This window comes from Zea mays, chromosome 6 (assembly GCF_902167145.1).
Source record: "Zea mays cultivar B73 chromosome 6, Zm-B73-REFERENCE-NAM-5.0, whole genome shotgun sequence".
In the NCBI taxonomy this organism is placed as follows: Eukaryota; Viridiplantae; Streptophyta; class Magnoliopsida; order Poales; family Poaceae; genus Zea; species Zea mays.
Genome location: NC_050101.1, coordinates 149,201,422 through 149,273,510, shown reverse-complemented (window position 1 = coordinate 149,273,510; position 72,089 = coordinate 149,201,422). Strand labels below are relative to the sequence as shown.

General features: G+C 46.9%; 1 protein-coding gene and 1 long non-coding RNA gene across 4 annotated transcripts; one reads left to right on the top strand and one right to left on the bottom strand.

Annotated features, from left to right (window-relative positions):
- The first annotated feature begins 38,275 nt into the window (after positions 1-38,275).
- On the top strand, positions 38,276-47,304 carry LOC103630224 (uncharacterized). 2 transcript variants are annotated; one of them, XR_002262876.3, is made up of 4 exons: positions 38,276-39,139; positions 43,417-45,941; positions 46,008-46,136; positions 46,227-47,304. It is a non-coding gene; the product is annotated as an uncharacterized lncRNA (long non-coding RNA). The 2 variants fall into 2 exon arrangements; XR_002262875.3 differs by having other exon boundaries at positions 43,417-46,136; positions 46,227-47,088.
- On the bottom strand, positions 40,095-48,548 carry LOC103630225 (putative E3 ubiquitin-protein ligase LIN-1). Of its 2 annotated transcripts, none has more exons than XM_008651295.4 (17): positions 47,636-48,548; positions 46,555-46,615; positions 46,204-46,446; positions 45,788-45,870; positions 44,477-45,658; positions 44,264-44,405; positions 43,801-44,046; positions 43,408-43,705; positions 43,058-43,179; positions 42,477-42,596; positions 42,097-42,228; positions 41,897-42,019; positions 41,701-41,811; positions 41,426-41,575; positions 41,222-41,347; positions 40,616-40,732; positions 40,095-40,513 (listed from the first exon to the last, which is right to left on the bottom strand). In XM_008651295.4, exons 1-17 carry the CDS (start codon positions 48,307-48,309, stop codon positions 40,496-40,498), a joined length of 3,948 nt encoding a protein of 1,315 aa, XP_008649517.1. In that variant the 5' UTR covers positions 48,310-48,548; the 3' UTR covers positions 40,095-40,495. The 2 variants fall into 2 exon arrangements, with proteins under 2 accessions (XP_008649517.1, XP_008649518.1); XM_008651296.4 differs by having other exon boundaries at positions 40,125-40,513; positions 45,788-45,867.
- Between the last annotated feature and the right edge of the window lie 23,541 nt (positions 48,549-72,089).

Below are 72,089 nucleotides of genomic sequence, written 5' to 3'. Positions count from 1 at the left end.
GTCGACTCTTCTCCAATTTCACGGTTCGGAAGTGATATCCATTTACATCATAGCGAGTATAGTTCCTAACGGACACAGAGGTATGTGCCATTTGCTGCAAGTCCGGGTGCACAGAGTTTTTGGAAACCTATACAAGGAATTAGTATATGAATTATATCTCTCAAGTCCAAAATTCAAAGATTAAGTATGGACAATGAGAGAACGACAATTACTAACATAATTACGAAACCACTGCACGAAGTTTGGGCCACCTTTCAACCCATCACGTCAAAGATTTTCTAATTGGATGGCCGTAGGTTTACTAGTAGATTTCCAACATTCTTCATCAAACATGCTGGACATATTAGAAATATAAAGATTACACACTATAGAAATTATGAGATGAGAAAATGGACGTAACTATGAGGAAAACTTACTCGAACGTCTCTTGTGTGCTGTCAATATTGATATACATATATAGCATTAGCGTGTTCAAATCTGATGCTTCAATGTGACGTACACTCCCTTTTCCAACTGCTTTACCCGGATTCACAAAAAATTGAAGGGTGCTTTGGGGTGATTCATTTTCGACATGAAGTCGCACTGAAGGCGCAAACACATTGTTGGCTCGAGCGAAATACCTGGTTGAGAATTGAGATATATCCTTAAGGGCAAAAGCCTCCGCAATACACCCTTCGACTCTAGCCTTGTTGCGAACAGACGCCCTGAGCTTTTTCAACGCCCTTTCTATAGGATACATCCACCTGAATTGCACTGGTCCGCCTACCAAAGCTTCCCAAGCCAAATGCACAATTAGATGTTGCATCACATTGAAGAATCCTGGCGGGAAAACCTTTTCAAATTTACAAATAAGAATTGGAATTTCTTTCTCAAATTTCTGCATCAACCTCTTTGATACCGTCTTTGCGCATACTTCCCTATAGAAGTAACTCAGCTCTGCAAATATGCTCCAAAACTCATCCTTAAAATAGCCTCGAAACATCATGGGCATCAGCCTCTCCATAATAATATGGTAGTCATGGCTTTTCAAACCGATCAATTTACCGGTCTTCAGATTGACTGCCCGTTTTAGATTTGCCGCAAATCGATCTAGAAATTTCAGATTCTTCAACCACTTAAATATTTCTTTCCTTTCATTCGACTTGAGGCAGTAATCAGCTCTCGGCCTACTCTCATGCCCTTTATCGCTTACTTTCAACTCGAGCATCGGCCTATTACAAATTTCAGCCATGTCTTTTCTTGCCTTCATATTATCTTTCGTTTTATCAGTCACATCGAAACATGTGCTTATGATGCTTTCAGCAACGTTACGCTCTTGGTGCATCAAGTCTATGTTGTGCGGCATGATCAAGGCTTTTGCATACGGAAGCTCCCATATTGATGAAATATGGGTCCAGTTGTGGTCCTCCCCATAGCCTTGGAACCTATCATTTTCTCCTTGCTTCAGACAAGCATGCCATGCCATTATCTGCGGTGCAGTTTGCCTCTTTGGTGGCCCATTTCTGATTTTGGCTCCACTTCTGAATGCAGTAAGCGAACTCCTGAAATCATGCTTGAATGGAGTCCAATGTCGATGAGCATCAAAGAATGACACTTTCCCACCATGCTTCAATCTGAATGCATTCGTATCATTCATACATATGGGACAGCACAATCGACCATGAACACACCATCCAGACCAATCTCCATACGCCAGCAGATCATGCATTGACCACAAATAAGCAGCGCGCATGGTAAACTCCTTTTTAGTATGGCTGTCATAAGCCTTCACACCTCTCCACAATTGTTTCAGCTCTTCAATTAAAGGGCGAACAAACATATTCAGCTTTGGCCCTGGATGCTCGGGGCCTAGGATGACTAGTGCAAGGAACATGAACTCTTCTTTATTGACCAACTCAGGAGGAAGATTATATGGCACAATGAAGACAGACCAACACGAGTAAGGGCTTGCACTGCTATTGAAAGGTGTGAATCTGTCCGTCGATAGACCAAGCCGTACACTCCTAGGGTCGTTTGCAAATTCGGGATCAAACTCGTCAAATGCCTTCCACGCTTCACAGTCCGATGGATGGACCATTATGTCTGGATTAGTGACGAGACATAGACCATTCTTTGGCCACATCATATGCAGAGCTATTTCCTTGTTGAGGAACAACCTTGAAAGCCGAGGAATGATGGGCAACCGAGGAAGTTGCTTAGCTGCGACCTTCGTAACTACCAATTCACCCTCATCATTTGTCACTTCGACATATCTAGAAGCTTCGCAATGCTTACAACGGTCCAACTTGTCATCCTCCTCAAAGAATAGCATGCAACTGTTGGGACACATGTCGATCTTCTCATATGTCATCCCAAGACCAGCCAACATCTTCTTTGCGAAGTACATATTCTTTGGCAACTTATGATTCTCCGGGAGAACCTCACCCATCAGTTGGACGATGTCGTTGTAAGCACTGTTTAAAATGTTGTGCTTCGACTTTATCGCCATTAGTCTTGTGAGAGTCCCAAGAACTGACATCTGAGTGTGCTCGTGCAGTCTCTCTTCTCCCGCGGCGAGTAGCCGGAAGAATTTCTGAGCATCATGTGGAAGCTGCCCCGGCTCCTCAGCGTTCATTTCAACCTCCCTACCAAGATCATGCAACATGTCGTCCATCCTATCATGATCGTCATCAAGTTCCACCTCTGCGTCAACGTGTCCAATAGACTCTCCATGCCGGTACCATACAAGGTAGTTCGACATAAACCCACTTTTGCAAAGGTGTTTCTCCATTTCTTCCTTCTTCTGAGGCCACTTGTTCTCGCAACAATTGCAAGGACACTTCATTAGACGACCAGTTGCATCTTTGAAAGTGTGCTCAAGAAAAGCCTTTGTTACAACCATCCATTCATTCGAATGTGCCCCATCCTTTCTCCACCCGTCATACATCACCCTCCGATCACCGTCCATTTCAAAGGCTAAACAAAAGTCAAAGAACATCAACGATCGTCCATGGCTTAGGTGAACTCCCTATTAGGTAAAGGCCCTAAACCCACCCAAGAGTGTAGGTTGATGCTTGTGATTTGTGACGTGTAACCTACGATTGCCACGAAATTTCGGCAGCATAACCCCGCTGCTCTCCAAGCACACGCCTGAACATGGTGTGTTGGAGAACAACTGGGTTACACAACCGAAATTCCGCGTCAATCGTGAGGCACATGTCACAAATCACAAGCATCGGCCTACACTCTCAGGCTGTCCAAAATACGTGGACAATTCCGGAACAGCGAACCTCACAAGCCAATGTGACGTTCGCCGTTCCCGAACGGGTGACGCATACGGTTCGCTACGATTAACGATTAAAACTAAACTCTAAACATTAAAAAATAACTCAGAGACAAATATGAATTTGAATTAAAGCAATCAACAGTTAAACTAATCACAACACGACAAGATGACTAATATAAATTATTGACCTCGGGGCCTCGGCGATTATACTTGCCTGATGGCGAAAATGCGAGCGGGGCGCAGGGAGGCCTTCGCGACGGAGCGGGCGGGTGGGCCGAGATAGGTGGGGCGGCCGGCGACGGCGCGGCGTGCCTCGACGGCCGGCGTGTGGGTGGCGGCACGGCGCAGGGAGGCCGTCGCGACGTGGCGTAGGGCGCCTCGGGCGGGGCGGCGGCGCGGCAAGGGGCGGGTGGGCGGCGCGGCTCGGCGAGCGGCAAGGGGTGCGAGGGGCACGGCGTGGGGCGGGCGGCACAGCGTGGGGTGCGGCGAGGGGTGGGGCGTGGGGTGAGCGGCGCCGCGGGGCTCGGCGGGCGGCGAGGGGTGCGGCGTGGGGCGGGCGGCGCGGCTCGACGGGCGAAGAGGGCGCGAAGTGGGGCGAGCGGCGCGGCACGACGACCGACGAGGGAAGCGTGGGCGGCGACGTTGATTCAAACGACAGAGAAGGTGCGGGCGCGCGTCCGTTGTTTTAGGTCCATTATTTTCGTCGACTGGGATGAGACCGACGAAAATACTGGTCGGTCAGAAGTTATTTTCGTCGGCCTCAGCCCCGACCCACGAAAATAGGCCACATTTGACGAAAATAACTTCTGTATTGTCGTGGGCCGGTCGACAAAAAATATTCCCCGGCCCACGAAAATACTCCAGATTTTTGTCGGTCGCAAAGCCGATGAAAATTACTGCATTATTTTCGTGGGCCGGCCGACGAAAATATTCCGGCCCACAAAAATTTATGTGTTTCCTGTAGTGTTCTCCACTCTACTTCACGGGATCTCCGATCACATAGAGCAGGTTACCACTAGAGTAGATTTCACATGGGTCTCATACCCATTTCTCTCGATGCACTTTCTATCACATTGCGTGACAGACCCTTAGTGAATTGATCTGCCAGATTATTCGATGTGTGGACATAATCCACCGTTATAACTCTGGAGTTTTACAGCTTTCTGACAGATTTCAATCTCCTCTTAACATGCCTTGTAGACTTCATGTTATTCCTAGAATTGTTAACCTTTGTAATCACAGTTTGGTTGTCACAGTTCATGGAAATAGCCGGTATCGGTTTTTTAACTACCAGTAAATCCAATAGGAAATCACAAAGCCACTCGGCCTCAGCCCCAGCAGTGTCTAATGCTGCGAGTTCTGCTTCCATTGTAGACTTCGTTAAGATAGTCTGCTTGCAAGACTTCCAGGAAACAGCACCACCTCCAAACAGAAACACATATCCGCTTGTGGCATAAAGCTCATCAGCATCAGAGATCCAGTTGGCATCACAATAGCCTTCCAGCACTTTTGGGTTTCCAGTATAATGAATACCGTATGTCATAGTACTGAAAGTTGCCTAGAGGGGGGTGAATAGGCAAATCTGAAATTTATAAACTTAAGCACACACTACAAGCCGGGTTAGCGTTAGAATTAAATGTGAGTCTGAAAGAGAGGGCGAAAATAAATCACAAGCGAATAAGAGCGGATGACACGGTGATTTGTTTTACCGAGGTTCAGTTCTTGCAAACCTACTCTCCGTTGAGGTGGTCACAAAGACCGGGTCTCTTTCAACTCTTTCCCTCTCTCAAACGGTCACCTAGACTGAGTGAGCCTTTCTCCTCAATCAAATGGGACACTAAGTCCACTACAAGGACCACCACAACTTGGTGTCTCTTGTTTTGATTACAAGTGAGTTGAACACAAGAATAGAGGAAGAAGAAAAGCAATCCAAGCGCAAGAGCTCAAATGAACACAAATGTCTCTCTCTCTAGTCACTAATTTGGTTGGAGTGATTCTGGACTCGGGAGAGGATTTGATCTCTTTGTTTGTGTCTTGTATTGAATGCTATAGCTCTTGTATGAGGTTTGAAGGCTGAAAACTTGGATGCATTGAAGTGTGGTGGTTGGGGGTATTTATAGCCCCAACTACCAAAAGAACCGTTGGTGGAGGCTGCTGTCGTATGGCACACCGGACAGTCCGGTGCGCCAGCCACGTCACCCGGCCGTTGGGTTCTGACAGTTGGAGCTTCTGACAGCTAGGCCACCGGACAGTCCGGTGGTGCACCGGACAGTCACTGTTCACTGTCTGGTGTGCCTTCTGGCTCTGCTCTGACTTATGTGCGCACTGTAGCACATTAACTGCTCGTTGCAGACGACCGTTGGTGCTGTTTAGCCGTTACTCCGTTGGCACACCGGACACTCTGGTGCTACACCGGACAGTCCGGTGAATTATAGCGGAGTGGCTCCCAGAATTCCCGAAGGTGGCAAGTTCGGAGTTGGGTTCCCTGGTGCACCGGACACTGTCCGATGCGCCAGACTAGGGCACACTTCGGTAGTCTTTTGCTCTTTTTATTTGAACCCTTTCTTGGTCTTTTTATTGGTTTGTTGTGAACTTTTGGCACCTGTAGAACTCATAATCTAGAGGAAACTAGTTAGTCCAATTAATTTGTGTTGGGCAATTCAACCACCAAAATTCATATAGGAAAAGGTGTAAGCCTATTTCCCTTTCAATCTCCCCCTTTTTGGTGATTGATGCCAACACAAACCAAAGCAAATATATAAGTGCAGAATTGAACTAGTTTGCATAATGTAAGTGCAAAGGTTGCTTGGAATGAAACCAATAATTATTTCTACTAGATATGCATGGATGGCTTTCTTCTTATTTAAAATTTTGGACCACGCTTGCACCACTTGTTTTGTTTTGCAATTCTTTTTCAAAATCTTTTGCAAATAGTCAAAGGTATATGAATAAGATTTTGAGAAGCATTTTCAAGATTTGAAATTTTCTCCCCCTGTTTCAAATGCATTTCCTTTGACTAAACAAAACTCCCCCTTAATGAAATCCTCCTCTTAGTGTTCAAGAGGGTTTTAGATATTAATTTTGAAGAGGGTATTCCAATTTAAAATTATATCAAAAATAAGATACCAATTTGAAAAATCTTTTCTTAACACAAATTTGAAAGACTACATTTTGAAATTGGTGGTGGTGCAGTCCTTTTGCTTTGGGCTAATACTTTCTCCCCCTTTGGCATGAATCGCCAAAAACGGATACTTGTGAGTGAAATATAAGCCATTTTCAAACTTTCTCCCCCTTCGGTAAATAATATAGAAGTGAAGATTATACCAAATTGGAGAGCATTGCGGAGCATCGGCGAAGGATGAATAATTCGATGGAGTGGAGTGGAAGCGTTTTGTCTTCGCCGGGGACTCCATTTCCCTTTCAATATATGACTTAGCACAATATGCACTTGAAAACACATTAGTCATAGCACATGAAAGAGATATGATCAAAAGTATATAAATGAGCTATGTATGCAAGAAATATCCATCAAAATTCCTAGAATCAAGAATATTTAGCTCATGCCTAAGTTTGGTAAAGATTTTCTCATCTAATGGCTTGGTAAAGATATCGGCTAATTGATCCTTGGTGTTTATGTAGGCTATCTCGATATCCCCCTTTTGTTGGTGATCTCTCAAAAAGTGATACCGAATGGCTATGTGCTTAGTGCGGCTGTGCTCAACGGGATTATCCGCCATGCGGGTTGCATTCTCATTATCACATAGGAGAGGAACTTTGGTTAATTTGTAACCATAGTTCCTAAGGGTTTGCCTCATCCAAAGCAATTGCACGCAACAATGGTCTGCGGTAATGTACTCAGCTTCAGCGGTAGAAAGAGCTACAGAATTTTGCTTCTTTGAAGCCCAAGACACCAGAGATCTTCCCAAGAACTGGCAAGTCCCTGATGTGCTCTTTCTATCAATTTTACACCCTGCCCAATCAGCATCGGAATAACCAATTAAATCAAAAGTGGATCCCCTGGGGTACCAAAGGCCAAACTTAGGAGTATAAACTAAATATCTCAAGATTCGTTTCATGGCCCTAAGGTGAACTTCCTTAGGATCGGCTTGGAATCTTGCACACATGCATACCGAAAGCATAATATCCGGTCGTGAAGCACATAAATAGAGTAAAGAACCTATCATCGACCGGTATACCTTTTGATCTACGGATTTACCTCCCGTGTTGAAGTCGAGATGCCCATTAGTTCCCATGGGTGTCTTGATGGGCTTAGCATCCTTCATTCCAAACTTTGTAAGAATGTCTTGAATGTACTTCGTTTGGCTAATGAAGGTGCCCTCTTGGAGTTGCTTTACTTGAAATCCTAGAAAATACTTCAACCCCCCCATCATAGACATCTCGAATTTTTGAATCATGATCCTACTAAATTCTTCACAAGTAGAGTTGTTAGTAGACCCAAATATGATATCATCAACATAAATTTGGCATACAAATAAATCTTTTGCAATAGTTTTAGTGAAAAGAGTAGGATCGACTTTTCCGACTTTGAAGCCGTTAGCGATAAGAAAATCTCTTAGGCATTCATACCATGCTCTGGGGGCTTGCTTAAGCCCATAAAGCACCTTAGAGAGTTTATAAACATGGTTAGGGTACTCACTATCTTCAAAGCCAGGAGATTGCTCAACATAGACCTCCTCCTTGATTGGTCCATTGAGGAAGGCACTTTTCACGTCCATTTGATAAAGCTTAAAGCCATGGTAAGTAGCATAGGCAAGTAATATGCGAATTGACTCAAGCCTAGCTACGGGTGCATAGGTTTCACCAAAATCCAAACCTTCAACTTGTGAATATCCCTTGGCCACAAGTTGGGCTTTGCTCCTTGTCACCACACCATGCTCATCTTGTTTGTTGCGGAAGACCCATTTGGTTCCTACAACATTTTGGTTATGACATGGAACTAAATGCCATACCTCATTCCTCGTGAAGTTGTTGAGTTCCTCTTGCATCGCCAGCACCCAATCCGAATCTTGAAGTGCTTCCTCTACCCTGTGTGGCTCAATAGAGGAAACAAAAGAGTAATGTTCACAAAAATGAGCAACACGAGATCGAGTGGTTACCCCCTTATGAATATCGCCGAGGATGGTGTTCACGGGGTGATCTCGTTGGATTGCTTGGTGGACTCTTGGGTGTGGCGGCCTTGGACCCTCCTCATCTTCCTTGTCTTGATCATTGGCATCTCCCCTTGATCATTGTCCTCCTCTTGAGGTGGCTCCTCTTGATCTTCATCATCATCATCTTGAGCTTGATCCTCGTCTTGAGTTGGTGGAGATGCTTGCATTGAGGAAGATGGTTGATCTTGTGTTTGTGGAGGCTCTTCGGATTCCTTAGGACACACATCCCCAATGGACATGTTCCTTAGCGCGATGCACGGAGCCTCTTCATCATCTAGTTCATCAAGATCAACTTGCTCTACTTGAGAGCCGTTAGTCTCATCGAACACAATGTCACAAGAAACTTCAACTAGTCCAGTGGACTTGTTAAAGACTCTATATGCCCTTGTGTTTGAATCATATCCTAGTAAAAAGCCTTCTACAACCTTAGGATCAAATTTAGATTTTCTATCTCTTTTAACAAGAATAAAACATTTGCTACCAAAGACTCTAAAATATGAAACGTTGGGCTTTTTACCGGTGAGGAGTTCATATGAAGTCTTCTTGAGGATTCGGTGAAGATATAACCGGTTGATGGCGTAGCAAGCGGTGTTGACCGCCTCGGCCCAAAACCAATCCGAAGTCTTGTATTCATCAAGCATGGTCCTTGCCATGTCTAATAGAGTTCTATTCTTCCTCTCCACTACTCCATTTTGTTGTGGCGTGTAGGGAGAAGAGAACTCATGCTTGATACCCTCCTCCTCAAGGAAGCCTTCTATTTGTGAGTTCTTGAACTCCGTCCCGTTGTCGCTTCTTATCTTTTTGATCCTTAAGCTGAACTCATTTTGAGCCCGTCTCAAGAATCCCTTTAAGGTCTCTTGGGTTTGTGATTTATCCTGCAAAAAGAACACCCAAGTGAAGCGAGAATAATCATCTACAATTACAAGACAATACTTACTCCTGCCAATGCTTATGTAAGCTATCGGGCCGAATAGGTCCATGTGGAGTAGCTCAAGCGGCATGTCAGTCGTCATGATGTTCTTGTGTGGATGATGAACACCAACTTGCTTTCCCGCTTGACATGCGTTACAAACCCTGTCTTTCTCAAAATAAACATTGGTTAGTCCCAAATGTGCTCTCCCTTTAGAAGCTTATGAAGATTCTTCATCCCAACATGGGCTAGTCGGCGGTGCCAGAGCCAACCCATGTTAGTCTTAGCAATTAAGCAAGTGTCGAGTTTAGCTCTATTAAAATCAACTAAGTATAGCTGACCCTCTAACACTCCCTTAAATGCTACTGAATCATCACTACTTCAAAAGTAACACCTATATCCGTAAAAAGACAGTTGTAGCCCATTTTACATAATTGAGAAACTGAAAGCAAATTGTAATCTAAGGAATCTACAAGAAAAACATTGGAAATAGAATGGTCAGGTGATGTAGCAATTTTACCCAATCCTTTGACCAAACCTTGATTTCCATCCCCGAATGTGATAGCTCGTTGGGGATCCTGGTTTTTCTCATAGGAGGAGAACATCTTCTTCTCATCTGTCATGTGGTTTGTGCACCCGCTATCGATGATCCAACTTGAGCCCCTGGATGCATAAACCTACAAAACAAATTTAGGCTTTGTTCTTAGGTACCCAAACGGTCTTGGGTCCTTTCACATTAGAAACAAGCACCTTGGGTACCCAAACAGAAGTCTTTGACCCCTTGTGTTTGCCCCCAACATATTTGGCAACTACTTTGCCTGATTTGTTAGTTAAAACATAGGAAGCATCAAAAGTCTTAAATGAAATGTTAGGTTCATTTGATGCATTAGGCGTTTTCTTCTTAGGCAATTTAACATGGGTTGATTGCCTAGAACTAGATGCCTCACTCTTATACATAAAAGCATGATGAGAGCCATAGTGAGACTTCCTAGAGTGAATTCTCCTAATTTTGTGCTCGGGATAACCGGCAGGGTACAAAATGTAACCCTTGTTATCCTGTGCCATGGGAGCCTTGCCCTTAACAAAATTAGACAATCTTTTAGGAGGGGCATTAATCTTGACATTGTTTTCTTGTTGGAAGCCAATGCCATCCTTAATGCCTGGGCGTCTCCCACTATAGAGTATGCTTCTAGCAAATTTAAATTTTTCATTTTCTAAGTCATGCTCATTAATTTTGGCACTAAGTTGAGCTATGTGATCATTTTGTTTCTTAATTAAATCTAGGTGATCATGGATAGCATCAACATTAATGTCTCTACATCTAGTACAAATAGTAACATGCTCAACGGTAGATGTAGAGGGTTTGCAAGTATTTAATTCAACAATCTTAGCATGTAAAATAACATTCTCATCTCTAAGATTGAAAACATAAGCATTGCAAACATTTAAATCTTTAGCCTTAGCAATTAATTTTTCATTCTCAATTTTAAGGCTAGCAAGAGATGCATTCAATTTGTTAATCTTAGCAATTAAACTAGCATTATCATTTCTAAGATTAATAATTGAATCATCACAAACATTTGATTTCTCAACCTTAGCAATTAATTTGGCATTTTCAATTCTAAGGTTGGAAATAGTGTCATGGCAAGTGCTTAGCTCACTAGTTAATTTTTCACATTTTTCTATCTCTAGAGCATAAGCATTTTTAACTTTAACATGCTTTTTGTTTTCTTTAATTAGGAAGTCCTCTTGGCTATCCAAGAGTTCATCCTTTTCATGAATAGCACTAATCAATTCATTTAATTTTTCTTTTTGTTGCATGTTCAAGTTGGCAAAAAGGGTGAGCAAATCATCCTCATCATCACTTGAGCTAGCCTCATCACTAGAAGTTGCATATTTAGTGGAAGCTCTAAATTTTACCTTCTTCTTTTTGTCGTCCTTTGCCATGAGGCACTTGTGGCCGACATTGGGGAAGAGAAGGCCTTTGGTGACGGCGATGTTTGCGGCGTCCTCGTCGGAGGAGTCGATGGAGCTCTCGTCGGAGTCCCACTCCCAGCAAACATGGGCATCGCCGCCCTTCTTCTTGTAGTACCTCTTCTTTTCTCTTCTCTTTCCCTTCTTTTCGTCGCCCTGTCACTATCACTAGACAAAGGACATTTAGCGATAAAATGACCGGGCTTACCACATTTGTAGCAAACCTTCTTGGAGCGGGGTTTGTAATCCTTCCCCCTCCTTTGCTTGAGGATTTGGCGGAAGCTCTTGATGATGAGAGCCATTTCCTCGTTGTCGAGCTTGGAGGCGTCGATGGGAATTCTACTTGGTGTAGAATCCTTCTTTTCTTCTTCCATCGCCTTGAATGCGACGGGTTGCACCTCGGGTGTTGAGGTGGCACCTTGCTCGATGATTTTCTTGGAGCCTTTGATCATCAATTCAAAGCTCACAAATTTTCCTATTACTTCTTCGGGAGACATTAGTTTATATCTTGGTTCACCACGAATTAATTGAACTTGAGTAGGGTTAAGAAATACGAGTGATCTAAGAATAACCTTGACCATTTCATGGTCATCCCATTTGGTGCTCCCGAGGTTGCACACTTGGTTCACCAAGGTCTTGAGCCGGTTGTACATCGCTTGTGGCTCCTCCCCTTGGTGAAGCATGAATCGACCGAGCTCCCCCTCGATCGTATCCCTCTTGGTGATCTTGGTCACCTCGTCTCCTTGAAAGGCCATTTCCAGTATATTTTGGTGGTTAAGTGCCCAACATGTATTGAGTGAGTAATTATGTGCCAAACGATGAATGAAGTGCAAATCAACAAGAAGGTATGATTCTAGACTTAGTACATTGGTTTTTGTGTACTAATATATTTGTCTAAGTGCTAGAATCAGAGAAAAGAGAAAGAGAAAAGGACTTGGCTGGAAGTAGCCAAGACTCAGCTCGGTCTGGCACACCGGACTGTCCGGTGGTGCACCGGACAGTGTCCGGTGCGCCAGGCCAGCTCCGGCGATCTGGCCACTCTCGGAAATTCTTCAGCGGCGTACGACTATAATTCATCGGACTGTCTGGTGGTGCACCGGACTGTCCGATGAGCCAACGGCCGCTAGCGCAACGGTCAGCCGCGCAATCCACGCGCGACGCGTGGCCCCAGCCAACGGTCGGCTGTGGGCACCGGACAGTGTCCGGTGCGCCAACGGCTACAATTCTGCAATGGTCGGCTGTGCCATTTTAGGAAGGAGATCCGCACCAGATAATGAACAGTGGATGTCCGGTGGTGCACCGGACTGTCCGGTGCGCCACCCGATAGAAGGCAAGAATTGCCTTCCAGGAATGCCTCCAACGGCTCCTAGCTGCCTTGGGGCTATAAAAGGGATCCCTAGGCGCATGGAGGAGACACCTAAGTATATTTTGAGCATTCTAAATCTTCCACGCTCCGTCTCCGCACACTTGATTGACTTTCTTAGTGATTTGAGCTCCGTTCTAGTGGTGAACTTGTTGCGATTCATTCGAGCTCAAGTCTTGGCTGTGTGTGTGCGTATTGCTGCAGATTTGTGTGTGTTGCTTCTCTCCCTTACTCTAGTGCTTTCACTTTGATCTTTGTTGTAAGGGCGAGAGACTCCAAGTTGTGGAGATTCCTCGCAAACGGGAAAGAGTATAAGAAAGAAAACAACCATGGTATTCAAGTGGATCATTGGATCACTTGAAAGGGGTTGAGTGCAACCCTCGTCCATTGGGACGCCACAACGTGGAGTAGGCAAGTGTTATACTTGGCCGAACCACGGGATAAATCATCGTGTCTCTTGTGCTTGTTTTCTTTGTGACCATTGTGTTTCACAAGAGCTCGGTCCTTAGCCACTTAAATCCATTGTGCTAACACTTAACTGAGTTTTGTGGCTATAAGTTTGAAGTTTTTATAGGATCACCTATTCACCCCCCCTCTAGGTGCTCTCAATTGGTATCGGAGTCGTTCTCTTCACGAAAGGGACTAATCGCCCGAAGAGATGGATCCTAAGGGAAAGGGGATGGTGGTCAACGATAAGGAGAAGGAGTACATCTTCAACGAGCCTAGAGACGATAAGCCCACTGACTTTGGCTCGAGTCACAAGAAGAAGGACGGGAAGAAGAAGAGGCGCATCAAGAAGATAGTCTACTACGACAGTGACGAGTCTTCTTCTTCCCAAAGAGACGACGACGACGAGAAGAAAAAATCGGTTAACTCAAACTTTTCTTTTGATTATTTTCGTATTCCGGTTAACTCCAATGCTCATTTACTTTCAATTCCACTTGGGAAACCTCCACACTTTGATGGAGAATACTACTCATTTTGGAGTCACAAAATGCGTAGTCACCTATTCTCTCTCCATCCAAGTATTTGGGAGATTGTTGAAAACGGAATGCTTTTTGATAGTACTGACAATCCCATTTTCATTAATGAGCAAATCCATAAAAATGCACAAGCTACTACTGTTTTGCTAGCATCCTTGTGCAGGGACGAGTACCACAAGGTGAGCGGCTTGGATAACGCCAAGCAAATTTGGGACACCCTCAAGATCTCTCATGAGGGAAACAACGCCACCATGATCACCAAGATGGAGTTGGTGGAAGGCGAACTGGGAAGGTTCGCAATGATTAGAGGGGAGGAGCCAACCCAAACGTACAACAGGCTCAAGACCCTGGTCAACAAAATCAGGAGCTATGGAAGCACGAGATGGACGGACCACGACGTTGTCCGACTTATGCTCAGGTCCTTCACCGTCCTTGATCCTCATCTTGTGAACTCGATTCGTGAAATCCTAGGTACACGAAGATGACGCCCGAGGAAATACTTGGAAAGTTTGTAAGCGGGCGTATGATGATCAAGGAAGCAAGATACGTTGATGAGGCATTAAATGGTCCAATGCCCATCTACGAGCCTCAAACCGTTGCTCTCAAAGCAACAAGTAGCAAGGAGGCGCTACCTAGCAAAGTGGCGCAAGTTGAGGCGGCTAGGCTAAACGAGGATGAAATGGGCCTCATTATCAAGCGCTTCAAGACCGCATTGAAGGGACGCAAGGAGTACTCAAACAAGAACAAGGAAAGCGTTCCTGCTTCAAGTGCGGTAAGACAGGTCATTTTATTGCTCAATGTCCCGATAATGAAAATGACCAGGGAGACGAAAGACATGGGAAGAGGGAGAAAAAGAAGGCCTACAAGAAGACGAAGGGCGAGGCGCACCTTGGCAAAGAGTGGGACTCGGATTGTTCTTCGTCCGACTCCGACGACGAAGGACTCGCCACCTCGGCCTTCAACAAATCGTCGCTCTTCCCTAACAAGCGCCATACTTGCCTAATGGCAAAGGAGAAGAAGGTAAACACTCGAGAAACTCCTAAGTACTCTACTTCTAGTGATGAGGACTCTAGTGATGATGAAGTAGATTACACTAGCTTGTTCAAAGTATTAGATAGAGCTAAAGTAGAAAAGATTAATGAGTTGATTGATGCATTGAATGAAAAAGATAGACTGCTAGAGAGGCAAGAGGACATTTTGTATGAGGAACATGACAAATTTGTTAGTGTTCAAAAGTCTCTTGCCTTAGAGATTAAAAGGAATGAATTATTATCTTCTGAGTTATCTATTTGTAATGAATCTATTCCTAGCTTGAAGATTTTGAATGATGATTTAAATGCTAAGCTAAAAGTAGTTAATAAATCTAGTCCTGGTGTAGAGCACGTTGTGATTTGCAATAGGTGTAAAGATTTCAATATTGATGCATGTGTTGAGCACCTTACTTCTATTGCAAAATTAAATGATGAAGTGGCAAGTCTTAATGCCCAACTTAAGACTTGCAAAGATGACTTTGATAAATTAAAATTTGCTAGGGATGCCTACACTGTCGGTAGACACCCCTCAATTAAGGATGGGCTTGGCTTTCGAAGGGAAGCCAAGAACTTAACAAGTCAAAGGGCTCCCATTCTCAACAAGGAGAAAGGGAAGGCTCCTATGACTAGTAGTAGTCAAAAGAATCATGCATTTATTTATGATAGAAAATTTTCTAAAAATGCTCATTATAATAGGAGTTATAATGCTTATGATTCACATGCCATGATTGTTTCAAGTTCTTCCTTTGTGCATAGTAGAAATATGCCTAGAAACAATGTTGCTCATCATGTGCCTAGGAAAATGCAAAATGAATCTGCTACTGTTTTTCATGCCTGCAACACTGATTTTGTACTTTCATATAAAAATAAGAAAGTGGTTGCTAGGAAGTTGGGGGCCAAATGCAAGGGAGATAAGACTTGCATTTGGGTCCCAAAGGATATTGTAACTAACCTTGTAGGACCCAACAAGAGTTGGGTACCTAAGACCCAAGCCTAATTTGCCTTGCAGGTTTATGCATCCGGGGGCTCAAGCTGGATTATCGACAGCGGATGCACAAACCACATGACAGGGGAGAAGAAGATGTTCTCTTCCTACGTCAAGAGCAAAGATTCCCAAGATTCGATCATCTTTGGAGATGGGAACCAAGGCAAGGTTAAAGGTCTAGGAAAGATAGCTATTTCATCCGAGCATTCCATATCTAATGTGTTCTTAGTTGAATCGCTCGGGTATAACTTGCTGTCCGTTAGTCAACTTTGTAATATGGGTTACAATTGCTTATTTACCAATGTAGATGTGTCTATCTTTAGAAGGAGTGATGGTTCATTAGCTTTTAAGGGTGTACTAGACGACAAACTCTATTTAGTTGATTTTTTGAAGGAGGAGGCCGATCTAGATGCATGCTTAATCGCTAAGACTAGCATGGGCTGGCTGTGGCATCGCCGTCTAGCACATGTTGGGATGAAGAACCTTCATAAACTTCTAAAGGGAGAACATGTGTTAGGTCTAACCAATGTTTCTTTCGAAAAAGAGAGACCTTGTGCAGCTTGTCAAGCAGGTAAACAGGTGGGGGGTACTCATCACAGCAAGAACGTAATGACCACGACAAGACCTCTAGAGCTGCTTCATATGGACCTCTTCAGACCCGTCGCCTACCTTAGCATCGGGGGAAATAAGTATGGTCTTGTTATTGTTGATGATTTTTCCCGCTTTACTTGGGTATTCTTTTTGTAGGATAAAACAGAAACCCAAGGGACCCTTAAGCGCTTCCTAAGGAGAGCTCAAAATGAATTTGAGCTCAAGGTGAAAAAGATAAGAAGCGACAACGGGTTCGAGTTCAAGAACCTTCAAGTGGAGGAGTATCTTGAGGAGGAAGGAATCAAGCACGAGTTCTCCGCCCCTACACACCACAACAAAATGGTGTGGTAGAGAGGAAGAACATGACGCTCATAGACATGGCGAGGACGATGCTTGGAGAATTCAAGACGCCCGAGCGGTTTTGGTCGGAAGCTGTGAACATGGCTTGCCACGCCATAAACCGGGTCTACCTTCATCGCCTCCTCAAGAAGACGTCGTATGAACTTCTAACTGGTAACAAACCCAACGTGTCATACTTTCGTGTATTTGGGAGTAAATGTTATATTATAGTGAAGAAAGGTAGAAATTCTAAATTTGCTCCCAAAGCTGTAGAAGGATTTTTGCTAGGTTATGGCTCAAATACAAAGGCGTATAGAGTCTTCAACAAATCATCGAGTTTGGTTGAAGTCTCTAGCGACGTTGTATTTGATGAGACTAATGGCTCTCCAAGAGAGCAAGTTGATCTTGATGATGTAGATGAAGATGATGTTCCAACGGCCGCAATACACACCATGGCGATTGGAGATGTGCGACCACAGGAACAAAAAGAGCAAGATCAACCTTCTTCCTCAACAATGTTGCACCCCCAACTCAAGATGATGAACAGGTTCATCAAGAAGAGGTGTGTGATCAAGGGGGAGCACAAGATGATCAAGTTATGGAGGAAGAAGCACCACAGGCCCCTCCAACTCAAGTCCGAGCGACGATTCAAAGGAATCATCCTGTCGACCAGATTTTGGGTGATATAAGCAAGGGAGTAACTACTCGCTCTAGATTAGCTAATTTTTTGTGAGCATTACTCGTTTGTCTCTTCTATTGAGCCTTTCAGGGTAGAAGAGGCCTTGCTAGATCTGGACTGGGTGTTGGCCATGCAGGAAGAGCTCAATAACTTCAAGCGAAATGAAGTTTGGACCCTGGTGCCACGTCCCAAGCAAAACGTTGTGGGAACCAAGTGGGTGTTCTGCAACAAACAGGACAAGCACGGGGTGGTGACAAGGAACAAGGCTCGACTTGTGGCAAAAGGTTATGCCCAAGTCGCAGGTTTGGACTTTGAGGAGACTTTTGCTCCTGTGGCTAGGCTAGAGTCAATTCGCATTTTGTTAGCCTATGCCGCTCACCATTCTTTCAGGTTGTTTCAAATGGACGTGAAGAGCGCTTTCCTCAATGGGCCAATCAAGGAAGAGGTGTATGTGGAACAACCTCCTGGCTTTGAGGATGAACGGTACCCCGACCATGTGTGTAAGCTCTCTAAGGCGCTCTATGGACTTAAGCAAGCTCCAAGAGCATGGTATGAATGCCTTAGAGATTTTCTAATTGCTAATGCTTTCAAGGTTGGGAAAGCCGATCCAACTCTTTTCACTAAGACTTGTGATGGTGATCTATTTGTATGCCAAATTTATGTCGATGACATAATATTTGGTTCTACTAACCAAAAGTCTTGTGAAGAGTTTAGCTGGGTGATGACACAGAAATTCGAGATGTCGATGATGGGCGAGTTAAACTACTTCCTTGGGTTCCAAGTGAAGCAACTCAAGGACGACACCTTCATCTCCCAAATGAAGTACACACAAGACTTGATCAAGCGGTTTGGGATGAAGGACGCCAAGCCCACAAAGACACCAATGGGAACTGACGGACACGTCGACCTCAACAAAGGAGGTAAGTCCGTTGATCAAAAGGCTTACCGGTCTATGATAGGTTCTTTGCTTTATTTATGTGCTAGTAGACCGGATATTATGCTTAGCGTATGCATGTGTGCTAGATTTCAATCCGACCCAAGGGAGTGTCACCTTGTGGCCGTTAAGCGAATTCTTAGATATTTAGTTGCTACGCCTTGCTTCGAGATCTGGTATCCAAAGGGGTCTACCTTTGACTTAATTGGATATTCAGACTCCGACTATGCTGGATGCAAGGTTGATAGAAAGAGTACATCAGGGACGTGCCAATTCCTAGGAAGGTCCCTGGTGTCTTGGAGTTCTAAGAAACAAACTTTCGTTGCCCTATCCACCGCTGAGGCCGAGTATGTTGCTGCAGGACAGTGTTGCGCGCAGCTACTTTGGATGAGGCAAACACTCCGGGACTTTGGCTACAATCTGAGCAAAGTCCCACTCCTATGTGATAATGAGAGTGCAATCTGCATGGCGGACAATCCTGTTGAACACAGCCGCACAAAGCACATAGACATCCGGCATCACTTTTTGAGAGACCACCAGCAAAAGAGAGATATCGAAGTGTTTTATGTTAGCACCGAGAACCAGCTAGCCGATATCTTTACCAAGCCCTTAGATGAGAAGACCTTTTGCAGGCTGCGTAGTGAGCTAAATATCTTAGATTCGCATAACTTGGATTGATCTATAGCATACATGTGTGTTATGTCTTTGATCAGGTTCCTTTATGCATTTTGTTTATTTATGGTGCTCAAGTTGTGCGAGCAATCCCCGGACCTCAAAAGTCCATGTGTGAGTGATGCACATATTTAGGGGGAGATGTGCTACAACTTGACCCTTTGAGACTAACTGTGTGCTTGAGTTTACTCAATTTAGTCTCAAAGGTGGATTGAAAGGGAAAGATGAACTTGGACCATGCAAGACTTCCACTACACTCCGATGAAAGAGTAATTTACTCCAAGTTCATCTCCATACTCTTATTGCCTTTTTACTCGTAATTGACGCTTTTGGTGAGGCAATGGGGTTTAAGGGCCAAGATTGATCCCGTTTTGGTGCTTGATGCCAAAGGGGGAGAAAATAAGGCCAAAGCAAATGGATCAGCTACCACTTGTGAAATTTTTGAAAAAGAGTAGAGTAGAACTTTTGATTTGTCAAAATAACTCGAGTAGAACGTTTGATTTGTCAAAATAACTCTTACTATCAAAATTTGGTCTCTTATGGGGAGAATGTTTGATTATGGGAAAAAGGGGGAGTTTTTGGCTCTTAATCATTTTTACTCTTGGATTATCTCTCTTTGTGTCTAAACATGAGTGTTTAACTTAGAGATAAGAAAATAAATTTGATTTGCAAAAACAAACCAAGTGGTGGCAAAGAACGATCCAAATATGTCAAATCTTGTCAAAGACTATTTTTGTTCTCAATTGCATTGATGTTGCACTTCTATTTGTTGCTTTTTGATGTGTTGGCATAAATCACCAAAAAGGGGGAGATTGAAAGGGAAATGTGCCCTTGGGCCATTTCCAGTATATTTTGGTGATTAAGTGCCCAACACGTATTGAGTGAGTAATTATGTGCCAAATGATGAATGAAGTGCAAATCAACAAGAAGATATGATTCTAGATGTAGTACATTGGTTTTTGTGTACTAATATATTTGTCTAAGTGCTAGAATCAGAGAAAAGAGAAAGAGAAAAGGACTTGGCTGGAAGCAGCCAAGACCCAGCTCGGTCTGGCACACTGGACTGTCCGGTGCGCCAGGCCAGCTCCGGCGAACTGGCCACTCTCGCGAATTCTTCAGCGGCGTACGACTATAATTCACCGGACTGTCCGGTGGTGCACCGGACTGTCCGATGAGCCAACGGCCGCCAGCGCAATGGTCGGCCGCGCAATTCGCGTGCGACGCGTGGCCCCAGCCAACGGTCGGCTAGGGGCACCGGACAGTGTCCCGGTGCGCCAACGGCTACAATTCTGTAACGGTTGGTTGTGCCATTTTAGGAAGGAGATCCGCACCGGACAATGAACAGTGGATGTCCGGTGGTGCACCGGACTGTCCGGTGCGCCACCCGACAGAAGGCAAGAATTGCCTTCCAAGGGCTCCTAGCTGCCTTGGGGCTATAAAAGGGACCCCTAGGCACATGGAGGAGACACCTAAGTATACTTTGAGCATTCTAAATCTTCCACACTCCGTCTCCGCGCACTTGATTGACTTTCTTAGTGATTTGATCTCCGTTCTAGTGGTGAACTTGTTGCGATTCATTCGAGCTCAAGTCTTGGCTGTGTGTGTGTGCGTACTGCTGCGGATTTGTGTGTGTTGCTTCCCTCCCTTACTCTAGTGCTTTCACTTTGATCTTTGTTGTAAGGGCGAGAGACTCCAAGTTGTGGAGATTCCTCGCAAACGGGAAAGAGTATAAGAAAGAAAACAATCGTGGTATTCAAGTGGATCATTGGATCACTTGATAGGGGTTGAGTGCAACCCTCATCCATTGTGACGCCACAACGTGGAGTAGGCAAGTGTTATACTTGGCCGAACCATAGTATAAATCATTGTGTCTCTTGTGCTTGTTTTCTTTGTGACCATTGTGTTTCACAAGAGCTCGGTCCTTAGCCACTTAATTCCATTGTGCTAACACTTAACCGAGTTTTGTGGCTATAAGTTTGAAGTTTTTACAGGATCACCTATTCACCCCCACTCTAGGTGCTCTCACTCCTTCGTGCGCGGACTTGAGCACGTCCCAAATCTCCTTGGCGCTCTTCAACCCTTGCACCTTGTTATACTCCTCTCGACTTAGAGAGGCAAGGAGTATAGTGGTGGCTTGGGAGTTGAAGTGCCGGATTTGGGCAACTTCGTCCGAGTCATAGTCTTCATCCCCCGGCGATGGTACCTGTACTCCAATCTCAACAACATCCTAAATACTAGTGTGGAGTGAGGTTAGATGGTGCCTCATTTTGTCACTCCACATATTATAATCTTCACAATCAAACATGGGTGGTTTGCCTAATGGAACGGAAAGTAAAGGAGTACGTTTGGAAATGCGAGGATAGCGTAGGGGAATCTTACTAAACTTCTTGCTCTCATGGCGCTTAGAAGTTACGGACGGCGTGTCAGAGCCGGAGATGGGTGGCGATGAAGAGTCGGTCTCGTAGTAGACCACTTTCTTCATCTTCTTTTTCTTCTCGCCGCTCCAACGCGACTTGTCGTGTGAAGGGGATCCCTTCACCTTGTTGCCGGACTCCCCAGATGGAGCCTTCCCATGGCTTGTGGCGGGCTTCTCGCCGGTCACCATCTCCTTCTTGGCGTGTTCTCCCGACATCACTTCGAGCGGTTAGGCTCTAATGAAGTACCGGGCTCTGATACCAATTGAAAGTTGCCTAGAGGGGGGTGAATAGGCAAATCTAAAATTTATAAACTTAAGCACACACTACAAGCCGGGTTAGCATTAGAATTAAATGCGAGTCCGAAAGAGAGGGCGAAAACAAATCACAAGCGAATAAGAGCGGATGACACGGTGATTTGTTTTACCGAGGTTCGGTTCTTGCAAACCTACTCCCCGTTGAGGTGGTCACAAAGATCGGGTCTCTTTCAACCCTTTCCCTCTCTCAAACGGTCACCTAGACCGAGTGAGCCTTTCTCCTCAATCAAATGGGACACTAAGTCCACTACAAGGACCACCACAACTTGGTGTCTCTTGTTTTGGTTACAAGTGAGTTGAACACAAGAATAGAGGAAGAATAAAAGCAATCCAAGCGCAAGAGCTCAAATGAACACAAATGTCTCTCTCTCTAGTCACTAATTTGGTTGGAGTGATTCCGGACTCGGGAGAGGATTTGATATCTTTGTTTGTGTCTTGTATTGAATGCTATAGCTCTTGTATGAGGTTTGAAGGCTGAAAACTTGGATGCATTGAAGTGTGGTGATTGGGGGTATTTATAGCCCCAACCACCAAAAGAACTGTTGGTAGAGGCTGCTGTCGTATGGTGCACCGGACAATCCGGTGCGCCACCGGACACTGTCCGGTACGCCAGCCATGTCACCCGGCCGTTGGGTTCTGACCGTTGGAGCTTCTGACAGCTGGGCCATCGGACAGTCCAGTGGTGCACCAGACAGTCACTGTTCACTGTCCGGTGCGCCTTCTAGCTCTGCTCTGACTTCTGCGCGCACTGTAGCGCATTAACTGCTCGTTGCAGACTATCGTTGGCATTATGTAGTCGTTACTTCGTTGGCACACCAGACAGTCCGGTGCTACACCGGACAGTCCGGTGAATTATAGCGGAGTGGCTCCCAGAATTCCCGAAGGTGGCAAGTTCGAAGTTGGGTTCCCTGGTGCACCGGACACTGTCCGGTGGCACACCGGACAGTCCGGTGCGCCAGACCAGGGCACACTTCGGTAGTCTTTTGCTCTTTTTATTTGAACCCTTTCTTGGTCTTTTTATTGGTTTGTTGTGAACCTTTGGCACCTGTAGAACTCATAATCTAGAGCAAACTAGTTAGTCCAATTAATTTGTGTTGGGCAATTCAACCACCAAAATTCATATAGGAAAAGGTGTAAGCCTATTTCCCTTTCAAGTACCTTTCAAATACCGCAACACTCTCTCAAGAGCACGCTAGTGATCATCTCCTGGTTTTGACACAAACCGACTGAGCTTACTCACAGCATAAGAGATGTCTGGCCTTGTTGCACTTGCAAGGTACATGAGCGATCCAATGATCTGGGAGTATGTCAATTGATCCCTTGCTATTCTCCGATTCTTTCTCAATAGCATGCTAGGGTCATAAGGTGTTGGAGCAGGATCACAGTCACTAAAACCAAAGCGACTCAATACATTTTCCACATAGTGAGATTGTAACAAAGTTACCCCACCATCACCTTCTCTAACAAGCTTGATGTTTAGAATGACATCAGCTTCTCCCAAATCTTTCATTTTGAAATAGCTCGATAGAAGATTTTTAACTTCCTCAATCACATTGAGATTTGATCCAAAGATCAAGATGTCATCAACGTAAAGGCACAGCATAACAGACTCACCCCCACCATACCGATAATACACACACGTGTCAGATTCGTTTACAGCAAAACCAGCAGCTATAAGAGTATTATCAAACTTTTCGTGCCATTGCTTAAGTGCTTGTTTTAGGCCATACAATGATTTTATCAACCTGCACACCTTGTTCTCTTGACCATCCGCAGTGAACCCTTCTGGCTGATCCATGTAGATCTCCTCATCCAACTCTCCATTTAGGAAAGCTGTCTTAACATCCATCTGTGAATGATAAGACCATATGAGGCTGCCACAGCTATTAATGTACGAATTGTAGTCAATTGAGCCACTGGTGAGTAGGTATCAAAGAAATCTTCACCCTCCTTTTGGGTATATCCTTTGGCCACAAGCCTTGCCTTGTACCTTTCGATTGTACCATCAAGCCTAAGCTTTTTCTTGAAGATCCATTTGCATCCTATAGGTTGACAACCATAAGGACGTTCAACGACCTCCCAAGTTCCATTAGACATAATAGATTCCATCAAACTCCTTACTGCTTCCTTCCATAAGTCAGCATCAGGAGAGGAATATGCCTCACTAATGGTAGTTGGTGTGTCTTCCACAAGGTACACTATATAGTCATTACCAAAGGATTTTGCAACCCTCTGTCTCTTGCTCTTTCGAGTGACTATAGTGTCATCCTCCTCAGGGATGTGCACATGAAGATCCTCAGCATGACAATAGTCTCATGACTTGTATCACTAGGTGTATTCTTCATGGGAAACTCATTCTCAAAAAATGTTGCGTCTCTTGATTCCATGATAGTATCAACATACATATCAGGCACATCATAATTTATAATTAAGAACCTATACCCTATGCTGTGAAAAGAGTACCCAAGGAATATACAATCAACAGTTTTAGGCCCAAGTTTACGCTTTTTGTTGATTGGCACATTCACTTTAGCCAAGCAACCCCAAGTGCGCAAATATGAGAGATTTAATCTTCTCTTTTCCCATTCCTCAAATGGTGTGATCTCTTTGTTCTTTGTTGGAACTCTATTCAGGACATGACATGCTGTCAAAATCGCCTCACCCCACCATGCCTTGGATAATCCCGCTGTACTCAACATGGCATTCACCAAATCTGTTAGAGTGCGGTTTTTCCTTTCAGCAATCCCATTGGATTGTGGTGAGAATGGTGGTGTCCTCTCATGAATAATACCATGTTCCACACAGAACTTATCGAACACATTAGAGAAATATTCTCCACCTCGATCGGACCTTAAACGTTTTATTTTCCTCTCAAGTTGGTTCTCAACTTCAGCTTTATAGGTCTTAAAATAATTAAACGCTTCATCTTTTGTTTTTAAGAGATACACATAACAAAATCTAGTGGAGTCATCTATAAAAGTGAGAAAGTATCTTTTACCACCTTTGGTCAAAATTCCATTCATCTCGCACAGATCAGAATGAACAAGTTCTAGAGGTGCCAAACTCCTCGCCTCAGCAGCCTTGTGGGGCTTGCGGGGTTGTTTTGATTCAACACACACATGGCACTTAGACTTTTTGACCAAGTTAAATTTAGGAATTAGATTTAGATGTGCTAACCGCATAAGACAGCCAAAGCTTGCATGACAAAAAAGTGAATGCCATAAATCTAACTCATCAGAAAAATTAACAGTATTCACCATTTTGTTACACACATCATGCAGTGATAAGCGGAACAAGCCTCCGCAGTCATATCCTTTACCAACAAAAGTATCATGTTTCGACACAACACATTTATTAGACTCAAGAACAACTTTGTATCCATCTCGACATAGCATAGAAGCGCTAACGAGATTCTTCTTGATAGAGGGCACATGCTGCACGCTCTTCAATGGCACCGTCTTTCCCGAAGTAAACTTTAGAATGACCGTACCAACACCAAGAACATGAACACATGACCCATTTCCCATTAACAAGGCGCTAGACCTCCCGACCTGGTAGGAAGTGAACATAGAGGTATCAGCACACACATAAATGTTTGCACCACTGTCCATCCACCACTCAGGTAAATTACAAACTGAAAGAACAAATGGTAAAGAATTACCATACCCAGATGTTCCATCTTTAGTTTCAGTGATTACAACATTAGCTGATTTCTTGTCCTGTGTGAACTTGCGATCAGGGCACTGAAAGTCGCCTAGAGGGGGGGTGAATAGGGCGAATCTGAAATTTACAAACTTAAGCACAACTACAAGCCGGGTTAATGTTAGAAATATAAACGAGTCCGAGAGAGAGGGAGCAAAACAAATCGTGAGCAAATAAAGAGCGAGACACGATGATTTGTTTTACCGAGGTTCGGTTTTTGCAAACCTACTCCCCGTTGAGGTGGTCACAAAGACCGGGTCTCTTTCAACCCTTTCCCTCTCTCAAACGGTCACTTAGACCGAGTGAGCTTCTCTTCTCAATCAAACGGAACACAAAGTTCCCGCAAGGACCACCACACAATTGGTGTCCCTTGCCTTGGTTACAATTGAGTTTGATCACAAGAGAGAATGAGAAAGAAAAGAAGCAATCCAAGCGCAAGAGCTCAAATGAACACAACAAATCTCTCTCTAATCACTAAAGCTTTGTGTGGAGTTGGGAGAGGATTTGATCTCTTTGGTGTGTCTTGTAATGAATGCTATAGCTCTTGTAAGATGTAGAAGTGTAGAAAACTTGGATGCCATTGAATGTGGGGTGGTTGGGGTATTTATAGCCCCAACCACCAAAAATGGCCGTTGGAAGTGTGTTGTCGCATGGCGCACCGGACAGTCCGGTGCGCCACCGGACACTGTCCGGTGCGCCAGCTGACCGTTGGGGTTCGACCGTTGGAGCTCTGACTTGTGGGGCCTCTGGGCTGTCCGGTGGTGCACCAGACAGGTCCTATAGACTGTCCGGTGCGCCAACTACGCGTGCTCTGACTCTGGCACGCACTGTAGCGCATTGAATGCGGTTGCAGTCGACCGTTGCGCACGAAGTAGCCATTGCTCCGCTGGCACACCAGACAGTCTGGTGTGCACCGGACACTATCCGGTGACTCACCGGACAGTCCGGTGAATTATAGCGGAGCGCCCTTGGAATTTCCCGAAGGTAGCGAGTTCAGCGTCGAGTACCCTGGTGCACCGGACACTGTCCGGTGCGCCAGACCAGGGTGCCTTTGGGTTGTCTTTTACTCTCTTTGTTTGAACCCTTTCTTGGTATTTTTATTTGCTTATTGTGAACCTTTGGCACCTGTAGAACTTATAGACTAGAGCAAACTAGTTAGTCCAATTATTTGTGTTGGACAATTCAACCACCAAAATAAATTAGGAAATAAGTGTAAGCCTAATTCCCTTTCAATCTCCCCCTTTTTGGTGATTGATGCCAACACAAACCAAAGCAAGTATAGAAGTGCATAATTGAACTAGTTTGCATAATGTAACTGCAAAGGTTACTTAGAATTGAACCAATAAATATTTTCATAAGATATGCATGGATTGTTTCTTTATCTTTAACATTTTGGACCACGCTTGCACCATATGTTTTGTTTTTGCAAATTCTTTTGTAAATTCTTTTCAAAGTTCTTTTGCAAATAGTCAAAGGTAAATGAATAAGATTTTGAGAAGCATTTTCAAGATTTGAAATTTTCTCCCCAGGTTTCAAATGCTTTTCCTTTGACTAAACAAAACTCCCCCTCAATAAAATCCTCTTCTTAGTGTTCAAGAGGGTTTTAATATACCAATTTTGAAGATACTACTCTCTCCCCCTTTTGAGCACAATAAGATACCAATTTGAAAATCTTAAAATTAGGTGGTGGTGCGGTCCTTTTGCTTTGGGCTAATACTTTCTCCCCCTTTGGCATGAATCGCCAAAAACGGATACTTGAGTGAAATATAAGCCCTTTTAACTACTTTCCCCCCCTTTGGCAAACAAAATATGAGTGAAGATTATACCAAAGACGGAGAGTTGCTCGGAGCGACAGCGAAGGATGAGTAATTTGATGGAGTGGAGTGGAAGCCTTTGTCTTCGCCGAAGACTCCAAATCCCTTTCAATACACCTATGACTTGGTTTGAAATTTTCTTGAAAACACATTAGTCATAGCATATAAAAGAGACATGATCAAAGGTATACTTATGAGCTATGTGTGCAAGACATCAAAAGAAATTCCGAGAATCAAGAATATTTAGCTCATGCCTAAGTTTATTAAAAGTTTGTTCATCTAGTGGCTTGGTAAAGGTATCGGCTAATTGTTCTTTAGTGTTAATGTATGCAATATCGATATCTCCCTTTTGTTGGTGATCCCTAAGAAAATGATACCGAATGGCTTTGTGTTTAGTGCGGCTATGCTCAACGGGATTATCCGCCATGCGGATTGCACTCTCATTATCACATAGAAGAGGAACTTTGGTTAATTTGTAACCGTAGTCCCTAAGGGTTTGCCTCATCCAAAGCAATTGTGCGCAACAATGCCTGCGGCAATATACTCAGCTTCGGCGGTAGAAAGCGCTACGGAATTTTGCTTCTTTGAAGCCCAAGACACCAAGGATCTTCCCAAGAACTGACAAGTCCCCGATGTGCTCTTTCTATAAATTTTACACCCTGCCCAATCGGCATCCGAATAACCAATTAAATCAAATGTGGATCCCCGAGGGTACCAAAGCCCAAACTTAGGAGTATAAACTAAATATCTCAAGATTCGTTTTACGGCCGTAAGGTGAGCTTCCTTAGGGTCGGCTTGGAATCTTGCACACATGCATACGGAAAGCATAATATCCGGTCGAGATGCACATAAATAAAGAGCCTATCATCGACCGATATACCTTTTGATCTACGGATTTACCTCCCGTGTCGAGGTCGAGATGCCCATTGGTTCCCATGGGTGTCTTGATGGGCTTGGCATCCTTCATTCCAAACTTGTTGAGATTGTCTTGAATATACTTCGTTTGGCTAATGAAGGTGCCCTCTTGGAGTTGCTTCACTTGAAATCCCAAGAAGTACTTCAACTCCCCCGTCATCGACATCTCGAATTTCTGTGTCATGTCCTACTAAATTCCTCACATGTAGATTCGTTAGTAGACCCAAATATAATATCATCAACATAAATTTGGCATACAAATAAATCATTGTCAAGAGTTTTAGTAAATAAAGTAGGATCGGCCTTTTCGACTTTGAAGCCATTAGTGATAAGAAAATCTCTTAGGCATTCATACCATGCTCTCGGGGCTTGCTTGAGCCCATAAAGCGCTTTAGAGAGTTTATATACATAGTTAGGGAACTCACTATCTTCAAAGCCGGGAGGTTGCTCAACATAGACCTCTTCCTTGATTGGTCCATTGAGGAAGGCACTTTTCACATCCATTTGATAAAGCTTGAAGCCATGGTAAGTAGCATAAGCAAGTAAAATGCGAATTGATTCTAGCCTAGCTACGGGTGCATAGGTTTTACCGAAATCTAAACCTTCGACTTGTGAATATCCCTTGGCCACAAGTCGGGCTTTGTTCCTTGTCACCACACCATGCTCATCTTGTTTGTTGCGGAAGACCCACTTGGTTCCTACACCATTTTGATTAGGACGTGGAACTAAATGCCATACCTCGTTCCTAGTGAAATTGTTGAGCTCCTCTTGCATCGCCACCACCCAATCCGAATCTTGTTGTGCTTCCTCTACCCTGTGTGGCTCAATAGAGGAAACAAAAGAGTAATGCTCACAAAAATGTGCAACATGAGATCTAGTGGTTACCCCCTTATGAATGTCGCCGAGGATGGTGTCGACGGGGTGATCTCGTTGGATTGCTTGGTGGACTCTTGGGTGTGGCGGTCCTGGAACTTGTTCATCTTCCTCATCTTGATCATGGGCATCTCCCCCTTGATCATTGCTCTCCTCTTGAGGTGGCTCAATTTCTTGATCTTCTTCTTCATCATTTTGAGCCTTATCCTCATCTTGAGTTGGTGGAGATGCTCGTGTGGAGGAAGATGGTTGATCTTGTGCATTTGGAGGCTCTTCGGATTCCTTAGGACACATATCCCCAATGGACATGTTCCTTAGCGCGACGCATGGAGCCTCTTCATCACCTATCTCATCAAGATCAACTTGCTCTAATTGAGAGCCGTTAGTCTCATCAAACACAATGTCACAAGAAACTTCAACTAGCCCTGAGTACTTGTTAAAGACTCTATTTGCCCTTGTGTTTGAATCATATCCTAGTAAAAAGCCTTCTACAGTCTTCTACAGTCTTAGGAGCAAATTTAGATTCTCTACCTCTTTTAACAAGAATAAAGCATTTGCTACCAAAGACTCTAAAATATGAAATATTGGGCTTTTTACCGGTTAGGAGTTCGTATGATGTCTTCTTGAGGATTCGGTGTAGATACAACCGGTTGATGGCGTAGCAAGCGGTGTTGACCGCCTCCGCCCAAAACCGATCTGAAGTCTTGTACTCATCAAGCATGGTTCTTGCCATGTCCAATAGAGTTCGATTCTTCCTCTCCACTACACCATTTTGTTGTGGCGTGTAGGGAGAAGAGAACTCATGCTTGATGCCCTCTTCCTCAAGGAAGCCTTCAATTTGAGAGTTCTTGAACTCTGTTCCGTTGTCGCTTCTAATTTTCTTGATCCTTAAGCCGAACTCGTTTTGAGCCCGTCTCAAGAATCCCTTTAAGGTCTCTTGGGTATGAGATTTTTCTTGCAAAAAGAACACCCAAGTGAAGCGAGAATAATCATCCACAATAACTAGACAGTACTTACTCCCGCCGATGCTTATGTAAGCTATCGGGCCGAATAGGTCCACATGTAGGAGCTCGAGTGGCCTGTCAGTCGTCATGATGTTTTTGTGTGGATGATGAACACCAACTTGCTTCCCTGCCTGACATGCGCTACAAATCCTGTCTTTCTCAAAATGAACATTTGTTTGTCCCAAAATGTGTTCCCCCTTTAGAAGCTTGTGAAGATTCTTCATTCCAACATGTGCTAGTCGGCGATGCCAGAGCCAGCCCATGTTAGTCTTAGCAATTAAGCAAGTGTCGAGTTCAGCTCTATCAAAATCTACCAAGTATAGCTGACCCTCTAACACTCCCTTAAATGCTACTGAATCATCACTTCTTCTAAAGACAGTAACACCTATATTTGTAAAAAGACAGTTGTAGCCCATTTTACATAATTGAGAAACGGAAAGCAAATTGTAATCTAAAGAATCTACAAGAAAAACATTGGAAATGGAGTGGTCAGGAGATATAGCAATTTTACCCAATCCTTTGACCAAACCTTGATTTCCATCCCCGAATGTGATAGCTCGTTGGGGATCTTGGTTTTTCTCGTAGGAGGAGAACATCTTCTTCTCCCCTGTCATGTGGTTTGTGCAACCGCTATCGATGATCCAACTTGAGCCCCCGGATGCATAAACCTACAAAACAAGTTTAGTTCTTGACTTTAGGTACCCAAATGGTTTTGGGTCCTTTGACATTAGATACAAGAACTTTGGGTACCCAAACACAAGTCTTTGATCCCTTGTGTTTGCCCCCAACATACTTGGCAACTACCTTGCCGGATTTGTTAGTTAAAACATAAGATGCATCAAAAGTTTTAAATGAAATGTTAGAATCATTTGATGCAATAGGAGTTTTCTTCTTAGGCAATTTTGCATGGGTTGATTGCCTAGAACTAGATGTCTCACCCTTATACATAAAAGCATGATTAGGGCCAGAGTGAGACTTCCTAGAATGAATTCTCCTAATTTTGCTCTTGGGATAACCGACAGGGTACAAAATGTATCCCTCGTTATCCTGAGGCATGGGAGCCTTGCCCTTAACAAAGTTAGACAGTCTTTTAGGAGGGGCATTAAGTTTGACATTGTCCCCCTTTTGGAAGCCAATGCCATCCTTGATGCCAAGGTGTCTCCCACTATAGAGCATGCTTCTAGCAAATTTAAATTTTTCATTTTCTAAGTCATGCTCATTAATTTTAGTATTAAGTTGAGCTATGTGATCATTTTGTTTCTTAATTAAAGCTAGGTGGTCATGGATAGCATCAACATTAATGTCTCTACATCTAGTACAAATGGAAGTATGCTCAACGGTAGATGTAGAGGGTTTGCAAGATTTTAATTCAACAACCTTAGCATGTAATATATCATTTTCACTTCTAAGGTTAGAAATAGTAACATTGCTAACATCAAGGTCTTGAGCCTTAGCAATCAAATTTTCATTTTCATTTCTAAGGCTAGCAAGAGAATCATTCAATTTTTCAATCTTAGCAAGCAAATTAGCATTATCATTTCTAAGATTGGAAATCGAATCATCACAAACATTAGAATCAACCTTAGCAATAAGTTTAGCATTTTCATTTCTAAGATTGACAATAGTGTCATGGCAAGTGCTTAGCTCACTAGATAATTTTTCACATTTTTCTACTTCTAGAGTATAAGCATTCTTAACCCTAACATGCTTCTTGTTTTCTTTAATAAGGAAGTCCTCTTGGGAGTCCAAGAGATCATCCTTCTCATGAATAGCACTAATTAATTCATTCAATTTTTCTTTTTGTTGCATGTTTAGGTTGGCAAAAAGGGCACGCAAATTATCCTCCTCATCACTAGCATTATCTTCATCACTAGAGGATGCATATTTAGTGGAGGATTTTGATTTCACCTTCTTCTTTTTGTCGTCCTTTGCCATGAGGCACTTGTGGCCGACGTTGGGGAAGATGATCCCTTTGGTGACGGCGATGTTGGCGGCGTCCTCGTCGGATGAGGAGTCGGAGGAGCTCTCGTCGGAGTCCCACTCGCAGCACACATGGGCATCGCCGCCCTTCTTCTTGTAATACCTCCTCTTTTCTCTCCTTTTGCCCTTCTTGTCGTCGCCCCTGTCACTATCACTAGATAAAGGACATTTAGCAATGAAATGACTGGGCTTACCACACTTGTAGCACACCTTCTTGGAACGGGGCTTGTAATCTTTCCCCTTCCTTTGTTTGAGGATTTGGCGGAAGCTCTTGATGATGAGTGCCATTTCCTCGTTGTCGAGCTTGGAGGCATCGATGGATTGTCTACTTGATGTAGACTCCTCCTTCCTCTCCTTCGTCGCCTTGAATGCGACCGGTTGTGCTTCGGACGTGGAGGGGCCATCAAGCTCGACGATTTTCTTGGAGCCTTTGATCATCAACTCAAAGCTCACAAAATTCCCTATTACTTCCTCGGGAGTCATTAGTGTATATCTAGGATTACCACAAATTAATTGAACTTGAGTAGGGTTAAGGAAAACAAGTGATCTAAGAATAACCTTAACCATTTTGTGGTCATCCCATTTTTTGCTCCCGAGGTTGCGCACTTGGTTCACCAAGGTTTTGAGACGGTTGTACATGTCTTGTGGCTCCTCCCCTTGGCGAAGCCGGAAGCGACCGAGCTCCCCCTCGATCGTCTCCCGCTTGGTGATTTTGGTCACCTCATCTCCTTCGTGCGCGGTCTTTAGCACGTCCCAAATTTCTTTTGCACTCTTCAACCCTTGCACCTTATTATACTCCTCTCGACTTAGAGAGGCGAGGAGTATAGTTGTGGCTTGGGAGTTGAAGTGTTGGATTTGTTCGACCTCCTCCGAGTCGTAATCCTTATCTCCCTTCTTTGGTACCTGCACTCCATACTCAACAATATCCCATATGCTTTTGTGGAGTGAGGTTAGGTGATGCCTCATTTTATCACTCCACATAGAATAATCTTCACCTTCAAACATAGGTGGTTTGCCTAATGGAACGGAGAGTAATGGAGTGCGTCTAGAAATGCGAGGATAGCGAAGGGGCATCTTACTATACTTCTTGCGCTCATGGCGCTTTGAAGTAGTGGAGGCCGATTCCGAGCCGGAGGTGGAGGGTGACGAAGAGTCGGTCTCGTAGTAGACCACTTTCCTCATCTTCTTCTTCTTGTCACCCATCCTATGGGACTTGATGGAGGAAGAGGATTCTTCCTTGTGATTGTGGGCGGACTCCCTTGAGTGTGTTCTTCCCGAGCTTGCGGACTTATCCCCGGTCCCGAGATCCCTCTTGGCGGATGTTCCCGACATTACTTCGAGCGGTTAGGCTCTAATGAAGCACCGGGCTCCGATACCAATTGAAAGTCGCCTAGAGGGGGGTGAATAGAGCGAATCTGAAATTTACAAACTTAAGCACAACTACAAGTCGGGTTAATGTTAGAAATATAAACGAGTCCGAGAGAGAGGGAGCAAAACAAATCGTGAGCAAATAAAGAGCGAGACACGATGATTTGTTTTACCGAGGTTCGGTTTTTGCAAACCTACTCCCCGTTGAGGTGGTCACAAAGACCGGATCTCTTTCAACCCTTTCCCTCTCTCAAACGGTCACTTAGACCGAGTGAGCTTCTCTTCTCAATCAAACGGAACACAAAGTTTCCGCAAGGACCACCACACAATTGGTGTCTCTTGCCTTGGTTACAATTGAGTTTGATCACAAGAGAGAATGAGAAAGAAAAGAAGCAATCCAAGCGCAAGAGCTCAAATGAACACAACAAATCTCTCTCTCTAATCACTAAAGCTTTGTGTGGAGTTGGGAGAGGATTTGATCTCTTTGGTGTGTCTTGTAATGAATGCTATAGCTCTTGTAAGGTGTAGAAGTGTAGAAAACTTGGATGCCATTGAATGTGGGGTGGTTGGGGTATTTATAGCCCTAACCACCAAAAATGGCTGTTGGAAGTGTGCTGTCGCATGGCCGGACAGTCCGGTGCGCCACCGGACACTGTCCGGTGCGCCAGCCACGTCAGCTGACCGTTGGGGTTCGACCGTTGGAGCTCTGACTTGTGGGGCCTCTGGGCTGTCCGGTGGTGCACCGGACAGGTCCTGTAGACTGTCCGGTGCGCCAACTGCGCGTGCTCTGACTCTGGCGCGCACTGTAGCGCATTGAATGCGGTTGCAGTCGACTGTTGCGCACGAAGTAGTCGTTGCTCCGCTGGCACACCGGACAGTCCGGTGAATTATAGCGGAGCGCCCTTGGAATTTCCCGAAGGTAGCGAGTTCAGCGTCGAGTACCCTGGTGCACCGGACACTGTCCGGTGGTGCACCGGACAGTCCGGTGCGCCAGACCAGGGTGCCTTTGGGTTGTCTTTTGCTCTCTTTGTTTGAACCCTTTTTTGGTATTTTTATTTGCTTATTATGAACCTTTGGCACCTGTAAAACTTATAGACTAGAGCAAACTAGTTAGTCCAATTATTTGTGTTGGACAATTCAACCACCAAAATAAATTAGGAAATAGGTGTAAGCCTAATTCCCTTTCAGGCACTCTCTAGCCCAATGTTGATCACTGCCACAGACAAAGCATCCTCCCTTTTCCTTGTTGTTGTTCTTCTTCTTTTTAAACTGTGCTGTTTGAACAGGTTTATTTGTATTCTCTTGTTTGTTCTGGTTTTTCTTCTTGTTGAATTTGCGGAAGTTTCTCTTCTGCACCACATTAGCAGTAGAGGTCTCAACACCTTTTCCATTATCCTTTGTTCTAGCCCTTTCCTCAACATCAAGAGTACCAATGAGCTCTTCTACATTGAACTCTTATCTCTTATGTTTGAGAGAGGTAGCAAAGTCCTTCCAAGAAGGTGGCAACTTGGCGATTACACCGCCAACCACAAACTTGTCACGTAAAGGACAAGGAAAAAGTTTGAGTTCCTTAGCTAGTGCCTGAAACTCATGAGCATGTTCCACTACAGATCGGTTCTCAACCATCTTGTAGTCATACAGCTGCTCCATGAGATACAGCTTGCTACCAGCGTCAGTTACTCCAAACTTTCCAACAAGTGCATCCCACAGCTCTTTCCCTGTAGGAAGGATGATATAGCTTTTCTGGAATTTTGTATCAAGTGCGCTAATTACTGCTCCTTGAAAGAGGTTGACTTCAGCCTTAAACTTAGCCTCATCCTCAGGAGGTAAGTTGACAGGCTTGCCCTCAGCGGCATGAAAACAAGACATTGCAGTAAGCCACAATTCCATTTTAGCTTTCCATATCAAGAAGTTTTTACCATCAAAAGGATCAGGCTTTAGCACAACAATAAAACCTCTGACAGAAAAATGCCTAACATTAGTTTTTTGGATTGTTAGAAATATAGGCATTTTCCATATCATTTTAATTCCATAAATCAACATTATGATGATGACATATAACAGATAATTAATCATAGAAATCGTAATATCAAATTTATCCATATCAATATGGATCAAGAGAACATAAAGCATATGAATCATATAAATATAATAGGCATATAAACTGACTGAACAATTGAAAATAAACAGATAGCAACATAAACAACATGACTGTAAAATTTAAACAAACAGGTATGGTATTCTAATAGTATGAACAGACATTAGAAATACCATGATATGATATGACAGAACAGTTTAGATAAATCTATGGCTACATACGAAACAGTAGAGATGGACAACATATATAATCTGCAGAACGTAAAACAGTAAGGAGTTGTACTGATCATACCCTGCCATGCGCTCCGAGGATCCAGATCCTTGTCCAGCTTCTCTTGTCATGTTGTCAGTCGCCAGGAAGAAGATGTTTTGGGCAGTCGCGTAGACGCTCCCCAAAAACCTAATTATCGATCCCTCGTGCAAGGTCTCGAACGACAAGGGCTTCGGAGGCACCTGCCCTCTCGCCTCTAAAAGGTTTAACCCGGAGTTGAAACTCCCGCGGTTAATGAGTGCTAAAAATTAACACAACAACATCACGCCCGCTCGCCTGCCTGCCACGCCCGGCCCGGCCGGCGATGCGCGCGCGCGTGTGGCACGCCCTTGTCCGTTTCTTGACTTCTCAAATTAAGTGGAATAATTCTCACCATATAAGTCAAGCTAACGACCCTTAGACTTCCAATATGGTGCTATTGGTATTCTCCACCATTACATACCATATAATTTATTCAATAAATGGGCACAGCCCGTAAAAGATCCAACATGCGTCGGTGATTGAAGAACATGGTTTAATTTTGTCATGCCAAACAATATATTCATTCTACTCTACTACAAAAATGAGTTTCGCATTTAAATGACTTTGATTAGAACCAGCGTTCGCACAAGTATTAGTATTAGTTCTAACTACCAAGGCTATAGAGAAGCATTAGTGATTTAATATCGATTGGTAGCTTTGAATGATACTGTTGCTTTGTTAGAGTCACTGACTGCTACAGTACTAATCTATGCTGCTGCAGTGCTAATCTATTCTCGAAACGTTGGCAACGGTTAATAGCTCTAACCGGTATTAACACTTGGTCTATTATTTAAGGTTTTTTTATGAACATAGAGGAACTCTGCTCATGGTGGTTTTTAGGAAGATGTTACCAAGTTTTTCCCAAGTCATTTTATTGAATATTTCTACTTATCGAGTTATGGAAAAATGTTAGCAAGTTGATCCTCTCATCTTATACGGTGACAAAGGGCAAATTATCATTTTTAGGGCTAGTTTGAAAACCCTATTTTCCCAAGGGGTTTTCGTTTTCCCAAGGGAAATTAGTTCATTTTCCCTTGGAAAATTGAAAATCCCGTGGAAAAATAGTGTTGCCAAACTAGCCCTTAGTTTTTTGAATTACTTGTTTTGTATTTAGTTGTAAATAGATGTATGCATGATCCAATTTTTTTCTAATATATTTTTGAAGACTTCAAACATCTAATTATAGAAAAACATTTAGCAACTTAATACTCTTATCTTGTACAATCACAAAGTTTTCTTGTTCTTTTGAAAATTTAGAATTTGGTGGTTTTCCTTTAATTAATACTCTTATGTGTAGAGTGGTTACTCGGAGGTTGGGGGGAGCACAATCGGACACCCGATCACGGACACATGGCCTGCGTACGCCAGACAGTCCGGGTACTAAGACCGAATAGTTCGTGATAGGCGCGAATAGTCCGGCTACGAAGGTCGGACGGTCCACAGACAAACATAAGAAACAACAAACCACATACCGTCATACCACAATGTTCCAAAACAGACACTAGGAAACAAAACACTTTCATGACGTTTAGCCGACTCAGTAGAGTCGACCCTACTTTGGATCAGCTGCTTGCTAAATTTATGAAGAAGAAGATCGTTCCACACAACTGGCCAATAAAGCAAACGAAGTAAAAAGGCGATCTATGCGAAAGCAAAGGCCAACTCAACCTGGTCGTCCTCCTTAGGGATGGCATAATGCTTCTTGGTTTATACATCACCGATGTGTTGTCCTACTCAAGTGTGGGGTGGTACGACGATGAATCCGTATTACTGGCCCAATTCGTTTACTTATTCGAGCTAAGGGATATCATAAATTTTTTCATATTGACATGTTGGTCAGGCAGACATGACTGAAGAGGAAGCAATCTGAAACGACGTCTATGCATCAAAGTTCTATCAAATATTTATATTATTTGATCACAAGAGTCGATGATTTGCATCGAGTTGAGTCCTTACTTTGATCCGAAACAAACAGCCTGCGAGACGGGTGCGTTCCCTCTGACCAATTCCCTAGTAGGAAAAAAAATACTCCTCATATATTTCTCCAAATTAAACATCTCACGCAAGGTGCATGCCGAAGTTTGTTGAGTGACGATTAAACTGGGGCAAATTAGTGTGACTAGTAAGGCTTCACACTTGGACTTAGCATGCAGCCAGTAATTGCGGGGGAAAAAAGATAAATAATTTAGTAAGGAAGTCTCAGATCTGATCAAGCATCATGCACGCAACCACAGCCAATATAAAATTAGCAAGTTGGGTAGAATGGAACAGAGCGCTTTGATTTTCAGCTCCATCTAATAAAGCAACAAAAAGCCAGCTCAAGAAAGACGATAAGGGACTGGGTGGCTAGTATATTCTCTTATTTGTTGCTAGACGCTACATATTGACATGTGAAGCTTTATTTTAATTTGCGCGTGAATTGCGGGGGAACAGATGCCAAGTCCTTGTCCAGCCAGCCCCCTCTTCACAGCTCTCTTATTTTTGAGAGGAGGCACCTGCACGAGAAAACTGTAAAGACGAAGGCACGCACAACGTGAGCGTGAGGCATCCCATCTCACCACATGCCCGGTGAGTCCTTTTATTAATCAAGGTCCATCGGTAACATGATGGTAATTAGCAAAGTTCATCATGAATTTGCTCTTGTTCGTAATATATGTATTTCTCAATGTGCAGTGCTGGAACTGGAATAACACTGTGATCTGAATTTTTTTTGACGATCAGATTTTTATATAACAGAGTACCAATATTTGTAGGCACGAAATAAATACCACTAAATTAATTACAAAAATGCATCCTCGTGCTAAGCTTAAGCTTAGTTGGAGAAATAAATGTTACCCTCAGAATAGCGAATGTATTCTGCCAGCAGAGCAGGGCGTCGGTGGGTACTTTTGACGCAGCAGCTCGGCAGCAGCACCGACACTTAGTTCGATACACCTCCCATCGTTCCACTCCATGACCATGTAGGCAGGGATGGAGTGAGCATATGCCGGCACATGACAGGCATGGGGAATAGTTTTTTTTTTTTGATCCAACGCAGTTGCAGGCAACGATGCGCCTAAAATCTGCCAAACCAGGCGACGACACAGCAGCCAGTCTCGGTTTCAGCAGGGCGCACCGCGCACGGCATCATCATCATCGTCGCCGTCCGTTTCGTTGCGTCGTGCTCCTGCAGTCCTGCTGTTGGGTTGCCGGTGGTACATTCTTTGACTTCCACATGGGCTGGGTCGTCCTGGCACCCTGCGCACCACACGGACTCACCAAGCCGGGGGAAATTCAAGGAATCAGGACAAGAGCTGTCAGTATCAGCTGCTGTACAGCGGTACGGCTCGTGCTTCTCTTGGAATGTTAGGCGGCAAGGTTAGGCATCGTCTGCACAGACAGACAGGGAAGGTGCCCGCGAGGTGCTCGGCCAAATGCGCCAAGACCGTTGTCTACGGCGGCGCGCTGGGGGGGGGGCTCGGCTCAGGTTTGTGCCGTCCCTTGAACCTTCTCTTGTCTTCAGTCTGTTTACTACGCATGCCATGCCATAATGGCGCCCCGCCCTCCTCTTGGTCTTGAGATTCCGTTCTAACACTACGTTTCTACCTGCACTTCCACTTGCTTGGCCTGCCACATGAAATTCCCCGAAAATTTCCACCATCTTATAGTACGATAGACCCGGTTGGCTAACTATTAGCTGACTTGCTAAAAATAGTTAATAGCTCAACTATTAGGTAGGCTGTCTAGATGCCTGCATCTAATTTTAATTTTAATAGTTAACTATATTAGCTCTAATGCATTTAAACATGAGTGTAGTCAAACAAAAAGCAAGGTATGGCAGTGGAGACGCTAGGTAATGCAGGCGCCGTCATGAAGGGCTGCGGAGCTGCGCACGGCGCTGAGGCAGGAGCGCTCACGTCGTTAGGTGGGGCTGCAGAGCTGCGCGCGAGGCATGAGTGCTATGGGTGTAGGCTGCAGAGCAGCGTGAGTGCAGGACCATCGATGGAGACTTGCGGTGCGTCTGTGGCAGAGCTGAAGAGTGAGACAGCGGCGTGGACGGATGGGAGGTGGAGTGAGTTGGACAGGAAGCAGGTGCAAACCTTGAGCGCAAGGCAGTAAATCGACGGGACTAGAAGGGCATGAGGAGGAGCGCAGCGGATGACGCCATGGGAGAGTGAGGAGACACGCTTCATCATCGACAGCTTTGCCTCGCCCTCGCCGCCTCACTCTCGGCCCTGGTGTTCTCTGCCCACTACCGCCTGAGCCTGAAGCACCTGTTCCTCATGGCGGAGTAAGGTATGGCAAGCGCCATAGCTCGCCATACCGAGCGCTCCGCCACTGGGTGTAGTTGGCCTCATGATTCTACGGCCACTGCCGCTTAAATTTATCTGTTTCAACAATTATTTCATGATCACGTTTTCCAATTAAATAAATGGTGGGAAAAAAAAGAATAAAGCTTTGGAGGCTTCTCATTGTCCAAAATGACATGGCTTTTTTTTGTTATAGTGGTAGTGTCCTCTTAATTTTCCAGTTCTAGGCAAGTATATATGTAGATCTAAGAAATTTACTCTACCCTTTATTAACATCCACAACTCATCCCTTCGCAAAACTAAAACAAACACGCACACACTAGTTAGTATTTACATTATGAACCTACTACTCATCCATTTCGAAGAAACTTGCTGATCCATGGAGTTTATGAACGAACCGCGCTGGCTGCTGTGTTGTGTCCTGAGGGCTTGTACAATGGTATGCTCCTCTTTTTCATGTTTCCTGTACACTCTAGCTTTCCTTTACATTTACAAGATTAAGCCTTCCACCTGCTCCTTCTTGCTTCTACACTTCACAACGGTATCCATGCCTGTAGTGTAGGTACATTTGCAAGAAATTTTTTTGTTTCACATTACCCTCAGGGAAGCATAGTTGTCAGTCAGTTCTCAAGATTAGTTTGGTTGTTACTGACCTTAATTAACCCAGTTTCTGTACCACAGAAAACCATGTCGTTTGCAGTGAACAAGCTCGTTATCTTGCTTCCTGCGGATAGCCTTCCTACTTTCTGCTGCTTCTCCCTCAACCATATCTGCCATAAATTTAGAAGCAGAATCAGGACTCGTGAATCCTTTGTTTTTCATTTGTGATGCAAGGGTATTTTGGTGGCCTTGGTTGTGTTGTTGCTAGACCCTAGGTTTTGTTGTCTCGTTGTATTACTCACACTGGGTTTCTTATTTTTAATATAATCGGCAGCTCTCTTGCTTGATTGGTTTAAAAAAAACAAAAAATGGACAGCTTCTGTACTTTGACTAAAAAGAAACTACATATGGTTTTCTTAAAACGTAGTTTTTGGTTCCTGGTTCTTGATAGTGCGACCTAAACGTTAGTTCCATTAGGTACCAGGCATGCGTTCGCAATGGACTCGCCAACGAGTTTCTGTGAGTTCAGACTGGATTTTGCAATCAAATACAGATCTTCTGGTAGTATATTGTGCTCAAGCAGTGGAATTATCATGCCCTTTTCTTTTTCCATAAATTAGTGTAGCTGACATGGAAAAAAGAAAAGAAATTCATGTCACCTGAATGATACTAGGACTTCTACTGCAGTTCAAGTAGATGAAGTCTTCAACCACTGCCATGGCCTCTACACTTGTTCCCTTTGGTATTGGCATTGTCATATTAGGTTTGCATCGTTTCTTCCAATCCTGGAAACAGTTCAAAAAATTCACATTTCTTTTCATCTCATAGCTTTAAGAGGTCAAGTTTGATCATTTCATTATTACCTTTAAGGCTGACCCTTCGACCTGAGCACCGGCACAGTACATCCAATCTCTGTATACAACAATGGAGCTAATGGATTGTTTCCTAACCATCCAGCCTCCTCTAGGTATCCTTATCATCGCACTGTTGGATTCAACTGACACGTCTAGTTCCTGTGACAATCTTAATTATTAGAGACATATATGTGCTGTACACGTTCCCGACTTGTAATACAAGCCATTCTCTTTAGATATAGTGATCTAAGATGCTATTATGCTTTTTTAACCACAAAACTAACCTGTATACTTGCGTCTTTGCATCCAAGGTAAGCTTTTCCCTGGTATACAGCTAGAGATTTGACATGCTTGCTCCTGTAAAATGTTTGGGTGCTTCTTGATGCACAAGAGAACTGTGACAGAATCAAAGTAAAAACACCATTATTGTTATGTGTTCCATTTCTTGAGACAATCACCAAGTGCATATCATATGAATACCTTGAGAACGCTGTTCTGTGTAAGTACAAGAATTTTGTCACCACAAATATCAAGTTTTTGTACAGCCTCTCTTGTCTGAATCATCTCCACGCACTCTAGCTTGCGCTGTGCCATTTCCCATACCTGCAAATGATCTTGTCAATTAACATCCCGCAATTAATTTTCTTTTACGGTTTTAGCACTGAAGTTGAATTGGTTACCCGAATAGATTTGTCTGCTGATCCACTCAGGAGGTTCTCCCCAGTTTCTGATAGTGAAAAACATGTCACTGCCTTCTTGTGCTCTTTTACCTCCCTGATGATTACTGCCCTCTGGCCTTTTATGTCCCATGCCTGCAGACAACACCTGAGTGTTAGGATTTTTTTAGTTATGTAAATATTACTGCATGAACTGAAGCAATGAGCTTGCTGTATCAGTACAGAGTTTCTACCATTTTCCTAGTCCCTTAAGTCTTTCTAAAAAGGGTCCCTTCTAAAAGTTACTTCTGTTAGTCAAGAGATTGTGAGCTAATTTTGTAAATACTGGGAATTTTGAAACTGTGGTTATGATTTTAATTCAGACATATGGAATATATCATTACCCTGATGGTGCCATTAGAATAACCAGCAAAAAGCTGCCCTCTGAAGAATGCTATAGCAGTTGCTGCACCATTGCCTGGTTGACCAATTTCGAGAATTTGTGTATGTACACATGATACACGCTGCACTGACAACATCAGATAATTATTTCTTATGTTTAAGAAACATTTCTCACAAAGGGCTAGCTAGAAAATGTGGTTATAATAATCTCAGCATAGATTCTGAAATTAACAATAGCAAGCCTAAAGAACTTTTGATTTGATCAGATATAATCATAGGCTCTTAGCTCCCAATCTAAGATATACCTGATGGTCTGTTCTTGCTGTTACTTAGCATGGCATGCCTTGTTTGCTGGAACAGGGGTAGTATGAAACGAACAAGGGAAGTGAAGGAGCTCATAGGGGTGTGATAATGGATCACGATCCAAATGTTTCTTCATAATTCATTTGAGCCCTTAAATAATTTTAGTTTAAAAATAAATAGAAATAGAGCTCGATCCAAATCCGACCCGATCCTTAAATTTTATAGTATAAAATTTAGAGCCTATTACCACCCCTAGGAGCTCAATTCCAACAATACTCACTGGTTTGCTGGAAAGAAAATAATCTGTAACTTGAAGTAACTCCTCAGCCATCCATGTGAACGATGAAAGCCTCCTAAGAGATTCTCGGGAACCCTCTGGCAAGCTCATCAACATTTGCTTTCCTGTTGTTAAAAAATGGTAACTTTTTATAATTTTTTTTGGACCATGGCAACTTTGTATAAATTATACTGCTTGGAGCTTTCCTTCAGCTTTAGCTTGGATGTTAGTAAATAACAAAACCATTCAATTGTATAAGTCTTTAAGATGTGCAAAATACATATTGGATTTTAGTAAATAACAAAATCATTTAATTGTAACTGGATAGAAGATAATGATGATGTACTATTTACCTTTTCCAGAGGTGTAATTATAGAGACACATGCATGCTAGAACCCTTTCGTCAAGCTCATTTCCTGGATGAAGGTGACTTGCTATGTCATGCAACAAGATCTCACAAGCAGAATATCTTATGGCATTTTCACCAAGGGCAGCCAGCTCGCTTCCGAGCCATGCAGTGCATAAGAGGCAATTCTGTGAGGTTCCCTTCACTTTGCTTTGCATTCCTTTGGCTAAAGCGCTGATAAACGGTACTCCTATTTTAATAATCGCTCGTGCAGATTTATTGCTCCATGTGCTTATTTCTGTATCCTGTATCACCATTATTATTGTTATTATGTTCCTTGCCATTAAGTTATGTTTTTTTTTCTATATTTTCCAAATGAAAAAATGTTTTGATACTTAACCTGCAGGCAAGAATCAAGCCAGTCGATGTTCCTGATTGTATTTCTTTGTGATGTTGATGTGAGACCAGCTTTCTTTGTGAGCCATGCTGCAGTGTACGATTCTCCTGACCAGGAATAAGTCCCTCCGAGGTTTGAAAGAAAACATGCTGATAATGCCTGTACTCTACTGTTTTCTTGAGATGATAGAGAGTCCAACAGGACTTCCATCGCTTCATCTTGGAACACACTCCTGCCATCTGATCTCTCCTGCCAAAAGGAATAATATGGAACCTGCTGCTTCAGATATTGTGAGGTTACTTGTAATGGTAATAATAGTAACAACGAGGATGTTGTGTTTTTGAAGAATTGGTGAAACCATGAAAAACAATTTTTTTTTGCTTTTCTGTTTTCAATTTTGCTTGTGCTTTGTATGGTAAATACTTATTCAGACTAGGGGTATCTGTGTAGCAAACTGTCTATGTACCATCATATCCAATTGCAGGAGAAGGCTAGCTCCTAAAACCCGATGTTCAGGTCCAGTTTGATGGAGGCTGACCATCAGTGTGTGCATAATTGCAATGCCACCTTGCCGTCTTATTTCTTCAAGCAGAGAGTTTGCTGAGGACCTGGAAGTTTGCACAATTCAATAAGTTATCCAGGCAAGTACATAACGGAATAATTCTTTACATGCTGTTACCTGGGAATCTGTAGAATCTCATGGAAGTATTCAAGTGCAGCACACTTGGCCCGGTGCTCTTTTCGTCTCAGAAGGTGAAGGAATGGGTCCACTGGAGTAGCCTGTGACAAGAACTTCTTGCAGTTACCATTGAGACGTACACATCTGATGAGAATAGCTGCCAGGGCCACACCTTCCTCCAAGTTGTGGTTCTTTGCAACATCCACAAGCTTGGACAAAATAGGAGGGGAGCTGAGGGAAGCCAAGTGGACATTGTTTGTTACATAGTCGAATGCTGTCACTAAGATCTCGATGAGAGCTATTGATGCTGATGTCGGTGTCAGTGGAAGCATTGAAGGCCATTTTTGGGTGCCTGAGCTACAAGCAACATGTAGAAGCGAGGGCAACAGATCCAAGTTTTTGATCTCTAAAGGTGTAGGATCTAACAGATATATCAGAATGGCTGCTTCATGTACATCTCTCTTCAATGCAACGGCTAAGTTGGATAAATGGAAGTCCTTCCTCTTGATGCCTCTCATGACATTTCTATCTTCAGATATCATGAGCAGTAGTACATAGACTGATGCCCTGACCACTTTGTCCTTTTTTGATGTGGAAATGCTGTCAAGCAGCCGATCAAGGATATCTTGCCTTACTGACGACATGTGTCTCGCCTCACAAGTGTTGTTCAGTAATTGCCATATAGTTGTGACCTCAGAGCCAGCATCTAGGCAGCTTTCTAGTCCATCTGAAATCAGCAGTTTTGATACTGCCTTCTCGAACCTCTCAAGAAAATCTACCTGGCTGTCCTTCGCCCAGCGCGAGCTGACATCACTCCAATCATCACTGGCTGTGGAAGTCTTGAATTTCCTGCTCATGCTTCCTCTGGAGACTAGATCGGACAGGGAACTTTTCTTGATGAATTTGGCCGAGAAGGCATTGAAGCATCTGAGATCATGCCTCGGTGAGCACTGCGTAAACATGGCATCCTTGGCGGAATAGTTGGATGTGGAGTATGAGTCAGCATTCTTCAGCTCCAGGACCGAATTTGATAGATTATTCAGTGATCCATGAGATCTGTTTGATTGCAAGCAGTTTGGTTTCGTCTCACGGTCATCGACCTGGTACATTGAGGATTCTGGAGCATATATCATTGCATTTTCAGGAGATGTGCACCACGTCAGATTCTTGTTGTGGTTTGATCTAACCAAAGGTGGTACCAAAACAAAGAAATTTGAGGTTAGGCAGCTCAGGAAATAGTATCACAGACAATGTCGTGCTAGGCACGTTCACGGAAAAAAAAGGTGCCACAGACAATGTCAAATGGAGTACCTTTCATGGAGTTTAGCTGCTAAGAAATCTGCATCTATGGGCATGATCTTTGCTGACCTTCCTTTGTCATATGGAGCTGCCTGCTTCAGACGAATAAAATGTCATTTAAATCTAAAGGGTTAAAGCCCAGATCAAAGTTCAGGCAACTACTTCGGTAAAAATTATAAACAACTTATCTAGTTTTTAGTTCTACATTAACACAAATCTTTGGTCTCTGTAGGCATGTATCTCCAATCATTCAGATGTTCAACTTTGGTGACGATAATTCACAAGGATGAATGGTGTAAAACTGTACTGCTGATAAATGTGGTACTAGAAAAGGTGAAGTAAAGTTCGTCTACTGAAAATGGTAATTTATCCCTTCACCAGTATAATTTGCAATGAAGTTTCGAATGCTAGAGTTGAGTATGTCTTACCTCGCTATCACTTTGTTCACTAGAATCAAGATGCGAGTAAAAGGAAACAGGCGAATCAGACTGCGACTCCTCGAGCATCTCATGGAGGCACCTGCTGTCAGAGCTCCCCTTGGTATCTTCCTGGAAATCTTGATCTGCGATGCTGAGGAAATCCTTCAGCTCGGTGAAACCGTCATGGGCACCAAATTCTGATGCAGAGACCGTGGTAATTCCTTCAGGATCAACCGAATGGTTCGTTCTATCCTGCAACGATGCCAGATTCACCTTCAGTTCTCAAATGGAGGCCAGATCAACTCTTGTATGCACATACAACAACGTGTGAAGACAATGTATACATCATATGGCACTTACCTCCGAAGAACTCAACCATCTCGAAATGACAGAGCTTCCAGATCTTCCTGCCTGAAGATACCTGCTCATGGAAGTATATATCTTCAGAGTTCTTAGAGTCACACAACTGTGTGCCTTTCTTTTCTATATGCCTACAGATAGTAGCAGCAACTAGCAAGCACTACTATAGACAGGGTGTATTGAGTACTGACAATGTAGCAACTACACTGACAGCATGATTTCACCTATTGGCTATTTAAACTATATACATAGCAGTAGGCAATGCAGCAGGACTGAAGATGATCTCTCTAGATGGTGCTATCATTCTGCAGGCAGGCAGGCATCTGCAGTGGACCAGGATGGTTTAGTGTACATGCTTGTCTCAAGCCGGAAGTGGAGAATGTTTGCTCCCCCGGCTTTGCTTTGCTTTGCTTTGCTTCAGGGGTATGAGCCCAGGGAATGTGAAGATAACATTGGCCAAAAAGGTGTGTGGCATTTTGCCTTTAGCTTCCCTTTTGGAAAAGAGAGAGCGCCGATCTTTCCTATTTTGCCTAATTGGACTCTCTGGAATGTGCGGACTTTCGCTTCACATGGACTATGCAAAGATATTTCCTTTTTTCTGTTTCAGAAAACGAGAATTAAGCATTCAAGGAAAAAGGGCATCTCTTGTTTTGGTTTGGATTAAGGAATTAGTGTAGCTCTTGCTCATAAATTGAGATTTTGCAGCCTTTAAGGTTTTATTGCAATATTTTCTATATTATCAGCAAAACACATCGACGACCTTCATATGTATAAAAAAATATCATTTGTTTTTTTGCTTGAAAAACCATGGTGGGAAATCAGCATGGAGAAAAGGGCCTAAAAAAAAAGGTGACATGGAGATGGAGAAAAGGCATGCATAGCAAGAAAAAAAAAACTTTAACAGCCCTCTTCAGCACATCACAATAATAATCATTGCGGCCTGTCATGAAAAGTCATCCCTTTTCAATTTCCAGTGGCCTGATGAGCGTGCCATGCCCATGCAGCGACGGCGTCACTCACAAGTGGAGCATGCCGTTATAACTGCCGCGGTAAAGTAGTTCCCTGTTCTGTTCTTACTCACCCGCCATTTTGCTCCGGCGCGGCGGCCACCACCTTGTAGTACATGAGCCAGTCCTTGTAACGCCTGGCCGCGCGCCGCGCCGCGTCCTCTTCGCCGGCGCCGCCGGCCCTGGCGAGCACGCCGTCGTCGAACAGCCCCTCCCAGAGCGCGCGTGGCGCGAGCCCGGCGCGGCGGGCGCCGTCCTCGCGGCCAGCGGCCACCGCGGCTGGGCACACGGCGACGGCCTGCAGGAGGTCCATGGACATCTGCCACGCGTCCCCCTGGGCGCACCGCACGAGCGCGAGGTAGAAGTAGGCGCACGCGGCGACGCGGCGGTTGTCCAGCCCCGCCGTCTCGCCGTGCTCCGGCAGCAGCGCGGGGGCCTGCAGCGCCTCCTCGACGCCCGCCAGGCAGACGGCCGCCGCGCCGTCGACGGGGGACGGGAGGAGCGCGTCGATGGAGCCGTGGAGCGCGGCGAGGACGGCGTCGTCTTCGTTCTCCTCCTCCTCCTGCGCTCCGGAGAGGTTTTTACGACAATGGTGCCGCCGTGGGGGCGTGAGCAGAGCGAGACAGCGGCGGCGCGTGGCGTGGAGCGCGGCGGGGTCGGCGAGGAGCGCGCGCAGGTGGTGGTGGAGGAAGGCGATGAGGGAGTCCATGCAAGTGCGCGGCAGCACCGCCGCTGGCGCCGTCGGCATTGTGTCGCCGCAATGCCGGTGCTTAGAAGCAAGCTCTTTCGTCGTCACCAATCACCACCACCAGGAACAGGAGGATGTGGTGCCGTGGGTGAAGCCTGGTTGCAGTGGCTCATGCCAATCTTGGTCTGGTATGGGGAGCGACTGGTCCCTGTCCGTCCTCTCTTGACTTCATGGAGCAAGCTAGTAGTAGAGAGAGATAGAGAGAGATTTGGGAGGTTATACATCTTCCCGTCCGTGAGGCGTGAGTAGGGATGGCAACGGGGAATTCCCCGTCGGGTTTTAGCTCCCCAAACCCGTCCCCGCGACGAAAAAATTTCCCCATGGGGATCCCCACGAATGCTTGCGGGGGACATTTCTTCCCCATCCCCGTTCCCCGCGGGGATAAATCCCCGTCGGGTATCCCCATCCCCATTTAAATTATAATTAAATCATACTTCATTTATTATTAATGTAAAACATTGTCACTTATACACATTGTTAGATGTAAAAATCATTATGTATGCATTAAAATCAATGTATTTGTACAATGAGTGATCTCCTGACAAGGTAATTCTGTATTTTTATCATTAACTATTACATGAAAACATTGTCACATGTAAGTTTAACGGGTCCCCGCAGGGAACGGGGATGGGGAATGCTTCCCCATCCCCGTCCCCGTTTACCCGTCGGGGGAGAATTTTCCCCCATTTACATCCCCGTGGGGGAAGGAACTCCCCCGTCCCCATCCCCTAATAGAGGAATTCTCCGCGGGGAATCGGGGATCGGGTCCCCATTGCCATCTCTAGGCGTGAGTGTCTGAGCGTTGTGAAGGCATTAATAATAATACTACTAAATCTAAGGCATTCAATGAGAAGTGGGGGTTTATTACTTCCCTCAGCCCGAGACAAAAGTTGTGGGAGAAAAATGTAGGAACATAAAAGCCATATGTCTTCCGTTTATGGTCCTGTTGACACAACTCTTGCTCATTAGAAAAACAGCTTATCTGAAAAATCAATAAAAATCAGTTTCTCTTTATTGACTGCTTTTAGTTTATTCTGCAGCTGAAATGATAAGCCGCCGCCTGCTGCAAAAACTACTTGTTTGATATATCTTCTGCTTAAACCTTTGAAGAGAAAATAAATTATGCCAAACATAGCCATATGCACGGGACAAGCGATTGTTATTACAAATGTTTTCTTAGACTAAATGTGTGTTTGAATGCACTAGAGCTAATAATTAGCAGCTAAATCAAACAGCTAGTTTAACCATTAACTACTTTCAGCAAATTAGCTAACAGTTAGCTAGCTAATTTCACTAGCAATTTTTTAGTCAACCAACTATTAACTCTAGTGCATTCAAACACCCCTAAAACTACAGTTTTAGTTTGGTGTAATTTTTTTTAAGAATAAAAAAACATGTTAGACAAAATCATGAACCCCACAAAAAAATTATCTATATATGTTTGGTATAGAGGCAATTTTAAAATGGTTAGGCACTACACAATTTCTTATATGCTCAACAGAATGGCATAACTGAGCGTTGGAACAGACTATCATATCTAAGGCACATTGCATGTTGTCTACTTCAGGTTTCAATATGTGCGTTTTATGATGAATCTGCTTCTACTTTTTGCTACCTTATTAATTAGTCACCCTGTATTACCATTGGTAAGAAAACTTTAATTGAGATATGCTCAGGTTCTCTATCGGATTATTAACAATTGAGAGTTTTTGGTTGTATTACTTATGCTCATGTTGATAATGGTAAATTAGAGACTAGAGTGATGTCTTTAACCTGATGTTAATGGTTATAAATTATGAAATTACCAAACTTTCAAGTTTGTGCTTAGTAGGAGCGTTATCTTTAATGGATACGCTATGCTTCGTGACAATCTGTTGTGAGTGTGAGAGAGAAAAGTATGCAAGTGGAGCAATTAATTAATGTACTAGATATTGACAATATTGTTGTTCAAGATGCACCTATTGCTGAAAATTTTCCCATTATTGATGAGTCTTCTATTGTTGAACATTCTTTCCTAGTTGTGCAATCTCCATAATATTCTATTATTGTTGATAGAGTCGTAAGATAGCCCAACTAGTTAAAAGTTTAGTTGAAGAATGAAATGTTGTTGATGCTATGTGTTGTAGAAGAGATTGAATGTAATTTAGAACCTTCTAATTATTCTGAAGCTATTACTTTTGTTGATTGCAACAATTGGATAACCACTTTGTAAGATGAGATGGGTCACTTCAAAAAATGGTACTTGCAATTTAGTAAAATTACCTAAAGATAAAAATTCTATCAATTGGGAATTTATTGTCAAAAGAAAGGAAGACATTTCTCCTAGTGAGCTAGTAATGTATAAATCAAGGTTGGTTGCTTAAGGTTATAGCCATATTCCATGTATTGATTTCAATGATGTATTTTTCCTAGTTGTTAAGCATAGTTCTATTCACACTTTGCTTAGTATTGTTGCCATGCATGATTATGAACTTAAACAACTAGATTTAAAATTGCATTCCTACATGAGGAGTTGGAAGAAGACATTTATATGAACAAATCTGAAGGTTTTTGTTATTCCTAAAAAACCTAGTCTTCTAGTTACAGAAATATCTTTATGGTTTGAAGCAATCTCATAGGCAATGGTACAAGAGATTTGACTCTTTTATGCTCTCTCATGGTTTTAAGCAGTCTGATTATGATAGTTTTGTTTCTTTAAAGATTGTTAGTATTAAGTGTCGGGGACCATAATTAGGGGTACCCCCAAGACTCCTAATCTCGGCTGGTAACCACCATCAGCACAAGCTGCAAAGGCCTGATGGGCGCATTACAGGTCAAAGCTCCATCCACTCAAGGGGCGCGATCTCGCCTCGCCCGAGCCCAGCCTCGGGCAGGAGCAGCAGACCCAGGTGGATTCACGCCTCGCCCGAGGGCCCCCTCAAGCAACAGGCGCACCCTCGACTCGCCCGAGGCCCAGCTCGGGCAGGCTTCACGGAGAAGCGACCTTGGCCAGATCGCCTCGCCAACCGACCGGATCACAAGAGCATTCAATGCAAGGATCTCATGACTCCTTATCCTGACGCGCGTTCTACAGTCGACAGGACCGAAGTGACCGCAGTCACTTCGCCCCTCCCCTGACTGACCTGACAGGAAAACAGCGCCGCCTGCCCTGCTCCGACTGCTGTGCCACCCGCCAAAGTGAGGCTGACAGCAGCCGAGTCCAGCCTCGGGCGCCATAGGAAGCTCCGCCTCGCCCGACCCCTGGGCTCGACCTCCGCCTCGATCTTGGAAGACGGTCTTTGCCTCGCCCGACCCCAGGGCTCGGACTCAACCTCGACCTCGGAAGACGGTCTCCGCCTCGCCCGACCCCAGGGCTCGGACTCAACCTCGACCCCGGAAGACGGTCTCCGCCTCGCCCGACCCCAGGGCTCGGACTCAGTCTCGACCTTGGAGGAGTCACCGCCTCGCCCGACCTCGGGCTCGGACCGACCACGCCGCAGGGGGGTACATCATTACCCTACCCCTAGCTAGCTCAGGCTATGGGGAACAAGACCGGCGTCGCATCTGGCTCGCCCCGGTAAACAAGTAATGATGGCACCCCACGTGCTCCATGACGACGGCGGTTCTCAGCCCCCTACGGAAGCAAGGAGACGTCAGCAAGGACCCGGCAGCCCCGACAGCTGTGCTTCTACAGGGTTTAAGCGCTCCTCCGACGGCCACGACATCACATGAACAGGGCACCAACACCTCTCCGATAGCCACGTCGGCATGTACATAGGGCTCTGGCTCCTCTCTGCTAGACACGTTAGCACATTGCTACAACCCCATTGTACACCTGGGCCTTCTCCTTACATCTATAAAAGGAAGGTCCAGGGCCCTCGTACAAAAAAGGTGGCCGCGCGGGAGAACGGGCTGACGGACAGGCTCTCTCTTTCTATCTCCCTCGTGAACGCTTGTAACCCCCTACTGCAAGCGCATCCGCCCTGGGCGCAGGACAACACGAGCCACAGTTCCCTTTTTTGCTCCCCCTTGTGTTCCGTCTCGCGCCGACCCATCTGGGCTGGGACACGCAGCGACAATTTACTCGTCGGTCCAGGGACCCCCCGGGGTCGAAACACCAACAGTTGGCGCGCCAGGTAGGGGCCTGCTGCGTGTTGACGAATAGCTTCCCGTCAAGTTCCAGATGGGTAGTCTCCAGCAACCTCTCCAGCCCGGGACGATGCTCCGTTTCAGGAGTCTTGAGTTCATGTCCCTCGACGGCAGCTACGACATGGTACTCCTTCCTCCGCCGCGTGACAACGACAATGGCGGCCGTCAACCCACCCGCCGGCGGCGGAATCGACGACGTCTTCCCCCTGTGGCGGAAGAACAACATCCAGGCCTGTCCCGTCACCTTCCCCGCCGCAGGAGGAGGAGGCGGGGCAGCCATGGCCAAGCAGGAGGCGGCACCTCGTTGGCTGTCGAGCGAGTCGACGGCGCCGGCGCCCCAGCGGGGGACACGTCGGGCGTTGACCTCGCGTCTGAGACAAAGACGAATGTCGTTTCCCCGCAACACGCCAACCCCAAGCGGACGGATGACGCCAGCACGCTCGCGAAGGACTTGCTGGGCGTTAGCCTCGTACCTGAGATCACGGTGCAGTCCGTCCCCGACGCGACTTCGTCACCATCCGTCGATCAAGAGGTACCGTCCATTTTCCATCCTGTGCCTTTTAGATTCAGCTTCGACCCACCAAGCGACCCCGCTTCGGTGGACGCTTTCATAAAGGCATATCCAAACCTTCCGGGGTACAATATGTGGTCCACCTGGGACAGACTGACGGCCGTCTCAACCTACGGGCCCCCGGGTTCCGAGGAAGATGACGAGCCCGACTCTGGTTGGGAGTTCTCCAAGCTCGATAACCCTAGTGCCATGCGGGACTTCATGACCGCATGTGACTACTGCCTCTCCGATTGCTCCGATGGTGACCACAGCCTTGGCGACGAGGACTGTGGCCCAAGTCACGAATGTTTCCACGTCGATCTAGGGGGTCTCGACGAAGGCAACCACCTTGGTATGCCGGAGGACGGCGATCCCCCTAGGCCTGCGCCTCGCGTTGACATCCTTCAGGAGCTAGTTGTGGTCCCAGTTCCTGCGGGGGGTCAGGACGCACAGCTCGAGCAAATCCGCGAGATGCAGGCCAGGCTCGACGAGGAAGCAGGACAACTTGTGTAGCTCCGGCAGAACATCGGGCAGGAGTGGGCAGGCCGAGCACCAGCCAGAGAAGCGCGTCATCAGGCCTAGGACGTCCAGCACCGCATCGCCGACGATGCCAGGGCAAGGCTGTCCCCGGCTTCCAGTGGGGTCGGCCAGAACCTGGCTGCAGCAGCAATACTACTCCGAGCGATGCAGGAGCCATCCACCACCGAGGGGTGGCGTATCCAGGGAGAACTCAAGAATCTCCTGGAGGATGTCGCGGTCCGACGGGCCGAAAGCTCTGCCTCCCGAAGGCAGGGGTACCCCCCGGAGCATCGCGCCGTGACTTCCCGATTCATGCGGGAAGCCTCGGTCCACACCGGGCGCAGACGGGACGCAACGCCTGCAGCCCCGGGTCGCCTCGGCAACGAGCACCACCGCCGCGACCGTCGAGCCCACCTCGACGAGAAGGTGCGCCGAGGCTACCACCCCAGGCGTGGGGGACGCTACGACAGCGGGGAGGACCGGAGCCCCTCGCCCGAACCACCCGGTCTGCAAGCTTTCAGCCGGGCCATACGACGGGCGCCGTTCCCGACCCGGTTCCGAACCCCGACTACCATCACCAAGTACTCGGGGGAAACAAGGCCAGAACTGTGGCTCGCGGACTACCGGCTGGCCTGCCAGCTGGGTGGAACGGACGATGACAACCTCATCATCCGCAACCTCCCCCTATTCCTCTCTGACGCCGCCCGAGCCTGGCTGGAGCATCTGCCTCCTGCGCAGATCTCCAACTGGGACGACCTGGTCAGAGCCTTCGCCGGCAACTTCCAGGGCACATACGTGCGCCCTGGGAACTTCTGGGATCTCCAAAGCTGCCGCCAGCAGCCGGGAGAATCCCTGCGGGGCTACATCCGGTGATTTTCGAAACATCGCACCGAGCTGCCCAACATCACCGATTCATATGTCATCGGCGCGTTCCTCACTGGCACTACTTGCCGCGACCTGGTGAGCAAGCTGGGTCGCAAGATTCCCACCAGGGCGAGCGAGCTGATGGACATCGCCACCAAGTTTGCCTATGGTAAGGAGGCGGTCGAGGCCATCTTTCGGAAGGACAAGCAACCTCAGGGGCGCCCACAGGAAGACGTCCCCGAGGCGTCCGCTCAGCGCGGCACCAAGAAGAAGGGAAAGAAGAAGTCGCAAGCGAAACGCGACACCGCCGAGCACAGGAACCCTCGAAAGCCTCCCGGAGGCGCCAACCTGTTCGACAAGATGCTCAAGGAGTCGTGCCCCTATCATCAGGGTCCTGTCAAGCACACCCCTGAGGAGTGCGTCATGCTTTGGCGCTACTTCCACAAGGCCGGGCCCCCGGCGGAAGGTGGCAGAGCCCACGACAACGACAAGAAGGAGGGCCACAAGGCAGAGGAGTTCCCTGAGGTCCACGACTGCTTCATGATCTACGGTGGGCAAGTGGCGAACGCCTCGGCTCGGCACCGCAAGCAAGAGCGTCGGGAGGTCTGCTCGGTGAAGGTGGCGGAGCCCGTCTACCTAGACTGGTCCGACAAGCCCATCACCTTCGACCAAGGCAACCACCCCGACCGCATGTCGAGCCCGGGGAAGTACCCGCTCGTTGTCGATCCCGTCATCGGCAACGTCAGGCTTACCAAGGTCCTCATGGACGGAGACAACAGCCTCAACATCATCTACACCGAGACCCTCGGGCTCTTGTAGATCGATCTGTCCACGATCCGGGCCGGTGCGGCGCCCTTTCACGGGATCATTCCCGGGAAGCGCGTTGAGCCCCTTGGACAACTCGATCTGCCCATCTGCTTCGGGACTCCCTCCAACTTCCGAAAGGAAACCCTCATGTTCGAGGTGGTCGGGTTCCGAGGAACCTACCACGCAGTGCTGGGGAGACCATGCTACGCCAAGTTCATGGCCGTCCCAAACTACACCTACCTCAAGCTCAAGATGTCGGGCCCCAACGGGGTCATCACCGTCGAATCCACGTACGGACACACATACGAATGCAATGTGGAGTGCGTGGAGTACGCCGAGGCCCTCGCCGAATCTGAGGCCCTCATCGCCGACCTGGAGAGCCTCTCCAAGGAGGTGCCAGATGCGAAGCGCCACGCCGGCAACTTCGAGCCAGCAGAGGCGGTTAAGTCCGTCCCTCTCGACCCCAGCAACGACGCCTCCAAGCAAGTCCGGATTGGCTCCGAGCTCGACCCCAAATAGGAAGCAATGTTCGTCGACTTTCTCCGTGCAAACGCCAAGGTTTTTGTGTGGAGTACCTCGGACATGTCTGGCATACCAAGGGATGTCGCCGAGCACTCGCTGGATATCCAAGCTGGAGCCCGACCCGTGAAGCAGCCTCTGCGCCGATTCGACGAAGAAAAGCACAGAGCCATAGGCGAGGAGATCCACAAGCTGATGGCTGCAGGGTTCATCAAAGAGGTATTCCATCCCGAATGGCTTGCCAACCCTGTGCTTGTGAAAAAGAAAGGTGGGAAGTGGAGGATGTGTGTAGACTATACTGGTCTAAACAAGGCATGTCCGAAAGTTCCCTACCCTCTGCCTCGCATCGATCAAATCGTGGATTCCACTACTGGGTGCGAAACCCTGTCATTCCTCGATGCCTACTCAGGGTATCACCAAATCAGGATGAAAGAGTCCGACCAGCTCGCGACTTCTTTCATCACACCTTTTGGCATGTACTGCTATATTACTATGCCATTTGGTCCGAGGAATGCAGGCGCGACATACCAAAGGTGCATGAACCACGTGTTCGGAGAGCACATTGGCCGAACGGTCGAGGCTTACGTCGATGACATCGTAGTCAAGATGAGGAAAGCCTCCGACCTCCTCTCTAACCTTGAAGCGACATTAAAGTGTCTCAAGGCGAAAGGCGTAAAACTCAATCCCGAGAAGTGTGTCTTCGGAGTCCCCCGAGGCATGCTCCTGTGGTTCATCGCCTCCGAGCGGGGCATCGAGGCCAACCCGGAGAAAATCGTGGCCATCACCAACATGGGGCCCATCAAGGACTTGAAAGGAGTACAGAGGGTCATGGGATGCCTTGCGGCTCTGAGCCGCTTCATCTCGCGCCTCGGCGAAAGAGGCCTACCCTTGTACCGCCTCTTAAGGAAGACCGAGCGCTTCACTTGGACCCCCGAGGCCGAGGAAGCCCTCGGGAACTTAAAGGCGCTCCTTACAAGCGCGCCCATCCTGGTGCCCCCCGCTGCCGGAGAAGCCCTCTTGATCTACGTAGCCGCAACCGCTCAGGTGGTCAGCGCCGCGATCGTAGTCGAGAGACGAGAAGAAGGGCATGCATTGCCCGTCCAGAGACCGGTCTACTTCATCAGTGAGGTACTGTCCGAGACTAAAATTCGCTACCCGCAAATTCAGAAGCTACTGTACGCGGTAATTCTGACGCGGGGAAAGTTGCGACACTACTTCGAGTCTCATCCGGTGACTGTGGTGTCATCCTTCCCCCTGGGGGAGATCATCCGGTGCCGAGAGGCCTCGGGTAGGATTGCAAAGTGGGCGGTGGAGATCATGGGCGAGACAATCTCGTTCGCCCCTCGGAAGGCCATCAAGTCCCAAGTCTTGGCGGACTTCGTGGCTGAATGGGTCGACACCCAGCTTCCAGCAGCTCCGATCCAACCGGAACTCTGGACCATGTTTTTCGACGGGTCGCTGATGAAAACAGGAGCGGGCGCGGGCCTGCTCTTCATCTCACCCCTTGAGAAGCACCTCGGCTATGTGTTGCGCCTCCATTTCCCGGCGTCAAACAACGTGGCCGAGTACGAGGCTCTGGTTAACGGGTTGCGCATCGCCATCGAGCTAGGGGTTCGACGCCTCGACGCTCGTGGCGACTCGCAGCTTGTCATCAACCAAGTCATGAAGAACTCCCATTGTCGCGACCCGAAGATGGAAGCCTACTGCGACGAGGTTCAACGCCTGGAAGACAAGTTCTACGGGCTCGAGCTCAACCACGTCGCTCGACGATACAACGAGACTGCGGACGAGCTCGCTAAGATAGCCTCGGGGCGGACGACGGTCCCCCCGGATGTCTTCTCCCGAGACCTACATCAACCCTCCGTCAAGACCGACGACACGCCTGAGCCCGAGGAGGCCTCGGCCCAGCCCGAGGCACCCTCGGCCGCCGAGGGTGAGGCACTGCGCGTCGAGGAAGAGCGGAATGGGGTCACGCCTAATCGAAACTGGCAGACCCTGTACCTGCAATATCTCCACTAAGGAGAGCTACCCCTCGACAGAGCCGAGGCTCGGCGACTGGCGCGGCGCGCCAAGTCGTTCGTCTTGCTAGGTAACGAGAAGGAGCTCTACCACCGCAGCCCCTCAGGCATCCTCCAGCGATGCATATCCATCGCCGAAGGTTAGGAGCTATTGCAAGAAATACACTCGGGGGCTTGCGGTCACCACGCAGCACCTCGAGCCCTCGTTGGGAACGCCTTCCGACAAGGTTTCTACTGGCCAACCGTGGTGGCCGACGCCACTAGGATTGTACGCACCTGCCAAGGGTGTCAATTCTACGCAAGGCAGACGCACCTGCCCGCTCAGGCCCTGCAAACAATACCCATCACCTGGCTGTTTGCTGTGTGGGGTCTGGACCTCGTAGGTCCCTTACAGAAGGCACCTGGGGGCTTCACGCACCTGCTGGTCGCTATCGACAAATTCTCCAAGTGGATTGAGGTCCGACCCCTAAACAGCATCAGGTCCGAACAGGCGGTGGCGTTCTTCACCAACATCATCCATCGCTTTGGGGTCCCTAACTCCATCATCACTGACAACGGCACCCAGTTCACTGGCAGGAAATTCCTGGACTTTTGCGAGGACCACCACATCCGGGTGGACTGGGTCGCCGTAGCTCACCCCATGACGAATGGGCAGGTAGAGCGTGCCAACGGCATGATTCTGCAGGGACTCAAGCCGAGGATCTACAACGACCTCAACAAGTTCGGCAGGCGATGGATGAAGGAACTCCCCTTGGTGGTCTGGAGTCTGAGGACAACGCCAAGCCGAGCCACGGGCTTCACGCCGTTTTTTCTAGTCTATGGGGCCGAGGCTATCTTGCCCACAGACTTAGAATACGGCTCCCCGAGGACAAGGGCGTACGACGACCGAAGCAACCAGACCAACCGAGAAGACTCACTGGACTAGCCGGGAGAGGCTCGGGACATGGCCTTACTACACTCGGCACAGTATCAGCAGTCTCTGCGACGTTACCACGCCCGAGGGGTTCGGTCCCGAGACCTCCAGGTGGGCGACTTGGTGCTTCGGCTACGACAAGACGCCCGAGGGCGCCACAAGCTCACGGCTCCCTGGGAAGGGCCCTTCATCATCGCCAAGATTTTGAAGCCCGGAACATACAAGCTGGCCAACAGTCAAGGCGAGGTCTACAGCAACGCTTGGAACATCCGACAGCTACGTCGCTTCTACCCTTAAGATGTTTTCAAGTCGTTCATATACCTCGTTCTCTTTACATACACAAATAAAGTCTAACCATCAAGGAAGGGCCAGCCTTGCCTCGGCAAAGCCCGACCCTCCCTCGGGGGCTAGAAGGGGGGAACCCCCTCTGCGTCAAAATTTTCCTCGGAAAAAGTCTTTCTGTCAGAATGTCTTTCGCGCTTTTCGACTACTTCGATAGTGGAATCCTGAAAACGACGGAGTACACATAAGCGGCAAAGCCGACCGGCCGCCCCGTAGCCTCAGCCAGCTGACCCCCGAGGACATCAGCCCGGCTCATGGCCTCGGCAGCCCGACTCCAGGGTTGGTCCCGCTAGTGGACGACCTGGCCAGGTTCCAGCCGCCGTTGCTACGCCTCCTCGACCTGGGAAGTCCCCTGCTCCTCGGCCGACGAAGCCCCCTTTTCGAGCCAACTCCGCTTCTGTCCATGCTGACACCGCTGCCTCTGGCTCCGGCTCATCGCACAGCGGCCGAGGGTTTCTTTAACTGAGCAAGAGAAGCCTCGGGTGGCAAGGCCGACCGAGCCGAGGGACTCCTACGCCTCTGGGATACGGATACCTCACTCGTCGCTTTCCGCACAGAGCAACTCACGCTCGGTTAAGCGGTTCAGCTAGCCGACAGGCGAGCCCTGGTACTCGAAACAAGGAGGGAACACGGTATTGCACCCAAAATACCAGGATGTTCAGGCCCCGACAGCCACAATGAATAGACACCGGCACTCAAGGTGCCATTACAAACGGAACTCCGGTTCCACTCCCGCGGGTATGAACAACCTCCACATCGGAGAGCCTGCGGGACGACAAACTCCGGGTGACTCGCCGGCGACCTCTGCAGCAGCAGCGATGGTCCCAGGGCGGACGCTACCGCTGGAAGGCTCTCGTTCGCGTCCCCACTCGAGGGACGAGAACCAGACATTAAAGCCAAAGACCCGGAGGTCGGTCCGCGGGTGGCGCTGATGGTCTCGTCGGCGGAGAAAGCTTTCTCCAGCTGCCACCACCTCAACACCGACGGCGGTGTCCACCTGCCCACCAACATCACGCCAGCGAGCGCCGGTCGCCCCAAAGCGCATCGGCAGGTCCTCACTCTCGTCCTCGCCACGAAAACAAGAATGGGACCGTCCCAGAACACGAGTACCGCCCTCGTGGCGTACGACGTGTTGTGAGACCCCCTGGTGCGGCTGGCCACCGTCGCCCGGACAGAGGACAGAATGCTGCACCCTGGCTGGGCAGCAGCAGTTCGCCTTCCCCGGCATGGCTGGAGGACGCCTCCGCCGCAGAGCTGGAGGATGGTTTCCACCCCCAGGAGCCGGAGGAAGAAGCGAGACGCCAGCCCACGCGAAGGCAGGCCCCGGCTCAGCTCGCCCTCCGCCCCAGCAAGGATGATGAAGATCCTTGAAGCTGAGGGCGGGGCAGAGACTGCAGCCCGGCTTGCTTCTCTCCACCATCGAACTGGTGGTCACCGTCTTGGGTGACCGTCGGTTAGGGGATGCAGCCGGGCTGCCTGATGAAAATCCTTGAAGCCGAGCGATGGCTGAAAGGTGCCAACTTCCGCGAAGTTGCGCTCCTCCAATAGCGGCAAGACGAAGGCAACACGGGCGCTCCCCATCCGGGGGCTCGTAAGGCGGAACAGCGCAATGCATGAGGAGAGACAGAAGGCATGGCTACCACTCAGGGGTTGATCCCTTTTTAAAGGCGACTCACCCCACTCACGTCCTCAGGCGTCGTGGGCTAAGTCTTCACCAACGCGCTCAAAGGTCCTCCCCCTACGACACGGGGGCTGGGTCCCACGCGTCATGTGAGCTGGCCCAGGACAGAAGAAGCCAAACCGCTGCGCGCGGAGCGTGCAACTGCCCAGCGGTTACAAGCACTCCTCCACTTTCGCCCAAACCAGCGGGTGAAAGGGCGGACCGCCATGCAGGAGGCATGCAACTGCACCAAGGGGATGCACCCCTTCGACTTCGATGCATCCAGCGTGGCGGCCTAGGCCCACACATCATGTAACTGGCGCGACAGTTACTACGTGCGAATAACTGCACCGCCACTTACGCCAATGCCGCGCTTCCTCGACTGCGGAACCGGCGCCGCGACTCGAGGCAACCCTGCGCATAGCCCAACCGTGCCAACCAGGCGCATCTGTCACGGGTCAGTCAGTCGCGGGAGAAGGCGCGATGGTCGATATGGCTAAAAGTGGGCCGGCAGTAATGGCGGTGGCAGGCGAGCGGAAGCAGCAGTCAAATCGTATGCAGGCTCACATCCCCTCCTGGGGCAGCAGGGGAGCCCTCTCCCACGGCGTGAAGACGACGCGCCCGTGTTCCGTCCCTCGAATTGCTCACACAACGGCTGCCCCGCCAACTACTTTTCTCGTCGCATTAACTTCGCGGCAGGGCAGGCGACACCTTTGGCAGGCGAAGCGGGCAACGCTTCACCTCCGCCAAAATGACCGCGTCAAAAAAGGTGCGCCACATCGTTCAATTTCCTATCCTTTTCCTCTTCCCCTTTCTCTCTCTTGCTACAGGGACCGGGAAGGGGGATACTCCGAAAGGGATCCTTCTCTGCGAAGGAAGCGGGCCCCGAGCCCTCCTACTAATCAGAGGTTCGAAGGCTGGCCCCTCGGAAGGGTTCGACAGCCGCCTCAGAGCACTCGGGATCCGCGCCCACTACTGGTCAGAGGTTCGAAGGCTGGCCCCTCGGAAGGGTTCGACAGCCGCCTCAGGCCACTCGGGCTCCGCGCCCACTACTGATCAGGGGTTCGAAGGCTGGCCCCCCGAAGGGTTCGACAGCCACCTCAGAACACGCAGAGCGAGGGATGACTCTGGGTATGTCCGATACATGGCCGAGGCTCGGGCTACGCTCCCGAGGTACCCTAGGACATTTCCGAGACCAGCAGGAGCGATTCTGTAACGGAATCCCATCAGAGGGAGGCATCGAGCCCTCGGACCCTATCAAACGGGACCGGGTCCGGCAAATCACCTGCAGGTACTTTTGGAGCGCGCCTTTGGGCCACTAGCCGACCCTTATCGAACGGGGCATGGGCGTCCAATCGGATCACCCGTTAGCAACTCACTGGAAACACCATGTTCGGCGCCCTCCGAGGGCAACATGGCGCTTTCCCCCCTCCTCCTTGCGGAAAGGCGACGAAGGGGCATATGATAAAAGCCGAGTCAGTCCTTGACCGTGTGCGGAGGCTCGGGGGCTGCTCTCGCAAACCCGGCTCCGGCCAAACCGTTGACAACGTCAACATACCAGCCCGAGAACTCGGAACCTGACCATGCACCCGGACTACGATCAGATCGCATGAGGGAACAACCAAACCGGCCGAGGCATCACGAAAGGCATTAAGACCTCGAAGGAGTCAAACCACTCCTCCGAGGCCTCGGGGGCTACACCCGGCGGGTGCGCTCGCGCGCACCCATCGGAACGAAATGTAACCGAGAGAGGCCGGTCCCCTTGCAAAAAAGTGCGATAAAGCCTCCAAGCGAGTACCAACACTCCCTTTGAGGCTCGGGGGCTACTGTCGGGGACCATAATTAGGGGTACCCCCAAGACTCCTAATCTCGGCTGGTAACCACCATCAGCACAAGCTGCAAAGGCCTGATGGGCGCATTACAGGTCAAAGCTCCGTCCACTCAAGGGACGCGATCTCGCCTCGCCCGAGCCCAGCCTCGGGCAGGAGCAGCAGACCCAGGTGGATTCACGCCTCGCCCGAGGGCCCCCTCAAGCAACAGGCGCACCCTCGACTCGCCCGAGGCCCAGCTTGGGCAGGCTTCACGGAGAAGCGACCTTGGCCAGATCACCTCGCCAACCGACCGGATCGCATGAGCATTCAATGCAAGGATCGCCTGACACCTTATCCTGACGTGCGTTCTACAGTCGACAGGACCGAAGTGACCGCAGTCACTTTGCCCCTCCCCTGACTGACCTGACAGGAAAACAGCGTCGCCTGCCCTGCTCCGACTGCTGTGCCACCCGTCAGGGTGAGGCTGACAACAGCCGAGTCCAGCCTCGGGCGCCATAGGAAGCTCCGCCTCGCCCGACCCCTGGGCTCAGCCTCCGCCTCGACCTCAGAAGACGGTCTCCGCCTCGCCCGACCCCAGGGCTCGGACTCAACCTCGACCTCGGAATACAGTCTCCGCCTCGCCCAACCCCAGGGCTCGGACTCAACCTCGACCCTAGAAGACGGTCTCCGCCTCGCCCGACCCCAGGGCTCGGACTTAGCCTCGACCTCGGAGGAGTCACCGCCTCGCCCGACCTCGGGCTCGGACCGACCATGCCGCAGGGGGTACATCATTACCCTACCCCTAGCTAGCTCAGGCTACGGGGAACAAGACCGACATCCCATCTGGCTCGCCCCGGTAAACAAGTAATGATGGCATCCCGCGTGCTCCATGACGACGACGGTTCTCAGCCCCCTACGGAAGCAAGGAGACGTCAGCAAGGACCCGACAGCCCCGACAGCTGTGCTTCTACAGGGTTTAAGCGCTCCTCCGACAGCCACGACATCACATGAACAGGACACCAACACCTCTCTGACAGCCATGTCGGCATGTACATAGGGCTCTGGCTCCTCTCTGCTAGACACGTTAGCACATTGCTACACCCTTATTGTACACCTAGGCCTTCTCCTTACATCTATAAAAGGAAGGTCCAGGGCCCTCGTACAAAAAAGGTGGCCGCGCGGGAGAATGGGCTGACGGACAGGCTCTCTCTTTCTCTCTCCCTCGCGAATGCTTGTAACCCCCTACTGCAAGCGCATCCGCCCTGGGCGCAGGACAACACGAGCCGCGGTTCCCTTTTTTGCTCCCCCTTGTGTTCCGTCTCGCGCCGACCCATCTGGGCTGGGACACGCAGCGACAATTTACTCGTCGGTCCAGGGACCCCCCGGGGTCGAAACACCGACATTAAGCATTCATTTGCTTCTCCAGCAAAAGAAAAATCAGAATTAGCTAAATTGAAGGCGCATATGAGTAATGCGATAAATGACTTAGTTGTAGCTAAGAAAATTCTTGGCATAGTAATTGTTAGAGATAAAAAATCTAGCAAGTTATACCTCGATTAGTGAGGTTATATTAAAAATGTTATTTGTAGTTTTAATATACAAAATGCAAAATTAGTGAGTACTCCATTAGTTACACATTTTAGATTATCCTCGGCTTTATGTCTAGAGTCAGATGATGATATTGAGTACATGTCTAGAGTTTCATATTCTAGTGCAGTTGGTTCTCTTATGTATGCTATGGTTTGTTCTCATCTTGATTTATGTCACACATTACATGTGGTCAGTAGATTCATGGATAATCTTGGTAAGGAGCATTAGAGGGTTATTTAGCGGATTTTTAGATATTTGCAAGGTACATTTAATGTCTGATTGAAATTTAGAAAATCTAGAGATGGGCTTCTTGGTTATGTTGATTCTAATTATGTCGCTGATTTGGATAATAGGATGTCTCTCAAAGATTATGTTTTCGTCATTGCTAGTTATGTTGTTAGCTAAAAAATAAGTTTACATGCTATTGCTCTGTCTACTACAACAACTGAATATATGTATATTTCTAAATCTTATAAAGAAGCTATTTGGTCAAGAGGTTTATACAATAAACTTTTGCGGGATTACATCTTGCATTACTATATATTGAGATAGCTAGAGTGCTATTTGTCTCACTAGAGCTCAGAAGTTTCATGAGAGAGGAAAATAGATTAATGTGAGATGTCACTTTATTCGAGATGTCATTGCTAAAGGTGATGTTAAGCCATGCAAGATAAACACTTGTGATAAACTTGTTGATATATTGTAAAGAATGTTACTGTAGCTAAGTTTCAGCTATGTGTAGGTTTATTTGACATTGCAATTAAAGTCATAGTGACATTGGTGTCAATGAATATTTATTATTAAAATGACTTGATTGATAATACTTCATTTCCTAAAATACAGAATTCATCTCAAGTTGGAATTTGATCGGAATGCTAATGCTAGTCTTGTGGGGATTTGTTTGCATATTGAATTGCAATTTGTTTGCTATATATATGCATCTAGTAATTCACATAGGAAGACAAACAACACATTGTATTCCTTGCATTTTGTAAATTCTTCTTATATTGTGAAGACTGTAGGTTGACGTTTATGGTTTTTTCTCACAATGATTTTTCACGTAAATTTTGTCAGTAATGTTCGATCCATATTTACATTATTTGATAACAACATGTTCTTTAGCACTACATTTAGTGTATAGCAATTGATGTTATATATATAAAAGAGCTAATCATCATATAGGGCGATGGACCACTCCTGGATTAAAAGGTCCAACCGAACTAGCCCAACTGATTAATCGCGCTAGCGCCATCCACACCAGTTGCATGCAATAAATGGGGTCCGCGCCAGGAAAATCAATTGGATCAAGGAACCAACCGCACCAGCCACACACAATTAATGGGAATGATTCATCCATTGCCTACAATGCGCAACACCAAATATTCAACCATTCAAGGTTTAGTTTCAGCCATTAAATGTTTTGTTCAGCCATTCAAGGTTGACTTTAGTAATTCAATGTTTACTTCAACGTACAACAAGAACAAACATTCAACCATTCTAGGTTTGGTTCAACCATTCAAGATTTACTTCAACCATTCAAAATTTACTTCAACGTACAACACGAATAAATTTTCAGTCATTCAAGAGTTAGTTTAGTCATTCAAGGTTTACTTCAACGTATAATAGGAACAAATATTCAGCCATGGGTTACTTCAGCCATTGCGGATGTTAGGGGCGGTGGGGATCGGCACGACGGCGGGTTGGTCAACGCGGTGGAGGAATTAGCAGCCAAGGCACGATGAGTGAAGGTGTGATTAACCGGGCTTGGCCGAGCAAGCGCGCGAGTGGGGGCATGGTCGGGAGATGCATGGCCAAGCAGGGGTGTGACTTGTTGGAGGGTGGGTTAATTAGCGATGGTAGGCTAGTTTGGGTGATGGACCTTTTTGTTCATCACTCTAGGTGATGAATAGTGCGTCCATGTGTGTATGGGGACTATATTCATCATCCAGAGTGGTTCGTCACTGAAGTAGTCCACTGAACCACCCTGCACGTCAACCCACTTAATCGATTCTCGCCGCGTCCAACTCAGTCACGCCTTGCTCGTCGGTAATTCCTCCGCTCAGTCAACATTGGAGCCACCACCACCGTCTACAATTAAACAACTTTGCTTCGATCCGGCCCAACTCACTGTCGTGCCACCCCAACATTCACAATTCTTCATTGTCGCGCCTCCACTCATTCACATAAAAACGTTGGATAGCTGAATGTTTGTAACTGCTATATTTTATTAATCATTAAATGACTGAAGTAAATTTTGAATTGCTAAATTCAACTCCTGGTCGACTGGTACGATTGGTTCCCTAAGTGGCCTACACATGAAATCATAGAGTTTCAATGTAGACCGGCTAGGTTTCTACACATAGTGCGTCATAAATTTCTCGAAACATTATCAAATTTTTATCACAGCCTCTACATATGATATCATGACATGTGGACAAGTTTCATAATTTTCTGACTTTGTTTGTGTTTTATAAAAATTTTAAACAACTTGATGGCAAGTTCACAGTCATGTTTAGTGAGCATGATGCTCGAAAATTCTAGTCTGCTCCTGAAATCGGTCGTAACTTGTGTTACCTAACATGAATATCATTTTTGCATTCATGGTTTTCTATTTTTCGAGTGACTTGCAGTTCAAATCTGAATTATCCGACGAAATTCAATTAAACGAACTAAATCTAATAGTTATAGCAAACACTTTTATAATTGTGCCAAAATAGAACATTTAAGTCTACATAGTGTAGGAACATCCTACAAAAAGTTTGGTTGAGAAAAGAAAAAAAGAAAAATATACTTTACCGAGTGTCCAAGGATGGCCCTCGCCAAATCACGGTTTACCGAGTGTCGGTCTTGTGACACTCGGCAAAGAAGCTACTTTGTCGAGTGCCAAAACCTGGCGCTCGGCAAAGGTAACAACCGTCAGCTATAGACGGCTGCTGACGGTCCTTCGTCGAGCGTTTGGCACTCGGCAATACGTTCTTTGTCGAGTGTTTCCCTCTGTCGAGTGTCCTGCTCTCGGTAAATATGGTCGTTACCGAGAGTAGGACTTCGTCGAGTGCCCGACAAAAAGTACTCGGCTAAGCGCGTAGCACTAGGCAAAGAGTCGGATTGCGGTAGTGCCTGACCTAATTAGTTCTCTGGTTTAGTTAGTTCTTTTGGTCTAGGTGACGGACCTTTGTTCTATCATCTGTTTTTTATTGGACTACACTCTTGCTTGTTAGTTGTTACATTTTCCTATCGAGATGGAGGTAATCCAATCCAATTCATGGACTCTGATTCAGTGTGCAGATGTGTATATATATGCAAATGCCTAGACACTAGATTCCAGATCGTTTTTGAATTAATTGACACATGCATGCCAATGGTTAGTCCAAAACTTTGGCTCAGAATTTGTTGCTCTTGTTCATATATATAATAAGTTAACTACTAGCTGAACCCCTATCCCTATCCCTGCTGCAAGATCCAATGGTCAGTCCAAAACTGCAAGTATGCTGCTCTCAAGTATTGGACGACAACAGATGCGACGGTCTTCATCTTTACCACGCAGTTATCACAAAAATACAAACAGTATGTTTATTAAACTAGAAAAGATCACAAAAATACAAACAGATCGACTTATTGTGGCCAGTCCAGTGTTCTCAGAACCACAGAATTCCTGGGATCGATTAAAACTCAGCTCCATCATAGATGCGTTGGTACATGTGATAATGGATCACGATCTAAATACTTTGATAAGGCTTTAAATAAATTTTAGTTCAAAAATAATTATAAATAAAATTCGATTCTTAAATCTTATAATGTAAAATTTAAAATCTATTATCACCATACGTGTGAGTGATGTAGCGTTGTTATAGCTCATCGTTGTTATAGCTCATCGGGAAAGGGACAATCCAGGCCGTCAAAGTGGCCATCGATCGAATATATAGGTCCGTGAAATCTGTGCCTTCTTTACCACGTATCAAATACTTTATTTTTTTATTTGTCGCGTTTTAATTTAAACTAGTCGGTTACCCGTGCATTGCGACGGCTCACAATAATACCCACGTAAATTATCCATCAAAAAGATCTGAATATTTTTTATTGGTTGTCTCCACTCTTCGCATAATGTTTTTTATGAACGGACGAGTACCATAGGCAGCAAATAAGAGACCCCATCCCTTGGCTCCCCCACTTCCAAGGTTTCATAGAGCAGGAGGGGAAGGGAAGAGGCGGGCATACTTGTTCGTTGCCGGAGAAGGACACGACGAAGATCTGGGTATCTGGAGGCGACATAGGTAGTATACCGCTACATATATAGGGAGATAACATGCAAGCGGAGAAAGAAGCCCAGCCGGAGCAGCTCCAAACAAAGAGGCACCCGCACAAGGCGTCAGTCCGAGAAGGGGCGAGAGAATGCGAGTGTCTTCCCAGCCCTGGACCCGCCAAAGCGACACAACATAACCACCAACTCTGTAGCATATGCTGACTGCTGGCATGCTAAGGGCCTTAGTTGTCCAATGTCTCAGACCTGGACTCCTCATCGCTAAGATAACCTAAGCATGACAGGCGCCATCATGTCCTCCTCAACGACACACACGGAGAAAGGCCAGAAGCACGACCGACTCGCCCCGTACCCGTGTCGACGAGCGTCGGTCGGCTCGCGGCTGCGACCGTGGGTGGGGCAGCAGGTTGTGGAGGAAGAACAGGGCAAAGGCCGGGAAGACGAACAGGACGTCCGACGATGGTGAAAACGATGGTACGCGTATGATGTGAAACGTGCTCGTGGACGTGCAATAGCCACTGCGCGAGTCGGTGTCGAGGCTGGTGTCAGACGAAGTCGGTGTCGTGGACGTCTGACTTTCATCAGGGTGTGGGTTCAAAACCCACCTGCTGCACTGCTTTTTAATATTTTACGTTGAGTTGATTTAAAAGAAATGTATGGACTTCTTGTAAAAAGATGACGCAGGACGATCGACCGTTGAAACCGGTGCTTTAATTATAGTAGAGAAATGAACTAACATGCGATAAATATTCGAGAACGGAGGTAGTACGTGCTTATCTGACACTGTAAATAATAATAATCATCATTATTATTATAAGAGAACAAAAACATGGCAAAAAAACTTCAGATTCTTTAGGTGTTTGTTTTATGCTGGCTCCGTAAATCCAAATTAAAGTCCTCCAGCAACATTCTGCTCTAATGAATTCTAAACGAAAGAAGTACCGGACCAAACCAGAATCAAAAGGTCATGTCGCTATAAAATAATGCGACGCAAGAGGTCAGATCGGAAAAGGCTTGCATAGTACAAAATGACGACCCCCCAGGGGCACTACGGTTTGCAATTGTTAACGACGAATGGGAATAAAAAGAACAACAAATGAAGAGGTCCACACGCAGCTAGGACTAGAGTATGCGTGGTTTTACGCCTTCACTTTGCCGTGGTGTCTTGTCGCAGCTTGTCCAGGACTAGCTAGGAAGGCCGGTGGCTTGCAGCGGCAAGCTGGCCACCAGGCCGGCCCCCCCAATCTTGGACGCATACACCGCGAAGGGTACGTGAAGAGGGTGGTGGTGGCTAGCAGCTAGCTAGCTTCTTGAGCCGCTGAATTATTGTTGGTGTGTCGTCTGCGAGCTACGGTCCAAAGCTTGGAGAGAGGGGTTGTTAACAACCTGGCTGCTGGTGCGTATGTGTGCTGATGGTGATGTACACGGTATCTGTTTTGAGCTCTGTGAAGATCTTGAGAGGCCACCAACTCTGTTGCATCGATCGAGAGGTATTTGGTGACCTATTTGTAGTATGGTATATATTCTTGTTTTGCTAAGTTATGGTGGTTAGAACCCTCTACCGATTGTTCATTTGGCTACTAGGGTTACTTGTTTACTGATGGGGAAAAATAGCAACTTCGCTTATAAAGTTATTGTTGAGCACTAGATTGAGCGACCGGACGGTCCGGCCTTGAGGCCGGACGGTCCGCGGTCCGGACGGTCCGCGCTTGTGGGCCGGACGGTCCGCGCGTGCGCAGAACAGATTAGGGTTCCGAGTTTTGTGCTACGGTTGTTAGCTATATTCGCGGGATTAGCTCAGAATCAGTTGTGTAAAGGGTCCAGCCCCCCTCCTCTATAAATAGAGAGGTCTACGGCCGATTTGTAATCATCAGCAATCGAATCAATACAACTTTTATCCGCATTTTATCCTAGGAGTAGTTCTAGTCTAGTTTGGGTTTAGCTATCCAAACCCCCAAATTCTTCGTCTCTCTTCGGCTCTACGTCGATTAGAGGAGTCTAGGTCGGCCAGCCCGAGCCTAGACACCACCTAGGGTCTCTACTCCCCGACGGGGTCCCTCCCGGGAGCGAGATCCAGGCGCCGTCGGCGATCTTCCGCCGTCCCTGCGTACGTGCGGACCGTCCGGCCCCAGGGCGCGGACCGTCCGGCCGTCAGGCAGAAGCCCCAGCCGCGCACCAGGCCGCGGACCGTCCGGCCCCAGGCCGCGGACAGTCCGCCCTTGCGCAGAGAGCACCACCGCGCCTCGCACCAGGCCGCGGACCGTCCGGCCCCTGCGCGCGGACCGTCCGCCCCTGTGCAGAGGGCACCGCCACGGTTCTTCTTGAGTATTTGGCGCTCCGAAAAGGCGTCAACATACTTTTTGGCGACTCCGCTGGGGACGAAACATCTAAGCTCATCAAATCGGCCCTCAATGGCCGGTTCAAGGGAAAGCTCTGATATTTCTCCAAGCAACATCATAGAGCCGACTTGGGAAACCTTGCCGGCTGACGAGCAGCTCCAGTTCGAAGAGCACAAGGAGCGGATGATCTAGGAGGCGAAAGCAAAGTTCTTGGCCAACTTCAAAGTGGACAGGAACAACAAGGTCGTCCGACATCGGGCGACGGATCCGGCTTCGCTCCAACCCACGCCAGATATCCCCAATGTAAGTAATACCAACGATCTGCACTCTCTTAGAAATTATGTAGAAGATCAGCGTGAACAAATGCAGAACATCATAGAGGGTATGCAAAGCGATCTTAAGAGACTAGTGCGTGCATTTGATAAATCTAGTACCGCAAATTTTCCTTCGCACGAGGTCGAGTTAGGAGATAACGCGTGTAACCCATCGGCTACAGGTTGTCACGACCAGTCACAACCCCTTTATGGGATGCCGATGGACACATACCCTAAGCAACCGCAAATCGGCAGCAAACCAGCCGATCTGCACATGCCCGGACCGTCCGCACGTGAGCGCGGACCGTCCGGGCCAGCAACAGTCGGGCCTATTTTTAATGAGTTACCTAGATATGCGCCCGAGCCACCACACACGGCGCAGAACCCAAACTACCCAGACGGACGGCCCGCATATAACCACGGACGGTCCGGGTACGTATCCGGACAGTCCGCGCATGAGTCTTTTGGGGAGGATTATTACATGAATCCTCGCCCGCCCCAGCAACACTTCCCATCACACTATGCGATGCATCAGCCCATTAATTCAGGATCCAGAGCCCAGGAAAGCTTTCCGGCCCCACCTAGAAGGCCGGAAAGAAACGATCAAACCTATGAGCCATATAGGGCAAATGGAAATGCACCACGTAGCTCAAACCAATGGGGGGAACGACAACATACTAATATACAACCAACTCCACCTATGTTTGACCAGAGAGCCGGTGGTCTTGCACCAGCTGCCATTGATATTGTGAGGGAAGAAATAGCTGGGGCGTTCCGAGATAAGCTCGGAGTAAGCATGGTCCCTGGGGGGCAATCATATCGGAAACCTTATGACAGCCGATTTGATCACCACCCATACCCACAGGGAACCAGGATACCCGAATTCACAAAATTTTCGGGTGATCAAGGAAAGAACACACGTGAACACATAGGCCAATTTTTAGCACAATTAGGAGAGTTGGCCGACACAGAGGCATTTCGCGTACGTTTATTTTCATTATCTTTAACAGGAACTGCGTTTGCATGGTACACCACTTTACCTCCTAATTCCATTTCATCATGGGGAGATTTAGAACAAAAATTTCATGATCATTTTTTCTCCGGTGACTATGAGTTGGATTTGGTAGATTTAGCGTCGTTGCGACAGA

Excerpts from the sequence above, each read along its gene's own strand:
- LOC103630225 (XM_008651295.4), bottom strand. The coding sequence starts at position 48,309 with ATGCCGACGGCGCCAGCGGCGGTGCTGCCGCGCACTTGCATGGACTCC. Across the intron at positions 43,706-43,800 it reads GGCTTGATTCTTGCCTGCAG|GATACAGAAATAAGCACATG; the intron begins GTTAAGTATCAA and ends ATGGTGATACAG. Across the intron at positions 41,348-41,425 it reads TCGAAGGGTCAGCCTTAAAG|GATTGGAAGAAACGATGCAA; the intron begins GTAATAATGAAA and ends AACTGTTTCCAG.